The sequence below is a fragment of the Gadus morhua genome, chromosome 3, assembly GCF_902167405.1.
Source record: "Gadus morhua chromosome 3, gadMor3.0, whole genome shotgun sequence".
Classification (NCBI taxonomy): Eukaryota; Metazoa; Chordata; class Actinopteri; order Gadiformes; family Gadidae; genus Gadus; species Gadus morhua.
This window is the reverse complement of record NC_044050.1, coordinates 12972445-13044533: the sequence shown is the minus strand read 5'-3', so window position 1 is coordinate 13044533 and position 72089 is coordinate 12972445. Positions and strand designations below refer to the sequence as shown.

General features: G+C 42.4%; 3 protein-coding genes across 4 annotated transcripts in view; 1 reads left to right on the top strand and 2 right to left on the bottom strand.

Moving 5' to 3' along the window:
• LOC115539837 (myosin-10) overlaps nt 1-34565 on the bottom strand; it is a 58630-nt gene extending 24065 nt beyond the window's left edge. Inside the window, exons 1-16 of one of the 2 annotated variants that reach the window (XM_030350662.1) lie at nt 34410-34565; nt 32734-33115; nt 26230-26386; nt 15450-15477; nt 13884-13986; nt 13316-13345; nt 13096-13110; nt 12518-12535; nt 8023-8115; nt 7236-7299; nt 6828-6926; nt 6136-6279; nt 5709-5804; nt 4198-4316; nt 3767-3919; nt 88-261 (exon numbers count right to left, since the gene is read on the bottom strand). In XM_030350662.1, coding sequence (XP_030206522.1) covers nt 88-261; nt 3767-3919; nt 4198-4316; nt 5709-5804; nt 6136-6279; nt 6828-6926; nt 7236-7299; nt 8023-8115; nt 12518-12535; nt 13096-13110; nt 13316-13345; nt 13884-13986; nt 15450-15477; nt 26230-26386; nt 32734-33078 — 1638 coding nt within the window. In that variant the 5' untranslated portion in view covers nt 33079-33115; nt 34410-34565. The remainder of the gene's footprint in view (nt 1-87; nt 262-3766; nt 3920-4197; nt 4317-5708; nt 5805-6135; nt 6280-6827; nt 6927-7235; nt 7300-8022; nt 8116-12517; nt 12536-13095; nt 13111-13315; nt 13346-13883; nt 13987-15449; nt 15478-26229; nt 26387-32733; nt 33116-34409) is intronic. The other variant, XM_030350663.1, reaches the window with a different exon arrangement.
• Nucleotides 34566-37334: 2769 nt separating this feature from the next.
• LOC115540583 (lysozyme g) lies at nt 37335-40283 on the top strand. Its single transcript, XM_030352012.1, has 5 exons — nt 37335-37518; nt 38605-38685; nt 38830-39038; nt 39132-39270; nt 39560-40283. The coding sequence occupies exons 1-5, from the start codon at nt 37515-37517 to the stop codon at nt 39736-39738; spliced, it is 612 nt and encodes a 203-aa protein (XP_030207872.1). The 5' UTR covers nt 37335-37514; the 3' UTR covers nt 39739-40283.
• A 13357-nt stretch (nt 40284-53640) lies between these two features.
• pik3r6a (phosphoinositide-3-kinase, regulatory subunit 6a) lies at nt 53641-66525 on the bottom strand. The gene is made up of 6 exons (XM_030352607.1): nt 66309-66525; nt 62115-62235; nt 61094-61167; nt 60493-60607; nt 59543-59610; nt 53641-58495 (listed from the first exon to the last, which is right to left on the bottom strand). Exons 1-6 carry the CDS (start codon nt 66385-66387, stop codon nt 58377-58379), a joined length of 576 nt encoding a protein of 191 aa, XP_030208467.1. The 5' UTR covers nt 66388-66525; the 3' UTR covers nt 53641-58376.
• Between the last annotated feature and the right edge of the window lie 5564 nt (nt 66526-72089).

The window sequence follows — 72089 nt, the reverse complement described above, 5'->3', positions numbered from 1 at the left end:
GAGGGAAATGCATCGGGGTTTCGGGAACAATGGCTACTGAATGACTAGGTGTGAAAGCGGGTCCCTTAGCCAGGGCACCACACTCACCGGCCTCTCGATGAGGTCGATGCAGGGCTGCAGGTCCAGGCCAAAGTCGATGAAGCTCCACTCAATGCCCTCCCGCTGGTACTCCTCCTGCTCCAGGACGAACATGGTGTGGTTGAAGAGCTGCTGCAGCTTCTCGTTGGTGTAGTTGATACACAGCTGCTCGAAAGAGTTCAGCTGGGGGAGGAGGAGGAGAAGAAGGGGTGGTTATTATACCGATGTATTTTATATTGTGAATATTTGTGGTTGCATCATTTCTGAAATTGGGCGAGTGCTGCATGCAGCGCTAAACTATTGTTCTTCTTAAGCTTTATTCATTCTTTCTTGATATTCTTTACAAATTTTGGTACCCTACTCCTTTACAATTATTCACCTAGGGACTCCATTCCACTTTCAAAATGTTCATATTAGCTTGGAACCTCCCTCTTCCATTCAACCTTTTAAGTTAATCTACATTTTTTAATATAACTTTTACAATGGAAGTCAATGTTCTCTGACACAGCTTTTGTGACAGCCACACTTGTGGCTATCACAAAAGCCAACCATTTCGGCCGTCGCGGAGCCTAACAATGTCAATATTTAACCTAGAAACACAATGCTAAGCTTAAACACTTATTCACGGTATTTCTTGTTTCACTGGCGCAAAAATCATTAATTGATTGGAAAAATGATTATTATATATCGGGCGTTTGTGTTTGGGAACCAACAACAATGCTTAAAATTTAAGCACTGCTACCTACACAAACCTTATGTGATATGAAACGGTAAAAGCCTCATAATTTAGTGAGCTTATCTCGAATTACGTCAATAACACACTTTCCAAGTTATTAACACACAAACACACACACACACACACACACCAACACACACACATGATTCAACCATTTCAAACTTAAGCGTATGTATGTATGCAAACTTATCAATTTAGGTATTTGTTTAACTCTTTACTTTATTTGAATCCCACCCTTTACATTTTTTAAATGGTGTGCATGTTCAAGTTGTTTACTCCACTTAGACTTTAGAACTGTTCAAATCTTTTCACTTGATTTAAGCTATTCCACATTTCTTTAAAATGCATTGTTGATAACAATGCATAGCTTCAAAACAGGCACCTTGCTTAAGTGGATGCAATTGTTCGATTGAAAGATTTTCTTGTTCATGCTGTTTTTTTCACAGAAAAAATTGGGTTATCTTTTTTACATAGCCTCATGTGCCAACTTATTAACTAGAATGTTACTCCTGATACAAAGGAGTCCTCACCAACAAAAAACGGTGAAACCGACACCATAGGAAGTGGCAGAAATATCCAACATATCCAATGACACTACAAGTCAGGTGTCCACAGCAGGTTATCAGAGCTGATTGCTAATTGGTAACATGCCTTGTAATAGACAATAAATAGCCTGCAAGAAATCAGTGTTACATCTCTGAAGGTACAGCCAATGCAATGGCCATAGCTTGTGTAGGAATTGCTTGCATCATAGCTCTTTGGATGACCGAAGGTAAAGTATGTTGTAGTGCATAACTGATGAGGAAAATTTGAGCTTAGTTTCAATCAGTTTTTTCTAGTTAACAAATATTTTTGTTAATTTATATGTAAATGGTGGCAGAGCATCTGTCCAGCACTGACTACTTGTCTTCATAGCAACAGTGCTTACTCCTTATTTGCCCTGTCTCAGGCCCCGTTTACACGAAGGGAAAACGCAGATATTTCCACGCGGTTTGGCCTCTCATTTACACGAAAACGCAGTTTTTTGTCACAGAAAACGATCATTTCTAAAAAACTCCGGCCAAAGTGGAGATTTCTGAAAACGCCGGTTATGTGTTGTCGTGTCAACGGGGAGAAACAGGGTTTTAGGTTCTGAAGCGTCACATTATGCGCCAGGAAATGCTTAACGTCATATGAGCGCCCTATGTTTACAGTTTGTTTGTTACAGGAAGACGCTCGTGTTATTCGTTGTTGATTCTGAGGATTCTGATTGGCTTGCATGGCTTTATCCTTCTCCCTACTAGAGTGGAGATTCTCTGCCCGAGCCGACCCGGCCAATATTTCCCACCACTATCCTCGGGCCAGGCCTTTGATCGACGATTTATTTATTTTTATCATTGGTTTATTGGCCTAATATGAGGAGAAATCGATGCCATTAACAGAAATATTATAGGCCTTTATTACACGGGTCTTCTCAATGCCGTGGAACGCTCCGTTCACTTGCATGGGTAGTAGTCCGGTGACTTGTCAAGCCCAGCCTCTTCCGTTGCTAAGCGACGTCACCGTCTTTGCGGACAAATTATTTCTCTGCTGATCAACACTAATGCCGCTTTTCCACTGCATGGTACCAGCTCGACACGACTCAGCTCGCATTTTTTGCGTTTCCACCGTGAAAACATGGTATCTGGTACCTGAAGTGGCTGCTTTTTCTATTACCGCCTCGCTCTCGGTTCCAAGCGGCTGAGCCGATGCTAAAAGGTGACGTCGGCAGACGGCCGGCCAGAGTGTGACGAAGTCACGAGAGCGACATGGCAACCATGCTGGTAACAGCCATAGCAGCGCCGCAGCCAACATATTCCACTTCTTCAACATGCCAGCTAATAATAGTAATGTTATCGATGTCCTCCATTGTTGTTATGTAGGTTCTGTCCATGTGTGGGTTGCGTAGGTGTTTGCGTCGCGTACAAAAATACGTCACGGCCCTTTCGCGCAGCCGACCCCGCCCACGTCCAGGAGGTACTATTTGCGGTGGAAAACGACCTGTGCTGCTACCGTGTCGAGTCGTGTCGAGACGAGTCGAGTTACATGTGCGGTGGAAAAGCGGCATAAGAATGCTGGTAACGAATAAATTGTAAAAAGATACACCATGTGAAGTTATTTTTTCGTTTTGGCAAGTAGCCGTGTAATAAACGGAAAATATTTGTTTCTATAAATAGCCTGCTACGTATAAACGTGGCCTAAAGCTCAACACTTATGGAGTACATCAGTTGCCATTCATCAATTCACTGCCCTCTGGAAGTACATGGAGCTTCTGATATTTTTTTAACGTTTCCTTTATGTTAAGCCAATTCATGCATAATTACTTGCATAAATTCACCAATGCAGACACACATGAAACACACAAAGGTCTACTTGTATAAATAAACCATGGATTCTAGTCAATCTGTTATGGTACAGGGAGAGATTTCAATAAAAAATACGCTATAACCACTCTTTCAATGCTTTTAGGATCCACTGGGGGAAAGTGCGGCTAAAACAGCCAATTCCACCCAAAGATATGATAAATGGTCAGGGGCCAAGGCTTGTCTGGAAAGGAATATAAAGCGGAAAGATGTTCAATGGGTCAACGTGGAGAGACACTTCACACTCCTCTTCAATATGCAGCCAACACAAAACGTTGTCAATGAATAAACAGACTAGAAGCAGGTCTGGAGAGTGTTTGACGTGAATCAACAAGAGGAGAACTCAAGAGTATCCAGAGCAAGATATGTGGAAAATGTTGCGATTATCCCAAACGTATCCTCAAAAGAAAATACTTCAGTCCCCCACAAGAACATTCATGGAACCATCTCCACCGCTTATTTTAATCTCTGGAACAAAACAGGCTTGTTGTGACTATTTGTTCGCCCCCTAGTCCAATTCCACACACAAACGAGACACAACGACTAATAGAGACGACTTTGGGTCGGGCACCTGGAAGATCTCAAAGCCGGCGATGTCCAGGATGCCGATGAAGGAGGCGCCCTGCCTCTTGGTCCGGTCCAGGGCCTTGTTGATGCGGTGCACCAGCCAGCGGAACAGCCGCTCATAGGTGGCCTTCGCCAGGGCCTCCACCGCAAAGTCTGCCTGGAGGACGGAGACACATACTTCTTTGACTTGGTTTGTTTTCGTCTGCTCTATCCTGTAAGGCACTTTGAGTTGCAACCCAGGCATAATTGTGCCTTATTGATTAATCACAGCAAGGAAACTAGTCAAAAATGTGCTTTTGTTTGTTTTCTGCAAAGAAAATTGGATTGGGTTTAGACAGCAGCTCCTGCAGTCCGAGGCCGCTCCCTCGTACCAGACTTCTCTTTTGTTTGGTGGAGGTAAAGGCTATAAACCTGTAAGCACAGCACTAGACAGACCTGTTCCTTGGTCTGGGCCTTCTGAACATAGTCCCTTCCCACTTTGATCCTGGGGGAGAGAATGGCCCTGGTGAACTCCATCACGTTCAACCCCAGCAGGTGACACAGCTTCTGGGCCGCTGCAAGAGGAAGATAAAGGGTTAATAACTATGCATGGGATTGGATACGATTGTGTTGATAGTTATACCAATGCCATTATTGATTCTAAGCTGCACATTCGTGCGTGTGTAATTCCACATTTTGCAATAATATTTTGAAGTGAACAAATGGCCTCTTACTCTGGACAGATCCCAACAGAGCTCAGCCAAGTGGACCACAGAGACTAACAGAGTTAAGTCATGGGGTCTGCTGCCATGGTCTAGTTCCCCACATCTGGGAACATCACTCTAGCGGGTCTGACATTTCAATACATTTTTAATGCCAGTTAAAATGGAATATGAAACCGAAGGCAGAGAGGAATGCTTGACCAAATTCACCACTGAGGCTATTACTGAAACCAGGTCAAAGATGGCAGTCAGCGCTGCAATTCACTATGGTATCACTCAACTCAAAGTTCCTTGTTCTAAAATAATCAGGATTAGACCCTCAAAGCGACATCACTATCTTCCAATCAGATAACAATGGGTATACATTGTTTCCCATACATAGACATTGTGTGGCGCAGCGCCACAGAATCAACACCGAGTGCCACAAATGTAATCCTCTTCTTTTTTCAGATTTTTAAGTATAAATATCATTCCGGTCATTCATCTCTTCATAGCACTTTCTCCCTGACATTCTCGTTCACAAACGCATACACACACACACACACACACACACACACACACACACACACACACACACACACACACACACACACACAGACAAGCGCGCATTCATGCCAATGGTGCGTGGGTAGGCTACACTTATAAACAGCTGATTCGCCCGCTCCTCCTCTCAACGCGCCTATCAAAGGAAAAACCCGAATCAGCTGGATATTTGGCACAGAGAGGACGGTCGGCGACCGTTTTACCAAAGTTAAGTTGCATCCTATTTGCCAATATCCCCCAGTATAATTACTTCACTGACTTGCCACACAAACACCAGTTTCATCAATGCTATTAATTTGAGCCAACCGTAAACAGCTGTTGTGTGAGCAGCGTTTAGTGCGTGTGCTGTGATCTGATCTAAGCCTGTGGCCCCAAGAACAGCTTTTCAACACCTGCAGCACCGGAGCACCTCCTGGCCCACCTCCCGCGGAGGCCAGAGCAGCGCCACATGTGGAGCAGTTGAGAGGACGTGCTCTGCTTATCTCTGGAATCAATCTCAATTATAATGGTGCAGTTTAACCGCGGTGCAGAGGGAGAGACGAGGGAATAAATCACACAACTCTCAGCTCTGCAGATGGGACTCATGCTAGAAGGAAGTGAGGAGACAGCCTTTGACCTGTTTAATCCCCCCAGAGTGGGTGAATGGGTGAGTGGGTGGTTGAGTGGGTGAATGCGTGGTTGAGTGAGTGAGTGTTCAGCTACCTGTGTTCTCGGGCATAGAAGCCTGGTCGCTGTTCCTCTCCTTTTTGAAGATGATGTTGCCAAACTGCAGCACTGAAGATACCACTTTCAACATTGCTGTCAACACAGAGCATGAGGATAGTATTGGTATCAACGATGAATGATGTGGTGTGGACAATGGTAAAAAAAAACACAACTGAAAGCATTTCATTGACATCAGCAGAACTGGAGAACCAGGCGCTATTCATCACTGTATTATATTTAAACACAACCTTTATGGGTTCTTCCAAGTTCATGATTAAAGTGGTCATGTCATTGGGGCTAGGCTGTCGAGACAGCCGTCATGTCCTTTACAAATCACATGACTATTTGAATCCTCTGTGTTCAGAACAAGGCGGATGGCAGCCGGTGTAATGGTCGTGATTATGAGGGTTGGTGGCGGACGTACACAGTATCTCCTCGTGGGAGAAGCTCATGATGTTCATGGCGTCCATGGTCTCCTGGAAGTTGTCCTTGTCCTGCTGCCCAGGGATGGTGAGGTTGCCGTTGGATAGGAAGCGGTAGCTGCTGAACCCATCCAGAAGCAGGTCCGCTGCGAGCAGAACATTACATCAACAACAACAAAACCAGTTAGCCAAATTAGGGAAAACCAGCCGCTGTGATGTAGCTCCTCCTCTGTGCAGGGGGACGATGCTGTCCCCCTTGTATCTACTGAATATGCCAGAGAAGGGAAGCAGCTCTATTTGGCTCCAACAGACTCACACCGAAGAGGAGAGTCAGTGAGGTAAGGAGTGTTTGCTACTGTCACATATTATTATAGTTGTCACCCATACAAATCACTTGTAGTGCAAGAGATTATCGTAAAAAACAAACCAACGGGAATAAATTATAATGTTGACAGCGTGTCTGTGTATTATATAAAACGTATGTTTGGTTGATATTTTTTGGCATTTTTATGCTTTATTCATGAGTTTGACAGGAAGGTATGGGAGAGAGAGAGGGAGGGAGGACATGCAATCAAGCACCACGGGTAGGAACTGAACCAGGGGGTAAGGCTCAGTAAGGCCTATTTCAACGGCGGAGGGGATGTAGTGACGGTACCATGTTCTCTGGGCCCAAGACACAGGCCCTCCTACTCACACTTGAGGTGCTCTCCAGCCCCGGCCAGGAGCTGGTAGAAGACGTGGAAGGTGCGCTCGTCTTTGGCTTGACGGATGGCCCGGGACTTCTCCAGTAGGTCTGACAGGGTGTTTGCTCAGGAAGACCACTCCAGCGTCTCGAGACAAAACAAACTGGATAGTAACAACATAAAGACTCATCGACGTGTCTGTCCGCGGTATATTATCTATCTGTCTACATAATTAGCTCAAGTGAGACAACCTGTAAAAACGTTACCCGATTCCTGGCTCTTCTCTTCAGCCTGCCTCAACATTTCAGCATCTAACCTACTTTGGATAAAGTAGGTTTATCCAAAGCTTTATCCATTAACCTTACTTTGATAACGATATACTGCATAAGGTCTGAGATAAACCACTTCGGCAAGGATACAAGTTTCGATGTTGGCACCCACAATGTATCCGGTTACGTCAAAGTTGATTCGAATGAATTTTCCCTGAGGAGAAACAGAGTGGAGGGTCGATGGGCGTGAGTCAAGCCATTGAGAAACAAGCAGCCATTTTCCCACCACAGTTCCCTTGTCTTACAGTATGGGTGGAAGAAATGTAGATTTCCCGTTGTCCTCATCATTTCCCGTTTCTATTACTTTTGATACTATACTAATGATTCTCAAAAAGCAACAATAACAATAAAAAAATAAAAATAAAGCTTACACATACTTTAGTGCTCACGTATAGTTAAACAATCAAAAACTATATTTAAACCTTCCGCAAGCCTATTTTAATTGAGTGTGCTGACTGCGCGTTAATCTGGTTCTGCCTCATGGCCTTTGGAAGTGTCTCTCTTCTGGGTTTACTCTCGTATCAAAGGCCTCATTAGTGACCCGGAGACGCCTCTGTCCCACCAGCCTACCCCTCGCAATTGCTTACAGGCAAAACAGGATAATAAAATTCCTTTCCTTCAACTGTATCCCTACTAAGCTCCGATAGACGGCTTCCGCCACGCTCCAAGAAGCCAAACGCACCGGCTTAATTTCATTCAGGTGTCGGATTATATGATATTAAGATCAACAGGAGCGGCACTTTGAAGGGGTTCACCCCCAAACCCCGTTGGATCCCTCCCTTTTTATTTTCCTTGGCAGAAGACACCGCAAGGCTGACGGCAAAAAACACAATCCTACATTTTTTATTAAATATACATTCAGCCTCTTAGTACTTACGAAACGTGACGAGTTGTCGTTTTTAACAGTCTTGCCATTCCCAAAAGATTCTAGGATTGGATTTGCTTGTAAAAGTTGACGCTCCAATTCTCCCTGCAAATGAATAGAAAATCCTGTTACCACAAAGCAATGCTTCCACCCATTTTCAATGACTCATAACAACACACAAGCACTTATCGCCACAATAAACTTAAACAAATAACAAAATATCCATCAGGAACGTAGAAACAAAATAAATGACCATTTCATGCAGGAAATATAGTAGCCTTTTGAAAATGTTTTGTTTGGTACAGCAGGATACTGTTCACATCCTATTATGAGTACAATAATATCAGCCAGGGCCAGAGAGGTTGTAAGCCGTGGCTGTAACGTATTGGCAGTCTCCTGGCATGCTCATTTAACAAAGCCGACGCCGTGGGAGATGTTGACATTGAGACAGAGAGAGGGGGGAATGTGCCAGAATAATGCACTTTAATCTGTAAGTGGAAGGCCGTTAGCATAGGTTCCTCAGTTATTCCTGCAGTTCCTTATAACAGTTGAATCAAATGTTATTCCTAGCCATTCCAAAATATCTGTTGAATGAGGGAGAACACATAAAGGACACATAAAGAAGGAAGATGTGCAGCATCTGCTTTCTCCTTGTTATTTTTGGCATGTGTTATTTTGATTACACACCTTATATATTTATTGAATACATAATAATAATTGAACTGAATAATCGATAAAATTCCTCTAATTCAAACAAACCCTATTTTTTTTTTTAAGTAAGACAAAACACGTGATTCTTTCAATAAAAAACTCCTTCTCAAAAACATTCATACTTTGTGCGGACGTTTTTATTTCTCACAGGTTTCCATCATATGTGTAAAATTCAAGAATTTCAGAAGATTCATGAATTCACTGACTACAGGGGCAATGGGGCAGCTGGGGCCGTATCCACAATCAAGCCTGCTGAGGCATAAACGAGGGGCAAGGGGGCCACACTCCCTTCAAGGAAGAGGACACCTTAAGAGAGAGGCAATGGAGCTCTGTCCACACACACATTGTCTGACCAGACAGCTTCACGAGGCAAAGCAAAAACATGTCAATAAAAAATAAACCTTCATTAGCCTATGTTGGGAAAGGTTGCCCATTAGTGTCAGCTCCAACCACCTTTTGTGTTGATGGTATTGACCAGGGAATCCAGAACAGCTGATGAGCAAAAAGCAAATCTTCTGCAACAACGGCAATTTTTTGGGCCAAGAAAAATATGTTCCCCTTTAGGACTATGAAGAAATAAAGAAAAGAGCTGCATTCTTGTTTAGTTTGAGAAGGCCGCATTCCACCGGAGGAAGCTGTGGGTTGAGTTGGAGAGCATCCCTGGACTGTGGACTGGAGACGTGCGCTGTGATGCTTGGCCGGAGAGGTTGACAAGCTGCCTTTAACCAAGTTTTGAAGCTGTTGGAATGAAGCCGGACTGAACTAATTAATCCCACCCCAGCAGCAGCATGGAGCGGAATCATACAAGACCAGCAACTCATCCCAAAATCCTGTGTTTTAATGCAAACATGCCTGCATTGCAGCTTGGACGTTATCATTGGCTTTGGAAAAGTAATACCCATTCAGTTCAATGGTAGCCAAGGGCCAAGAGGATAAAAAAAAAACACTGGCAGCACAGCGGGAGGAGGCCAATCTAGAGATATTAGAAGGTGACCCACATTCTTGCAGTGCAAGTGTGTCTGGAACTAACGGCCTCCAGACACACTTCAGATACCTAATCGGTGTTGAGCTGTGAAAACAATGGAGGAACGTGGAGGCTCCCAGCCGCGCTGGACCCATTTCAGGTTATGAGAGTTCACGCATAACATTATTATCCTTAATCACAACTGGTACAGGTTGTGGAAACAGCCAGGTCTCCGAGCAGAGTGCAGGTTATTTGGCGGCCCGTGCAGTAGTGCATCGGTAATGAACCAAAAGGGATCAGTCCAAACCATACTATTAAATTATCCAAACGACTGGCAGGGCTAGTAAGTAGGGGAATGTCATTTGACTGTTCAACATCTGCTGTGTGACCTCTTAACCTCCATACCCACCACTGCCACTAGAACCAGCAGAGCATTTTGAAGCGTTCTGTCCACCCACAGGAGACAAATAGACAGCCCATGCAGATCTGTGTTCGGAACATGGGACCAAAGTGCATGTTGAAAACCCATCTTGACCAGGGAGCAGGGAGAGCCAATATGCAATGCAGGGCAAAGCACAAGTTGCGTGAGATGAGGCTTCACCCTTTTGAAACTACAGTTTCATTCCGTGGTTAGGACAGTCCTCCACCAATGAACATGCCAAATAGTGACCAATATGTCGGTGTAACATGATACAAACGCCAGCAGCTCGGTTTACCAACGCATACAATCCATGTCAGGATTACATTAGAATCATAGATGATTCCCCTTTAAAAAATACTTATTGATGGAGACAGCCTTGAGGAGCTGGGAAGGCCTGCTCTTGATTAAGCACTCTTTCCACTAGCCTCCCACGCAAATGCAGAGGGTTTGGCTCTTGTCCTGCCGGCCCTCAAAGCAACAGATTGGGGCCATACAAAGGATGGAAGGATGATCCAAAGGATGGTAGGATGAGCTACCTCTAAGTAACTTTGCTCCAGCCAAGCCTCTAGGGTAGGGGTCTTCAATTAAAATTGAACAAGGTCCAGTTACTAAAAATTCCTTCCGAACCTACCATGTCCTAATAGCCTTCTTTTGTCAAATACAATCAACACGGCATATTACCTTATAATATCAGATGTATTTATTTTCAATTTCCTAATAGCTTACTTTTAACCATGAAAAACTAGTAAGACAAAGTAACGCATATTAACATTTAAAGTAAACAAAACAGGTACATTAGGCCTGCAATTCAAGTAAACATAAAAAGTGCATAAGGCCTACATGTGAAGTAAGCAGAACAGGAACACTAGGCCTACACTTCAAATAGACACAAAGTGCAATAGGCCTACATTTCAAGTAAGCAAAACAGGTACACCGGGCCTACATTTCAAATAAACACAAAAAGAGCCTTAGGCCTTCATTTCAAGTAAGCAAAACAGTGTCTCAAGTGGTGTTAGACCCAACAGGTCCACACAGATCTCTTTCTTGTCTTGATGAAACAATCGCACATAAACCAAAAGCTGGGCATTATCCGTTACATCTGAAGACTCATCAATGGCTAAGGATGGGGCACTCTGAACAGCCGCATGAAGCTGTGACAGTGCGTCACCTGATAACATTTCGGATTTTCTGGTTGTCGTTGCAGCTCACATTGGGATTTGCTTTATTTTTTCACGCAATTCATCCCTTTGTTTACCTTCAAGTAACGTCTCGGCAGCGGCGTTCAAGCACTCCTTCACAACAGTCGTGTCACTGAAAGTTTTTCCATGCAATCTTAAGTGAGCATTCAATTGCACGTTGCTGGCCTGTAAATGAGTGTGTGAAGACACGCGTAGACCTCTCATACTGAGCTCTCAGCTCGGATATTTTCCACGCTCTTACTTCTGACTTCTGGGGATGCTTTTTCCTCGAAGGATCTGTGTTTGGATTCGTAATGCCACTTAATATTCCCGCTTTTTATCAGCGCCACGGTTTCAACACATAAAAGACACAACAAAGGTTTTGTACTGCCTTGCGAGAGAATGAACATGTATTGGTCAGTCCATTCATCTTTGAAATGTCTGTTTTCGGGTTCAACTTTCCTTATTTTCGAGCAAGCCCTTTTCTCATTCCAAATCGCTCTTTCAGTAAACCAAAAAATTGATTGGCTATTTTTTGAGTGACGCAATTACGCACATGCCGTGACAGACGGAGGGAGGGGGGGAGTTCTGTGAGTGCATGATCTTCGCTCTGTGAAGATCATTGATTTTTGCTGTTTTTATGCTGTACTACAGACTATTCTGCCTTTCAATTTGTAATTCAGTGAGAAATGATTTTACTAACATAATCATGCTTTGTATAGTGAAATCATAAAAAAATATTTTTTTTTTCTTATAATTTTAAATTGGTCCTGGGACGGATAGGACCGTCACTTGGTCCTGACCCGGGCCGCGGTCCACCGTTTAGAGATGCCAGCTCTAGGGGACCTGGATGCAGGCGAGATGAGAGAGGCCAGGGGTTGTGCACTCAGTGGAGTAGAACCCGTGATGGACGCTGGTTTGGTGGATCATTGAGTTATGGCTTGCAGCCTACTGAGGTGGAGCACTTGTTTGCAGCAAAAGTTGTCAAAGCATTGAGTACCATGCGAATACAATTCCTTACATTGCAACAAAATGTGAAACACTAAAGAGGCGGAATAACCACAATTTAGTCAAAACTGACAGGGTTGAAAGAGTGAACCTCGAAATAACACCGTTGTTTGCACAGCCTTGTGGGATATGTATCTGACAAGAGTGGAATAAGTACCGCTTAGGTTTCTAGATATTTTAGCAACAGAAAAGTAGTGAGAGGTGCAGGAACTACATACTACTCACATAAAACAGGGGTCCACTCTGTATCCAATGTGTAGATTAAAAAGTTATCATGGAAATAAATACATTGTGTTAATGTCATGGGCACTGAAAAAACATTACAAAATGCATACAGTGTAAAATGAATGAAACAAAAAATAGCTAAAATAATTACAGGACATGCTGTAAAAAAGAAGATGAAGATGATACTGAAAAAGAACGACAAGCGATTTCAATGATCTTTATCACCGTCTCAGCACACTTCCAACTATGTCTACTTTAGCACGGCTAATGTATTCATATGTGAAAATGTAAGATAAATGGTTTGCAGCTTAACTTTTCTGTTTGACATGCTTTTATACTTCAACCACCTACAATTACCTTTGATTTGACTCATCATAAAATTACAAATTATTTTGAATCTTCAAGAGATAGGAATGGGAGTAAATGTGCTTGAAATGATAATGCTTCATGATAAATGAGTCACAATATCACATGCATATTTACAGTATGAATAATCTTTCTTAAATGGTAAAAACCGAATACAAATATCCAAAATGTCTGCTATGAAATGCCCATGCCTAGTCCTTAAATTTACTTACAACTGGATTTTGTTCCTAACGGAGAGAGGAACAGATAAAGGTAATACTAAATTAGCTTTTGTCAGCGCTGTTTACGATCCCCATTAACTACCTTACTAATGGAATCATGTCAAAATAAAGTACACTCTAGGTTACAGCATTAGGGAAATCCACTTTGTGTGAGGGGACAGTTAGTCTAACATACAAATGAATGGGTATAAAATAAAGTGTAAAGACTTGCCTGTGGTTTCACTGGTTTAGGGGACTCTGGCTGTTCAATACAAATAAACAAATGTCACTGCATAATTTCGGCATTACCACATGTTATTTTATCAAAACATTCAACAGCCATAATTTAATTGAACGACAAACAAATTACTTCTCTAAGAGTTTCGATCCCAGCCGAATTGCCCATTGATAATAACCGTTGCCCCAATGCCAATGTTCAACTAATGAGGCACGCTTAGGCTTAATCCCTTTTCAATCATAAACATCACTGGATTAGGATGGCCTAGGTCCTGGCTAGGGTACTAGCAGCCTTTAATTACAAATCATTACCTGAGGTGCTAGTCAAGGAATTTATTTACATAATATAAATTCAAGCTTGCTTCGTAAAACATGCATCCCATCTCAATATGAGCATAAACAATGGAAGCTCAATTAAGTCTAGACGACTCATAGTTTTATTTCAGGTAGAGGTTGCTAATCTAATTGTTAAACATATTCCGGGGAACGATGCTCTACATTTTTCTAATCTGGGAATATCATTCATGTGATATGAGAACATTGTAAGAGGATGCCATACTCACAGGAACGTTGTGCTCCTTTCTCCCTTTGTGTGAGGAGGCCACGTGTGCCAGGTACTGGATGACCTTCTTGGTGTTCTCCGTCTTGCCAGCGCCCGACTCACCTCTAAGAATCACATGGTCATCCGAGGGGGAGATAGTTAACAGACTCAGACATAGATCCCCTTACTGTTTATGTAGAGGAATCTTGTATTTTCCCTTTTAAAAGGTTGTGTCAGACACATTTGGATAAAGGGCTATACCTGACAGGCTAAATGCTCCGTCACAATCAAAATAAAAAAATGTAGGTTGACTAAATGTCTGTGCCAATGACATATAATCAAGGACATTGCATTCTCACCTCACCTCATTCTCCTTCTAAAACATCCTACTATTATGATAATAGTGTGGAAAGAGACGGGCCGAAATTATGTTTTTGTCCTCCCTGAGTTATGCGACATGGGGCCCTATTCAGAGCATTCCAGAGGTTTTACACTAGGTGCATATTTCACACGTCCAGTAAGCACCAGAACATAAACCCTGCACAGCTGAGATTCGTTGAGCATAATAAGGCCAGACTTCAACACTCAGGACGGCAAGAGAGGCATCCGAGTGTGTCTCAGAGGCCGCTAGTAACAGAGAGCATTCATTGAGGACTGTCTGTGTGAATGTCCCCCTTGTTGGCCCTGGGCTGCGAGCCGTTTCAACCCCATGGAGCTGAACTGCAGATGGGGAGGGCTCGTCATTCACAAAGGCCTGGAACCCCTGGGTCTGTTAGAGGCCTTGCAGATGTGGCTGTGTAATCATAAGCCAACACTTGCCAGTGTACATGTACACGGCCTCCCCACTTTGGGAATAGTTGGTCTGTTGCAACTTATTGTGTGTATATGAGCTTGTGCATGTGTTAATGTGTATAGCTAAAACAACCGAAGGCTTCCAGATAAAAAAAAACTGCAGTTGTGAAAGCATAGGGAGGGGAAACTAGGCTATCCAGAAAGAAAAAAGACAATCAACAGCCCAGAATACATCACTAGCTGTGGAGGTCTGTCGGTTGCTTTACCAATCTTCTGACATCTTGTTAGACTGCATTCCAGTCATCTCTAGGCACTTGGCATGGACCATCTACACAGGCCTTCCAACTAAAAAAAAACACTGACATTTCCCAGACCAGCTTTTGTCTCAAGTAGTGCACGACCATTTTGAGTCACCGAGGCATTCTCTGCTCAGAATGGACGAGAAGGGCCAGGGACACTTTTTACTTCTAGAAAGATCCACGGTGGAAATACTGTCTTTTTCAATTTGATTCCATTTACACTAAGGAGCCCATCAGTCTATGTGTTTCTGTTCCCAAGGAAGCCCAGAGAGTGCATGCACACATGCATGATGACCAAGACTGAACTGTGAACATTACGCCATTTCCAACCGGATTACAAGACGGTTAGAAGCATGTTTACATGCCTTAAACATTCTTCTAAACCTCTGGTTCCTGGGATATCCAAAAGCATTTATTCATCAGTAATTATGCAAATATATTACAGGCATCTTATATTTTGAATATCATGCATGGGAAGTTGAATTTAGATGACTCACGTGCAAAGAATTGATTGGTCCTCTCGATCTGTGAGGTGAAATGAAGGAACGGGGGGGGGAAGAGAAAGAGAGAGAGAGAGAGAGAGCGAGAGAGAGAGAGAGAGAGAGAGAGAGAGAGAGAGAGAGAGAGGGGGAGAGAGGGAGAGAGAGAAATTGTTCATGTATGACTAAAACTGTAGAAAAAAAGCATTCTTGATTGACATTATCAATGCAGTTATAATATATATTTCTATCGGTTAGAGAGGGACCAACAAAATACGAAAAGGCAGAATTTCAATTGAAAAGATTCAATAGATTTGAAGCCTGGGCCTGTGGATTCAAATGCCAAAGCCAAGCTAACCATGCATGTGGCGTGGGCCTGATAATACAATCATTATCATATACAGGCTAATCCCCCAGTTTTTTCACTTTTTCTTGCATCCTAAGCTTCTGAGAATCCTTTGAGGTTAAGATAACTTCTAGAGACATTTCAAGGTAAAAACAACCATAAAACATCTGGAGCGATGGAGATATGGCCATAGGCAGGAGCTCAAATACCAGGCTGGTGGTTTGCTCTGCCCCTCCAAGTGTCAAACAAATGTTAAATGTATAATAAGCTAAAGATGACTGCAGGCTCTATTTTAGACAGCATAGACACGGAGAGGAAAGGCAGGGGAAAAAGGATCTGGCGACCGTCTTGGGAATCAACAACCCAAAACTGTACACTATGGAGAAAGCTTTGCCAGGTGTATTTGCAGGCGACGGACCAATAACTGGAAGGCCATCCTTCCTCTCTCCCTGGTTACTGGCCTTTGCCAGACTAAATGTCAAAGGCAATGAGGCATGAATGATGTTGAAACCAGACCGAACCGTAAGCTTCATTTCACCCCTCCAAATTTTCCATTACATAATGTCATGATGATGATTGCTGACCATATCTTAATCATATACAATTTTCCGTCAGCACTCCATCTCCAGGTGTCAGACAATTTATTAACGTTAGTCACAACATTTTGCAGAATCTCAAATAAGTCTCCAAATGGGATATGATTCTGGTTGTCACGACAACTGTATCCTGCTGGCTGTGATTTCACGACTTTGAAGAATGGGGATTGGATTTGTTTCTCCTGTCTTCACATAAGGCAGCAGAAAAGGAGAGATGATGTGATGTTTGAAAATGTTTTGTGGTACACCCGTAGTGAATTGAGTTTGAGAAAGAGCTGATGGAACTACATCAGACTAAATTAAGGCTCTCCAATGGACTGCTTTTCTTATCTGTGCATCCATTATCTTACATAAAACATTGAGGGGTTTGGATACAGACTCCAAACTCAATGCATGTTTCTACTCATCCTTGTTTATGCCAGTTTGGTTGCTGAATGTTAATCAGCGTACTTCTGGACCTGTGCCCATGTTCGTTGAAGATCCTTTAGCAGACCCAACAGTGCTGTATGGTGTGTTGTGTCAGAAAACACACAAATTCTTTCGGTGCCCCAGGCCCACGACCCGAGACTATTCTACAGCACAGAGAGGATATTCACTTATTCAGATATCCCATCAAGCAATACAATATGTTAGTAACTCCAAAATGTTGAATAGAATTAGCCAGAAATGTGCAGTACATGTCCGTAATTTGAGTAGACAAAATTGAGTTTTAGCCAAAGGAGATAGAAAATGCGTTCCCATAAATAAATCATACATCAATATTCCAAAAATTACTGTCCAGACCTTGGCATGGACCCCTTAATTATTATGTTGGAGTATTTCGTGGTGTTGTAGCATGGCAGCTCTGAGTCAGGTCATAGTGAAGGAATGACAGTTATGAAACAGCTACCCTCGCTGCCTGGGGCCTCCTGTCCAGGGCATGGCATGCAAATGAGTTCCAGGGAGCAACGATATTCTTAAGGCTCCCTTTAATGGTAGAAATATTAAATAGCACGCTGGTTGGAAATGGGAAAGGATCCCATTAGCAAATTGAAAGAGGTAAATGGAAATCCTCACTACTCAACAGATTGAAGTGGGTGTTGAGTGAAGGTGATCAATCGTCAAGGTGTCGATACTATTGTGGCGGAAAAGAAAAAGTAATCAGCCGAAGGACATTTCCCTGGTGGTGTCCGTTATGGTCATGTTAAATTGACCTTAAACATTATGGTTCCATGAATTCACCATTTTGTATTGGCTTGCTGTTACGGTGAGCAAATGATTAATAACTTTTCCCATCACCTGTTCTTGACTCACTGCCTGTGACCTTTGTTAGGGGTCTAAAGGGATCCTAAACCTAATGATTTTGCTAAGGTCTAGTCACCCACCCGCTCTTTTGTAAATGTAGTAAGAATTTAATTGTGTGAGACAGATTTTTTTTTATCCAGATGAAGAATAGGAATTGTTTAAAAATAGACCCATTTCCATTTGACATAGCTTGGGATGGCATAGCACAATATAAATTAAGTACCACAAAAACGTTGGAAACCAAAACCAAAACAAGAACCCACTAAGCCACAAAAACTCTGCTGAAGGGAAAAGTCAGGTAAAAAATTGTGAGAGTGTGTTCCTGTTGAGCTAGCATAGGAGGTGAAGAGTAGAGTGATGTGACCCAGGACAAAGCAGACCTTCCTGGTTTAAGCAATCCTGTCCTGATGTAGAGTAAAAGGTGGAGGATGAGATAATGATGAGGGTAGTATGGCCTCTAGGGGTGTGAATTTGTTGGTATCTCACGGTTAAATTTGATTCTTGGGGTCATGATTCTATTCAAAATTGAATCTCGATTGAAATAGATTCCAGATTCAAGATTGATACTTTATTCAGTACATATAAGGATGCAAATTTCAGGATTCACTCCAGTCCACTGTTTGCTAAGAAAGGCGGTGTTGCAAAATATGGCATGGCATTAGAGTAGGGATGTTGTGAATCGAAGAATCAAAGCAGATAAGAATCACGATAGTTTCTTAAAGGAGAAATCCGGTGTAAACTTGATCTGGGATATGTTTAGTATGATAGCGAGTTGGAATGTTTGTTTGGGAGCAAAAAAGCGAGTATAGACGCATTCTTAAGTTGGCTGTTTTTAGCCGATTCTACCAAAACGCTATAAACTTGGAACGATGGGGGCATTTGTTATGGTAAAAACGAAATCGCTATTTTAAACCATTTAAAAGGCTTGAAGTAGCTTGACACTTCTTTGGTAGTATAATAAGGGTCTTAACATATAAAACAAGGCATTGATAACTTTCTAAGTATACAGATTGCTTATTAAAAAGGACATTTTATACACACAATACCATCAGTAGTTCACCCGTCGACGCCATCTTGTTTTTAAGACTTGATAAGTAGATTGGCGAACACAGAGCTTGCGTGTTGTTGACGGATGTCACAATCTCTGTGTTCGTTAATCTACCTATCAAGTCTTAAAAACAAGATGGCGTCGACGGTTGGTTTAAAATAGTGATTTAGTTTTAACCATACCACATGCCCCTATCGTTCCAAGTTTATAGCGTTTTAATAGAATCGGATAAAAACAGCCAACTGAAGAATGCGTTGATATGCGCTTTTTTGCTCCAAAACAAACGTTCCAACCCTTTATCATACCAAGCATATCCCAAATCCATTTTACACTTGATTTGTCCTTTAAGGGACTGACAACAGGCGTGACAACAGTTTTTGTGTTTGTGCGTCCTCCACAAACCAACACAGTTTGTTTCTCACCATCAGATAAATAAACAGCACAAAAGAACAGTCCGGACAGTACAGAACTGTCCGTTTATCTCTGCTGCTGCAGAAGCAGATGCGGGGGGGGGGGGGGGGGGGGTGATTAAGCTACAGCACAAATTCAACCATCCCACTTCCATTCATACAAAGCTGCCGCCTCCAACAACTGCCACACATCATGGTGGCGAGGAGAACCTTCCAAATAGGACTGGTTATTTCTGTAACACACTTCACAGATTGTGATGACCCTTTTTTTCTGTGATTCGCGTGATTGATTCATTTTCACATGACTCCATTGTGTACAAGAGGGTTATTTTTGCCCTGAGGAAATTTGCTATGTTCTATTAAAACATGTTCTGTGAGGAAAAAAATACTTCTTTTTTTTTTACATCGTCAATAACAAATGAGAACCTTGTCTCGGCTCAAGATGGCTATCTTCATAGCTTAGCAATAAATGGCCTCATTTCAACTTGATGAGAGAAGGCTGTTATCAATGGTCTTTCAAAACCCAAAAAACAGATGTTGAAATTGCCAGACATTTTGAAGCTTGGACGGCGGCAAAGTGTCTCTGCATGTAACGTTTCTTCATGCAGGAGAGATGGAGGAAGGCCTGGACACGGCCGGCTGATCTGAGGCCTTGACAGTGAACTCATTGTAGGACAGCAGCCCACTGGGCCTGGGACAGCCTCTGCCATTGACGGCTAATACCCGCATTAAGGAGTGACAGTGGAGTGTTAACACTCACCTCATAAGCGTAGTCCATCACACTGCTGCCCCACCCAGGGCCTCGGGGTAGAAAGACATACAATCAAACCTATGTGATGCTCCACAAAATCAGATAAATGTGTTGGAAGAAATACAGACCAAAGAGTATAATTATTCTGTCTTTTTAACAGCCCGAGACCACAGTGGCATGTTGGGAATAGGATGCTTACAGAACCTAACAATTAAGTCATTAACGCATCAAATACTCTAGTCCAAGTACAGAAGGTACTTGCCATAAATGTTCCCTCGAGTAAAAATGGGGTAACATTGGCTTTCAACACAATCGACAGCATTATCATCATCAGAAACCCTCCCCTGATTTAACAGGCGTATCTGTGTGCTGTCAACATCTCAGCGTGGCCTTTCTCACGACGCTCCATGCTGCCCTCCCGGCTGTTGGCAAGCGTTTGTGCGCATTGTTCAGTTCAGGGAAACTCCCAACCGACCACGAGATAGAGTGGACAGGGACTATTTGACGCTGTGGGTAGATTGCTTCCTTTTTACAAACAGACGATCTACCAACCCTACCCCCACACACTGGATTAATACACCAGCCCGACTCATTCCAGGCATTCCAGCCAAACTCACCAGCACTGCCAGCAGCTAACACTGTGATGCAGCGACAGTGGCTGAAGCTGGCACTATTTGGACAATCAAATAATCATAAAGTAAATGGACTGCATTTATGTAGCTCTATTCTAACCAGTGGCCACTCAAAGTTTGTACAATATTGTACGATACACCCATTCGTCCACACATTTACACCGACCACGGTGTCAAACATGCAAGGCAACAGCCAGCCTTTGACGTGAGCAGTGAGGGTGAGGTGTCGTGGGACACCTCGACACTCAGCTAAGAGGAGCCTAGCTGAGTTGCTAGTTCGATCCCCCCTAGGGGGGATTGATATGAATTAAGATTAAGAACTATTCTACTGGAGGGACTTAATTATTAACAAAACGCTAGACCCTTAAGAACCATGGCTATGAACTTACATTAAAATATATCAAGCAAACAATTGCATAAGTAGCATGTGAAATGTTGTATGATTTTCTGATTAAGAGAATACCCCCATCCTCCAATAGGATTTGGAGCCCGGTTCATTGAAGGGAATAGGAAGGTGGTCATCAACATAGATTTAACGATTATATGATTATGATCCAAAGAACAGAAATTGGAGGCATCACGGATGAAGGAGCTTGATGACCTGAATCATGACGTTCAGACGACTCAAGATTGTCAATTTCCATAATAATTTATGGCAGTTAAAGTCCTCAAGGCTCATAAAAAAGGAAAAAAATCCTATTTTTAAAGTGGTATAAACTCATAACCATCTGCAAACATTACTTCATCTAACAAGAGCCATTCTCTTCGAGTGTCTTTGACTTGGGTTTCAGAAGCCAGCCAGTCTGTCCATTTTCAATTCTTTATACTAAAACCTGAAAACAGCTATGACACTGGCAAGACTTGCGGTTGGTAAGTCAGCCAGATGCTAGCAAAGGGGGAAAAACCACATCAGATCCATATCTTGACCATCTCTTTCCTGGATCAGTCAAAACATTTCTCCATGTCCTTAGGAAAATGGTTAAGGAGAATTAATCATACAGCAGACACCAGGAATTTGGATATTCACTCATTAATCATCACGTTAACGGCAAATCTAACACAAAATCAATGCAGACCGCTGTAGGACTAGTCAAATGGTGGAGAAATTTATAATGTGGGGAAAGAGAGATATGTGTGACATTGAGTCGGGGAAATAGGAAAACAGTCTCATGTGAAGCCAATAAAAATGAGTTTTGCATACGGGCAAATTTAACATGCTACAGAATTCTACCACCAACCTTTATATTGATGTAAAGCTCTGTCCTGTACTCAAGAAACTGTTACCTTACTTTTCCATCAGCAATGGGGAACAGGGAAGTAAAGGGTCAACAGACCAGGTTTATGACAAAGTATTATCATAGACTCAAGGAACCCCCAGAGGCTTATGCAAACAGCTCAGAGAGGCTAGCCAGCTCAGTCTGGAAAACATTCTAGGCTAAACGACAATAGTGAAAAGTTATTCTTACGGTAAACCACATCTGTTTATTCAGGTCAAGCTCAACTATGAAGTGTCAAGCAGCACTCAAACTCTATAAACTAAGAAATACCAACCTAACTCAGCCAACAGCACCTGCAATATCAGTTCAGCAATCATATTAACATATCTCTGTTTATATTCATATACCTGGCTTAAGAAGAAAGAAACATCTTTATTGCAGGAATCAGACAAGGGAAAACCACCAATGTCGGAAATGAGTGCAATCAATTTCCTTGTGAATTTGCATTTGGTAGGGGCCCATTTCATTCAGGCCCCTACCAGGCCCCTTGTACGGTTCGGCCTTCCGTCCACACGAAGCCGGCGAATCCGCTGACCGAAACCGCAAACTTCTGAAACCACCCTCAGAGGTGGTTTCAAATCTATCCGGCTTCGTTTTGGTTTCGTGTGGACCCTGCCGACTGAAACCGCAAACCATGACGTCATCGCCCCACCCCTCGACCTCCTAGCCAATGGCTCTTAAGCCCGCGGAGTCTCAGAAATCACAACAAAAAAGATGATGGAGGACTACAAGCTTGTAATCGTTCTGCAGCATATCATGTCCCTTGTTGGGTTGCTAAGCCATTATTTATTGAGAATCTAGTTCGCCATCGTAGAAGAGCTGTTTGTTTGTGTTGTTAGTGGTTTGGGGGGCAGCCTTTATGCGCATGCTCGCCTCTTCTTCTTCTGGATTTGTGTACCAGAAGCAGCGCCCCTTATGGGCCTGGAATGTTTACTACAGCGTTTCTACAGATCTATCCGGTTTCGCTTGGCTTCGTCTTTACGGAGATACTTCGAAACCGGATAGATCGAAACCGTGACGGTTTCGCCCGTTTCGGCTTCGTGTGGACGGGGCCTCACTCTCACACAGAAGTCACCTACAGCACCAACAGCTAACCCCTCTGGTGTACTCTCAAGTACAGTTGATTAAGGAGGAACCAACATATTTACTGACAGGAAAGTGTTAGCATGCAAAAGTCAGCCCTATTCCAGAACAGCTAAAAGGTAGCATGTTTCTAATACGCTACATTGTGTGGATTCTTCTGCGTACAAGTGATTTACACACCTAGAGGGTGTGACAAAGTAGTGACTATCAACCGATAACGTTTCCTTGCCATCCCCACTAATACTCTGGGCAGTAAGTGTGCAAAACCTGCATTTTACCAACAGTTATTATACCAACAAGCTTTTCACAAAGCATTGAATTGCATGCTTGTGGCAAACCATTTTTAACTTGTATAATTTTTTTATTGTATACATTGTGATAATAAAGCAACAGAAAATGCAAGCAAATGTATAATATTCAGTCAGTATTTATTTATGAATGGCCACGTGCCTTGCGCTACAGGGGGAGTAGGTCCAACATATGCTTCATGATCTACCAGTGCAATCGTCTCCAGCAAGGATAGTGCATTTGTTTTTGTTCATTCAAGAAAAGGCTGTGGGAGTAAGTGGGACTGGTCTGAATCTCAAGAGTCAACCACACCTCATCTAGTCTGCAATTTATCTCCACTATACACATCTTCTTGATGTACTCAGTCAACATTTGTGTTGTATTTCTTTAAAGAAAGCATCCACAGTGTTATTGTCCGCACTGAAAACATACCAGATAAAGAGATGTTTTGTTCGGCCCTGATGGATTTGGCCCTTGTGAGACATATTACAGCGCTTTGTGTAAAAAGCTTATGGAGCCGAATTCTGGATCAAGGAAAGACTACTATGCTCAAAAAGGGGGGGCTGGGGTACTTTCTATTTTGAAACAAAAACAAAGAGCTCCTCACTATTTGTTGACTTCACCAAGAAACAAAGCCAACGTCATCAAATCACTTGGTGTCAGTCAACATGACCATACCTTTTATTAGAGACGTGGTTTTATTCAGAGCCCTCCATGGTAAGGCTGGCTATAAGCCCCACGTCAGATCCTTCACTCCTCTGGATGTGTTGTTGCTGGAGCAGTGAGGAAAGCTACGGTAGGGAGTATATGGACCACTAATCAAAGGCAGATGTGAGGTCAGGTCTGGCTGTTTGCTAACACAACCAGTCTTTGTACGCAGACCCCGATCATTACATAGACTCAGATAGAGAACGCGATATCTATCCAATCTTGTCCATTGTAAAAACAAATAGTACGAAACTGCAGTAAAAGTGGTTCAAGCCAACGAAAGCATCCCAAGAGAAACAAAAACAGACGGCATTTTAGCAGTTCTCCCTCGTTTTCCTCATTAAGCCCCAGGAATGTGATTTGACATTCTGTTGTAACCAGCAGTAAATCAGACAAAAACAATTATAAGTACCGGTATATGGTTTTCTCAACACACGGCAAACAATGCGTGTGAAAAGTAGGTAGTAAAGTACTGCAGTGTAATGAGTTAATAAGCAGTGGCCAATGCTAAAAACCCAGGTCCTCACACGATGATGGTCTCCATTGCAGCATAGGTCTAAGTTTAACCTATTTCCAGTACAGGGACTGAAATAAAAGCCGACCTTGACGCTGACCAGTGAGATGCATGGGACACAGACGCAGAGCGAGGAGGCTGCAGTATACCGCCCAGAGCACAGCGCCTCTATTGATTGAACTGAAGCTTCTGCACTCCCTGTGGAGGATGCGCGAGGCTTGCCAGGGGCCCTCATCTGTTTTAATGATGCTTTTTTCCCCTGTCCGCACAGCTCAGTGGCCATCAATGAGGGAAACACTTGATAAAACTGGGTGAAAAAAGGAGAACAATGTGGTGGAAAATGAATCAAATAAATAGCTGTACCAGAGGCAATGGTACGCAGCACAGCAAATTCCTTTGTGTTTTAAATTGCACTTAAAAGTAGATCAATACAATCCATGATCCTGTACTAGTTTAATATTTAATGTAAACACAGGATCATAACTGGTTTAATTAATTAATGGTTCATTAATTCAGTGCCTGTTAAAAAAGCCTACACTTCCAAACCCTGCGCAAGCGACTTAAATTCTCTGCAAGAAAACAGGGCTAAGTGTAAATCACTGACCCCCGGTTGGCCGCTTTATTACAGTATCCAGCTACTCGCTGGCCCTCCAGACATGCTCTAAGCAGAGGAAGGCCAGTGTTCGTCTACACAGCTGGATACTCACTGAAGTGAACCAGGTTAGTTTGAGGATACCCTACTGTTCACCAGCTGCTGAGCAGCAGCTGGTGAACACTAATCTGCAACCTACAGATCTCCTTTTAACCTCCTTCTCCACCACCATAATGGCAGTTGTAGTGCATCAAAAAGCAGAGAAAACAAAAAAGACAGAAAGAGAGACCACTGCACCATGCGATCTCCTCAACTCCTGTACTCCTCAATCCAAACATCACAATAGACAAATACAGTGATTGGCGAAAATATAACTTGGGCATTTGTTGAATGTGCAAAATAATGTTTTGAAAGAAAAGGATATCCTTTAACACGAAGGGAACCAGGCCTGAGTGGACTGGCCAGTTGTTTCGGCCCCCTCTCGCCTTGCCTCGGCGAGAACACAAAAAGCTTATTGTCCAGAACAATGCAGGTCAGCCTCTCTGTCCTTACTGGCCTCATCCCAGTACGTCACAACGCTAAGGGCTCTTGAAAGCATCCCAACAACAACACCAGAATCTCTCAACGCAGCGCTCAGCCAGTGTTGGCCATCTTGGCTGCAGTTGATTATTATACATTACGATGTAGCAATGTACACTCAATAATTTCATAGTGTGTTTACAATTAAACAGAACAGGCTCCTTTATTTCAATATTAAACCGGATTTATAAAAGACAGAAAAATATTTAAAAAAAGGCTAATATATTGAATATAAATATATAAGGATGAATACTGCACTTGCGATACTACTAGGCAGGGGATAATCAACTCTAGCTACCATTATCAGTTTTACATACAAAGATATAAACATACCTCAAACAAAAGAAGAAAAGCGACAAGAAAAGACAAAAAATATTTCCTGAAGTGTATATAATTTTTTATATATTTTTAGAATTCTATAGTAAATAAAGATAAATAGTATAAAATAAAAAAGCAATTTAGTGTGCTCCCTCTGAAACTGACAAAAACCGATGCTTGTTACTACTACACTATTGATGACATGCCGAGTCAGCATGTTGGCGCTGAGGTAAACCAATTAAATTGATTAATGTTGTGATGCATTACTTGTCTGAAGTCGTTCTACCACAGTGATGGTGATAGATGAGGCAGCAAAGATTACCTTACCATGTCAACAAACAAATGATTTTTTTCACTAAAACACCATCTTACCTTGCAGCATGCATCTGTATGCGGACTCTGATATGGCGTAGATGTGGGGGGGCATCTCGTGCCTCTTCTTGCCCCTATACATCTCAATGATGTTCTCTGAATAGATGGGCAGGTTCTTGTAGGGGTTGATGACCACGCAGAAGAGACCAGAGTATGTCTGTGGAGTGAGACAAGAGCAAACTCATTGCAACTCATACGAGAAAAGGTCATTCATGTGGATGTAGATAAATAAAGAATACAGTGGGAAAAGGAAAACATTAACCCAAACATTACAGAAAGAAAGTGATAATGCTTTAGAGGTTAATAAGCACAGTGATGATAACAGATTAAACCTTTAGTTTTCGCATTAAAACTAGTTTCTGTGGAATGTGTTTGTCTTAGGTTTAATGGTTAAAGTGGAGTTGGCAGCACAATACAGCATAAAAACTAAAATATGGAAATTATCACGGGCTTGGCTATGATGTAAGACTCTACATCCCGTTATGTTGTCACCAGATGGCCAGTTTGTTGTGTAGTCTCCACTGTGTTTCCACTGTGATGGAAACATAGTGCATAGCGCATCCACACAGAAAGCACCAATAGAAAACAGAACACAATAAAGAGGGGACATGTTTATGTCAGTTACATTAAAAGCCAGAACATTTCTCAGATCGGTTGAACAGCAACCTGAACTTCGTTTTAGAGTTTGAGTATTTCTTGCATTCTTATTTCGTATATGAAAAAAAAAATCTATCTGACAGCCATCCCCTGAATGAGCAAATGGGTTTCTTAGGAAAATGTCTGTAAACTGCAGCATTAATCCTCTTGAACAGAACATTTGTCAAAATGGTAATTTAGTCTTCATTTGCGCGTGTACCTATTAAGGGGGGTTGAGCTTTGGATGCCAAACTGGTGTTTAAAACCTGCCACAGTAAAGCGCTTATATTTATAAAACGTAATATTTGGGGGAATGTGATTAATTTATTCTTGCTGCGATTTTAAATTTTCTATGACTTTTGTGATAAATTCAACCCTTCATGCCTTTTCATACAAGTGGCAATGCCTGGCATCAATTTCAGTCAATCAGAAGTGATGGGGCAGTACCAGAAATGTGACTATAATGCTTGCTACCAAGGCAACATTCATTTTTTATTCCATGGTAAAAAATAAAAATCCAATGAATTACGCTGAACCACATATTTACAGCAGACTTATACCATTCCATAAATTGTATCTTTGTCTGTGTGAATATCAATTCTACATGCAGGTCAACATTTTATCAAAGCCTCTTAAGAATATCCAGAGGATAGCCGGCTAGCTTGCAAGGGAATGGCCACCCCGACTAGCGGGAGACCTCTGAAGGGGGGAACGGGCTCAAATGGGTAAAGGTGTAATTATTCTAAGAAAGGACTTCCACTGGCCAGGCAGCTCAGCATTGTGGTGGAGGCGTGGGTGTGGCTCAGAGCGTGTCGCCCTCCCCAGCCTACACACCCAAGGGCCTGCTGAACTGGAGGAGCAGCATCGGCCTCAGACTGGAGGTCTGACAAGGGAGGGAGCTGATGTGGTTCACTGTGAGAAATATTTTCTTCTTATAGAAATCCTGGGCAAAACAAACGCACACAACTCAAAATATGTGTTGATTTTTGGTTTCCGTGGGATGGCAGACTTGATATACACCAATTCTTAATTTCTCTGGACCAGTTCCTGAACCTACGGAGTACTGACCCAATCCTTTTCCAAGAACAGTATGAAATATGAACTAGAAAATGCATTCCCTGTAGCAAATGAGTGCTGTAGTACAAAGTGAGGTTGAAAATATTTCAACCTTCTAAATCAAGTGAAGGGATTTGAACAGTTCAAAAGTTTAAATGGAGTAAACAATGTAAACATGCACACCATTTAAAAAAATGTAAATGGTTGGAAACAAATAAAGTGACAGCTGAATGAAAAGCGCAAAGCATTGATAAAAATGCAGAAATGTAAAATGAATTGAACTGAAGATTCTGAAAGGTCAAATATATTGCCCTGCACTGTATGTGTGTGTGTGTGTGTGTGTGTGTGTGTGTGTGTGTGTGTGTGTGTGTGTGTGTGTGTGTGTGTGTGTGTGTGTGTGTGTGTGTGTGTGTGTATGTGTGTGTGTGTGTGTGTGTGTGTGTGTGTGTGTGTGTGTGGTTGTGTGTGTGTGTGTGTGTGTGTGTGTGTGTGTGTGTGTGTGTGTGTGTGTTTGGTGTGTGTGTGTGTGTGTGTGTCTGTGTGTGTCTTTAAGAGATAGCGAGCCGGTGCATGATTAAAAGAGGCCAAATAGAGCGGGAAAAACCACCCAATCTGGCAAGACTGCCTGAACGTCCTCCAAAAGTAGCCCAGTAGCCCAATCCAACGGGCAAAACAGCCCATTCTGGCAACACTGCTGATCGTTCTTATGCTCCAGCGTCAACGTTAATCAATGAGACCAACTGAAAACAAAGCCGGTTTGAAACTAAAACTGTGATTCTGAAGAAAGTATAAATGATATCGAAATTCCGTTTGGAGATATTGAAGATTCAAGTGTGTAGATTTATTAAATGGTTTGAACAAAGGTAACCGGTTGGAAAATGATTGAGTTACAATGTCTTAAGGAGTAGGAGTGTCAGAACGGGCAGACGCTTCAATGAAAACAGCTGCAAAACTAGCCGGTATGAAACTAAAACTGTGAATCTGAAGAAAGTTTAAATGATATTGAAATTCCGTTTATATTATTGAAGTGTGTCGATTTGTTAAATGGTTTACTTTGAACGAAGATAAACGGTTGAAAATTGATTTAGTAATGGGAGGATGGCTCTGCCGTCCTCCCATTGACTCCCATGTCAAAAAAAAGGATAGTATTTTAAAAGTAGAATATCTTAAAAAAATTTAAATACTTAAACAATCTGAAAAGAATCGCACGATTCCAAGCTATTCTGAACATTTGAAAATTGGAATGGCGTCTTTAGGTGAAAATTTGAGGAAGGAGATAGGTCCCAAAGTTTGTAGAGAATACGAATGAAAGAAAGAAAGAAAGAATAAAACCTAAGAATAACAATAGTTGAGGGCTGCATGCAGTACTCATCTAATAATGTATTGATTGAAAATATAGTGATGACTATTGAACCAAGAGGGCGAGAAGGATTCCCAGAAACTAAGTTGCATTTTACTCATGCAAAGCAAGTCGACTTGGCTGAATGCAGATATTGTGTTATTATTTAGGGGTTTTGTTACAATACTTTAATTCAGCAAATTAAACTAAAATTAAAAAGAGGTTTCATCATTAGCAAATGGATCGAGTACAGTATCCATATCAGTTTGAGTGGGAAGTATGTTACTACAGTTTTCCAAATAGGCTACTCCTTTTACCCACTGTTAAAGCAATAGCGTGCTTTCCACTGCCTAGAAGATAAAGTCCATCAAGTTCACCAGCTGTCCGCTGATGCTGACTGACTGCAGGCATCTAACCTTAACCCCTTAAACTCGGTTTGCTCCATCAAACACAGAGGGAGGGCTGGGACTCTGAAGTATGGACATGACAGTACATTACACAGCCTAAGCTAGATGCTTCATCAAACAGAGACAAGACACAGACAGGTCCAAGAAGTTAAAGACGGATTATGACGAAATATCCCTCTCTCATACTAGTGTGGGAATATATAGGAGGGATTAGGGATGAGGATCTGAATCAACATTGTGGGAGTACAAAGTAAAGTTCTGCTTTGTTTCCTCTATAAATATTAACCAGACATTACATATCAGAGATAGTTGACAGAGCTTTGAAGGATAGGGAGTAGAGGAGCCAGTGGTGGATGGATGGAGAGCGGCAGGAGAACAAACAAATGCTATTACAGGGGTTTATAACAAAGAAAATAAAGAGCACTTAATTCATATAAAGCACCATAGGCATTCTAGTGGGGCTGTACGGTATGGACTAAAATGTATATCACAGTATGATTTGAGGCATAGACGGTAACGTTTTTTTATCACGGTATGTTAATTTTATCTTCTAATTTCGAAATATAAATGCGTCTGAAGGGGTAAAGTACTGGTTAGGCAGCGAAACTGCAAGAAAAAAAAAAAAGCTAAATCTTTTCTCAAGTTACTTCCATCTCAGAAAAAATACTTCTTCTTTCTCCACTTTCTTCACTTGCCGGACCTTGCCGTAAAGTTTTGGCATCTCAATTTGGCTGAAGTGTGTGCGGGCAGGTAACGCATACCTGGGATTGAGTATTTTGACCATTTCATTAAAGCTCTTTCTATCGACATCTTGAAAGGGAACCATGTCCTTACACAGGTAAACAGTGACGGCGTTTGTTATCTCGTCCAACCGCCGGCTTATTTGGTCGTAAGGACTGGCTTTGGAAAATGCCCCCGGAAGCGATGTCTGTGGAAGAGATGCAGAGACAGCATCACGCCAGCAACGTCTGCCTCGTATGGTGTGGAATGAGAGCTTGTGATGGGACTATTGCGAAATAGCATACTGCCTGAGAAGGCAGTATCGCTCTCAAATCTGTCCCTGGGAATAGTAACGTTGCGCCGAATTGAAAGAGGAACTACGTTTCGTTTCCATATTTGCAATAGTTGCACGTAACTTACTATTTACATACAAAAGTAGTAAGGTTACTGTATTAACGTGTTACTTACTATGTAACGCGTTACACACAACACTGTCTACCGGTCACACTGGTCTCACAGTAACGTCAAAATCCATACCGTAGCTCAAATTCACACAGGTGTACTTTCTATACCGTTGATACCGTACACCCCTAGATTCTAGCCTCTCAACACACATTACAATTAATAATCATTCTCCCATTACATATTTATACAACTTAATCGCAGAGTTAGGCTTACAAGGTGAATATCTGCTCAAGGGCATCTTATGTCACTGGTTTTCCAACAGTGGTTCATAAAATTGTAAGATGTTGAAGCAGACAGCTGTTGCTTATCAGTGCAGGCAAAGGCCTTAGTGAGGGCAGTTTGACCGTAGAGTGACTCGGCAAAAGCCTCCTTGTGCTGACATACAAAGCACAGGACTCTTCTTAAGTAATGTATCTTCTTTTTAAATAAAAAGGGTTAAAAAATATATATATAGGACTAGGAGGATTTGGGAAAGAACAATCCCAGTCAGTTACAACTATAACATCTTGCAGTATATCAGCCAACTTTCTTTAGGCCTATGTGTTCTTACTCTGGTTAAACTATAGGCCTAAAAAAAAAATTTGTTTGGTTCCGGTTTCCGACCGACCCTGTCAATTTATGTGCGACCCAAATTATTTTATGAGTTTTATAAAAAAAAAATAAAAATAAAAAAAAAAAAAAAATTTATGTAATTACGTTTTGGTACAGCACCTCTATAATTACGTTTTGGTACAGCACCTGTTCATTCTATACAAGGATGAGCGAATTTTCTCGTTTTTAAATGAAACCAACCTACCTATCATTCGCTGCCGCTGGAAAAAATAAAATAAAAAAATAAAATAAATTCCCTACCTACCCATGACCTCAACTGACAACCAACAGGAACCAAACTTTTTTTTTTTTTAGGCCAAATGTAGTTTAAGTAAGATGGAGATCAGATATTGACTTAAGGTGGGTAATATTGATAAAAAAATAACCGAAGATAATTTTGTCTGCCAATGACCAACTCTGTTAAATGTTTGATAGACCACTTTATTAAAGAGGATCAAAGTGCTATCCAAGGTTAGGGGACTTCAACTCTCAAGAATCGCAAAGAAAAAACACTTGAGATTGGCTAAAACAAGTCACTGAACTATAAATAACTGCCATTAAAGATTAGAAGTCCAATGTATGGCTAGCATCCAGACCTTGACATAGAAAAATCAATGTCCTAATTAGTGATTCTTGAACTCAGCATTTCTGCCAGAGAGACCTGCTTCGGAATGATTAACCTTTGTAAAGGAGTATAAGATTTTGTTGATGTCGGTCTACCAAATAAACGGACAACCATGCCTACTCCAAGGGCTGAGGGCCATGGCATGCACCCTGACACAGTTTGAACTAACAAAAATCAAAATATTTAAAAAGTTGAATCCTTTTTATATACCTGTCAAAAATATCAACCTTGAGTAATTATCTGACATTGCTGCTGCGGTCTCTTAGCAGGAACCCCTCAACCACTGGGCTCCAGGCCCAGTCTCAGGTGGCTCACAAGGCCCCTATCAAGGTTATTCCAGGAATGCACATAGCTAAATTGGTTGCATTGAGGGGGTCTGGTTATCTAGGACATAATGGCAGAATCATAGAGGGATATTTTGAGAGGAATACTGTATCTGAGGAAGTGATGTGCGCGATTGATTAGAAGTGTGTGAGCACCAGTGACGCAGTGTTACAGCCAGCTTGACAGAGTTCTTGCTCAACAACACATTAGCAAAGAGAAGATGAGAATCCAACCAGTCAACCCCGGAGCTGATGGATGACCTCCTCAGCCAGAACCACATACTTTTCTACAAAAAGGAGTAAAAAATAAACCACTGAAAAACAACAGAAACATAAACTCACATAGATGAGTCCAGAGTAGTAGCGGTCCTTCAGGTTGTGGAGCACCGAGGCTTCGTTGAGGCAGGTGAGCTCCGCCATGTCCTCCACCTTGCTGAACTTGGGAGGGTTCATCTTCTGGATGTCGTCCTTGTTCACCACCGCCTTCTTCCCATTCTCCGCCAGCTCCACCACCACCTCATCCCCGCGCTCCTCTCGGATACCGGCGGCCTCAAACCCGTGGCGCTCCGAGGGGATCCACACCAACTTCTTGGCGGTCCAGTCGGCCTGCGTGGCCGGGTTGTAGACCACGGCGCGGTCCACAAACAGGTACCGCTCCGGGTCTTCCTGTCCACTGCGTTGTGACATCACTGCTGCCGGCCGGGAGCACAACTCAGTTGGCTTCCTGTTGAGAAATGTGTGTGCGAGTGTGAGCATGGTGGTGTGCAGGGTTGGGTTTGGTTTGGTTTAATTCTTCTTGTATATAATACAGTGACTAATCTTCCCCAAAAACCCTATGGTCAGACATTGTGTTGAACACTTGTAAGTCACAGCATGACATCAGGGGTAGTAGCAGCTTAGTAGTTGTTTGCCAGTAGTAAGAGACAAGTAGACGAGTAGAAAATAGTTTGAGACCAAATTCATAAGGTGGGATCTAGCTAGGACCATCCTTAGCATCTAGCCTACTAAATACAGCAATGCCATGTATTCCATAACATCAATATCAAGGTCACATTTCGAATACTGTTAATTACTAGGAACGGCTGTATTGTACTTTCATTATTTCAACTGGATTTATTAATTGTGCTGTTCGTGTGTCAGTGTGTGCAGTAATGGGACTTATCTCCTCTGTGACTTGTCTCTTCTATAATTATGTCCTTTGCTTACAAATACGAGGTAATGGTTAGCCCCGAAACTGGGTCAGGTCACGGGATGGGGGGATCAGGCTTGCTGCTACTAGTACTAAGCGCTGCCTTGTTGCTGCATCCCAAGTCCTATAATAACCTTGGTGTCAAATATTGATACTGCGCAATTTTCTTGCGCCTGTGCTGAAAGTATGCAGTTTCCCACGGAGTGGCTATTTTGTACTGGACAGTTTCAAATAGCTACTGTATGGTTGGTCGTCTAATAACCAGGGCCAGGCCAAACAACTGCAATGGCTATGTTAGCTAGCCTACTTTAGCTCAAAAGTTGCGTGCATCGCCCTCTTGATATCCCGAAAGCTCATCTTAACGGATAACAGAGCTACGAGGGGTTGAATGCACGCAATTACTAACTACACGTCACAGGGAATTCATACTGGAGCTTGATCGTGGTGTGACTGTTAAGGACATAATAAATACAATGTAGCTTGTAATTGTGAGTTTGGAGATGAATAAGTGGGCACTGGGCAGCCTCCTCACCCACAACCATCATGGGTGTGGGTGGCTGACATTATGTCAGAGAAGATGCATGCAAGCAAACAACGAGTTTCAAATTTTCAAACGCATCACTATTGAAATACAAAGCGACCACTTATGTAGTAATTACAATATATGTGGTGGCGACGTCCCTCGCATTAGCAGTGAGAAGCGGGCTAACGTTAGCCAATCCTGTGGTCCATCATTGAGAAGCCACGGCACAATGAACCGTTAGCTCGCACACCGCTCCATCCCGTTCAAACTACGAATTTCAGACTCGTGTAAGCGTAAACAACTCACCTGGTTGCAGTTTGCAAAGGAAACGCGAATAATGATGTATCGGTGTCCACTAGAAATATCTCCAATGTCTTCCAAAATAGTATATTATTTAGCCCGCTCTATCATGAGTGGTACTCCCCCATCCGACACCCTCAGTCTCAACCAAACTCCGATCATGCAGGGAGGGATGCGGCGCGGTGCTTTCGTTGCGGCACGCCCACATCCCAGGGCAGCAAGATCATTGGCTTTCACCTAACGACAGTTACATGGGATTGGTCATGAAATGCTCCATCCAAATATGTCTCCGCTCGCTCCTCATGGCGTTCACATCCACCTGCAACTGTGTGGCGCTTCTGGATCAAAGTAGACGGTACTGTTCTTTCATTTCTTAATAATGGAAGTATTATTTTATTTACATTCCCAAAACGCATCAGAGAGTCTTGCCCTTACTGCGTTCACTGTAGCTCTTCTTACCTCCTTATTCTATTAAAATAATTGCAATTATACTAGTCTAGAAGGCCTAATAATTAATTGAAATCAGAGTTTGTCATGGTAGGGAATGAACTCTTATCTTAGAAATAAACAGCCTAGATAACATAATACGCTGGAATATAATTACCAGCAAATATTTACAGTTGTCTTTGTTCTGCCGTGGTTTTCATATAAAGGGTGGAGCATTTGGGCATAGGCCCTATAAGGCCTTAAAGGACTAAATAAGAATGGTGGAGTGGCAATCAAATACAATGTTAAAATACTGCCCTCTACTGTAAAACATCAACCTTGCACACACGGTGAACATTGCTGAGCCTCGTTTATTTCTAGAATCACGCTGCGTGATTATTATTTCCCGTTATTGTTCGTTCGACTCTGTTTGCCGCTAAAAGAGATATTAGTTTATATCTGTTCATGTCTATACAGGTGTTCCAGGGAATCAAGTGTTTTATTTGAGGATTGTGGCTCAGGCAACAAAAGAGAAAACAGATGTAAGCATCTCATCCATTGTCTGCCGATTGTGTGTCTCTAGGTCTCCTCTTCCTGGGGTCCGGCAGTCCAGAAGAATGATCAAGTGTCTCCTTCCTGGAGTAGAGCAGTCGAGCAAATGCCTGCTGAGGCCTGGCTATTCTATAAATTCACAGCTCCTTATCATCTAAACCTTACAGCATTGCCAAAGGAAAAATCACCCGTAAATATTATGACTTACATTACTTACATACATAGATATTGCTTTAGCATAATGATTTTACTTCTAAAAGTAAATAAAAGTACATTCTTCCCACAACAACCCCTTGCTCATCCCTTATGGGATGAGCATTAATCACACTGTCAGAGTTTGTAACTCCCCCAGAGCGTTCATGGGGGATGAGACTTTATTTGCCCTGGATCGGCCTCCTACTCCAACCATTCACTCACACATCATTCTCATCGTTATCTGACTCCATAAAAAATCCCCTCAACATCTCTAATTCCTCTGGTAAGCCAGTCTCTAGACCCCTTGGACTTCTGGGCGCTCAGCCCTGTCCAGTCTGTCTGCGTCAGTATAGCTGTGGTGGTTAGTCTCCCGTCACAATCCCTCTGATGGAGTTCAGCCAGTCGATCCCTTACTTCCCCTAACTGTTCAGTCGGGTATAATTGGGCGCAGTGTGACAGGTAGTGCCAGGTAGAACTCCCTTCCACCTAGATGGATGGTTCCACTGTCTCTTGAACACCCGTAGGTACACCTGGTCAGCCCCCCTTGGCGGGTCTTCCTATGACTCTGGAGCTCTGTCTTTTTCCTGTGGAAATATAAGCTCATGCATGGCAGTTAGTTGTCTAATATATTCTCTTATTTCTAATTGCGGTTGCTCCAATGGGGGTCCCTTATAGGGTCCTCGAAGTGTAGGTGAAGGCATGGGTCGACCGGTAAGCATTTCATGAAGAGTTTGTGTGTCATTCTTCATTCTGTTAGCCTGCATACGATAACTCATTAGTGCTAGTGGCAGTGCATCTACTCAATTAAATTTAGCAACTGCACAAATTTTGTTACATTTTGTCATGAGGATCTCATTTACCGTTTCCACGATTCTCTGTGACTGCATGTCGAACAAAGGTTTGACATGTATCTAAAACTTGGGCAACAACTTGACCCGTGAGTGATCAGTGCGTAGAAAGCTCTTGGAAATCTCTAGCCTTAACTGTCTACAACCAATCTAGTGGGAAGGGAAATTGAAGCCAGTAAATCCAAAACCAAGGGTCAAAAAGTGATGGGTTTGCCACCAGCGGCCTTCAAACCACGCTTTTTCCGAAGTTTAACAAAGTCATGTTCTTAACCAAAAATGTAACTTGAGTCAGTATATACGTGAGGGTTTTTATAAATGAAAAAGCGACCTGCCCCCGGTATAAGTCCAACTCCACTGCCTGAGCCAACATGTCTGACTCCTGTTCCTCCTCCACCTATCAGCCCACACAGCTCTTCCTATGATGGTCACCTCATGGGTGGACCAAGTAATAATGACTGTGCCTGCCTTAGGTTGTCCCGGGGATTCAAGGTGGGATTTGAGATATGAGATATGTGATAAAGATTGCAATGTGGAGGAATGGAGACAGTCTTCTACCACAGCCAATGCAGCCATGTGTCTGGGTAATGGAGACACACCAGGGCGATTATCCTGTGTGTGTGAGGGAGCGGATGATGGGGCCATTAAGAAAGTAACTTTCTATCACATAACATGTGATAGAATAGCATCAGTGGCGAAGCTAGAGCTTTTTTGGGTGGGCTAAAGCCTTTTTTGCGTGGATCGGCATCACCTTCTCTCCAATGATGGTCAGTAGCTCGCGGACGCAAATTTTTGCATTGCAAAAATAAAGCATTTCAGATATATATTTTTTTTCAAGAAAAGTTTTTGGGTGTGCCTGTTGAACAGTGGATGGCCATAGGTCCGTCAGGCCCATCCATAACACCGTGCCTGTTACATGATGGCTTGAGCCCACCCAAAGGTCTAGCTTCGCCACTGCATGTAACTGCTTTCTTTGACTAAGAGTGAAACCAAAACTATTTGAACAAGCTAGGCTTAATCGTCGTAGACAAGAGAAGGAAGCAGAAACACCCAAGACGTCTCTACTTCTGCTGCAAGGACCTCGATATCTAACATGGGTAAGAATTCTACAAGAATTGGAAGAAATGGGGAGTAACGGAATACATGTACCGGAATACATGTAGGCTATTCAGAATACAAATTATAGCTATTCCGTTACAGTTACAATTTAAATAGTTGGTATTTAGAATATATTCATCCATTGATGAATATGATGAATGGATTACATGACGATACTTAGATCTGTTTCAGCAGTTTATTCGTGCTTTCACAATAACAGCATCTAGCGCGCACTAAACGAGTTTGGTCCCCTTGGTTCGGTACGTTTGCGTTGGTGTGAATGGAACCACCTCACTTCGGATCAGCCAACCGAGACCTCCCTGAACAGGTTCGCTTCCAAACGAACCCTGGTGCGGTTCGCTTGAGATGTGAAAGCGAACGCACCTCGGTCCGATCCAGTTCTACAAAGCATAGGCCTATGCCTCTTGGGACGTAACAGGCACCCGCTCAGCCGCGCGCATTATGGGAATTATTGTTTGATTAGCGGTAACTCCAAGACTAGCAGCAAATTGTCGGACCGTCGGGGAATTTGGACAGACACCCACATAAAACGTATGCTGGAAAACACACATAAAAATGCCGATGATTGAACGATCTTTTTTTCTCTCTCTCTCTCTCTCTCTCTCTCTCTCTCTCTCTCTCTCTCTCTCTCTCTCTCTCTCTCTCTCTCTCTCTCTCTCTCTCTCTCTCTCTCTCTCTCTCTCTCTCTCTATATATATATATATTTTAAGGCGACACCTATGCACATAGCTCAGTGAATCTTTTTTTAGATGTAATGTTCCATTACAGCAAATTAAATAAAATAGTTCACTTTCAGGGAGATTAACACAGAAGAAGAACACGCCAGAATAGGCCTGTTTTATTAAGCAGGATTTGATGCCGCATTCCTACACTTATAAAATGCAATTCAATGCGGAAGTAATCCAAGTATTCAGAATACAATACTCAGATTGAGTGATGAAACGGGCGTTTTTGGGCATGTATTCTGTATTCTGTAACTGGATACATTTTAAAAGTAACCTTCCCAACACTGATGATATATATTGATATTGTCAATAATATTGTCATCAACTGAACGTGTCTAGGGTACGGAGACATCATGACGGTAATAACAGAAGGAGCGTCCGACCACACCGCGAAAGCATATGGAAAGGAGCTGCGCGCCGGTAGGGGGCTGCAGGTCCACATACCACCGTGAAATGACTCCACATAAAACCATTCATTTTACCGAAGAGAGAATCATTTCGTGAACGTTGTATTGCCCATGTCAAGTGACAAGAAAGTACCGTGACATATTATTTCTCCCAAAGGGGTACCGGCATCGCAGAAAATGGCTAAAGACGATTTGGGTAATATGGAAACATATAAGACCATCATTGAGAATGTGGCGAAACGTCATGATGTTGACCCAGCTCTCATCGCTGGCATCATCTCCAGAGAGTCCGAGGCCGGTCACTCCATCAAAAATACTGACCCCCCCGGTTGGGGGGACAATTATAATGCCTTTGGACTGATGCAGGTAATAAGCCTACATTTGCATTAGGTTGCTATCGCATATTATCGAGGCAAGGGGTCTGATGTGGTGTTGAATATATGGCTTCATCCTATACAGGTTGATAAGAGATGGCACAAACCAAGAGGAGCCTGGGACAGTGAGACGCACCTGGACCAGGGCACTGGGATCCTGGTTGATTTAATTAAACATGTCCAGAAGGAACGCCCCAACTGGAGCACAAACTGGCAGCTGAAGGGTTTATTTCATTCATTAATTATTATTAGTTCCTATTCTGACCACAGACTCCCTCCACTCTTACAGAAGAGGAAGTGGAGCAGAAGAGGGGAATACTTTTTAAAATGAACAGTCTCATACAGAGACAGGGGCAGTCAAACAGAACAGATATTCTCACAATGCATTTAAGTCACTATCTGAAGGACGGCGATGCCATTTTGATCGAATTACACTGAAAGAATAGCTCTGAAATCGTACAGCGCCTTTAATCTACATTCTGCCTGAACACTGTCCCTTATGTTTCACTGCAGGAGCAATCGCAGCCTACAACAAGGGATACAAGGTTCTCGACCATCCGGTCCACAATATGGACCAAATTACCACAGGCGGAGACTACTCCTCTGATGTCGTTGCCAGAGCCCAGTGGTACAAAGAAAATCTTTTTAAGGCTGGCATCCTTGAAAACATTGTGTCTTTTTTCTGGCCATAGCTTTTATGAGCTGAACATAGAGTTAAATGAGAGGATGATCTATCTCGTATGTGTGTGAAAGGGAGTCCAGATAGTTGGTTCAGCAAGCCACACAGCATCCCACATAGAGTCCAGATGAAAGTCCAGGAAAATCTGCTTTGCCTATTTCACAAAGTGGATCTAGTAATTTTTTTCTTGCTGTGCATTGTATGTATTGCCTTCCGTTACCATTTTTTGCAAGATAGCTTTTCTAAAATATGAAAATATTGTAATGCAATGCATGGCAATACAACACATTCAAGATAATAGCTACAAATTCATATTATTCACATCCAAAATGTGGCACTTCATTGTACCAGTGTTGAAAGAAAATGTGGTGGTAATGGCTCATATATATATTATACGTCTGTTAAATGTATTGATTATTCATAGTGGTCAACTACAAATATAGATATACTTATCCTATCTGTAATACGTATTGATCATCCATTGTGGTAAATCATAGACCTATACTTATCCTATCTGTTATATGCATGTATAGGTATATATATGATCATTCATCTCGACTTTTAGTTGTGTTGTTGTATCGCAACAGTTTCGTTTTGGATACCAAATTTCTATGGAAAGGGTAATAGCCTATTTTAGTTATTGAACAGGGAAACTAAATGATCAAAAACACACTCATTTATCATAATCCCCTCATCTTCGAAAAGCCATTCGCTATTCACTATTTAACTATTTATTTAAGTAAAACTCCAGCATTGAATCCTCTAAATTCATAAGTTGGTGAAAGGACAGAGCATGGTCGTCTTCACATAGGTCAAGTATTCATCCGCATATTCGCATTGCGGCTGACGTTAACACTCTTTAACGTACGTGTAGACCAGGGCTGGGCAATCATTTTTCATTGGGGGCCACATAAGAAATTCCGAATGCCTTTGAGGGCCTAGGAAATGTTGTTCTATCTTAATAGTCATTTTATAAAAAAAATTAAAACAAATTGCAAAGAAGCAAACCCAACTGATTTGGTATCCTCAATATGTCATGAGTAAGAAAAAAAAGAAGCCCTAATGAAACACAACTAGGAGAAAGTTTAGAAAAAGACCCAAATATAGCCTATTCATACACCTATTCATTCTTTTTCTCACATGAATAGGGTAAAATTGTTTACCTTTAGATATCACCATGACAATTACTGAGTTGATTACTTACATCAAGACAAACAAAATATGTATGACAAGATTTTTGAAAATGTTTGTTTACATAGGCAAACGGTGCATAATCTATTCACGTATATGTGTTACTTTGCATACAGATCAAAAACTTTGGTATAGTTAGGTGAAAATGTCTTGTTGAAACTTGTTGACATTAAACAGTAAAAGATTTAATTTTCAGGTCTGAATGGAACCCAGGCTACCCATGAGCATTAATACATAGAGGCAGGAAGAAGCACTTTGAACTCGCCTTTATTAATTATCATTGCAGAGATGGGGTTTATGGCTGGGTAAGTGGGACTGTTTTTGGGGGATGAGTCTGAAGGAAGAACAGGAGACAAGGTAAGGAGAATGCAGAAGACAGAAGGAAGGTCAAAGGAATGACTGAATATCTGCCCCTTATGGTAACATTTTTTACCATAAGGGGTAATTGGTAACATTAGTATTTTACTGTTATATGTCAACACGTTTTAACAAGAAATCTTCCCCTGGCTATACCCAATGTTTAGATCTGTTGTGGTATTTACTGTATGCAAATTAGCACATACTTAGTTAAATTATGCACTGTTTGCCCATGTTAACAAACAATTCAATTTCATTTTCTTTTAAATTGATGTAAATAATCAACTATTTTTTGATACTTTCCGCTCATGGGATTCTTCTGGGACTTTTTTTTTACCTTACTCAAGACCAGACCCGTCGCCAGACCTGAGTCTTAAGGGGGGCATATCAAATGCATAGGATTATCAAATGCAATCAAATGCAATTATTATTAGCCTAGAGTATGTATATTTCCTCTATTCACGCAGCACATAATCATCACGTTAAACATAACCAACAGCAATATGACCCTATAGCCTATAGCCTACAACATCATATCATTCCTCATCATTTAAAGCAATACATTACATAGAAGCAATGCTATGAATATATATCCATAAAACACTGGACATATTAGGTGTAAAAGCAGTTAACAGAGAGATATACATTGCCATTAGGATAGGATAGGATATATTTATTTGTCATAGGACAGAAGTACAACGAAATTCAGTGCACTCACGTACTGGTCTCATTTAAAAAGGTAACATAATAAATAATAAATAAATAAAGAAAATACATTCAACATTTCTTTCACTCTCTACATTCATGTCGTCATACACTATACCGTTAACTTGGTGCCATTGTATGCCTAAAAAAAAAAAATAGTAGGCCTATGCCTTAAAATAGTAGGCCTAGTACAAATATGTAAGGTGCTGAGCATTGCATTAGAACCTCCTCATCAACATATCCTTCCACTCAGACGTAAACTTGTGAGTTAGGTCCTTTTCAAAAGCAAGCTGAATCAGCTGGGCCTTGCGTCTGTGCAGCATACCGCGCCGATGCTCTGAGGAGACGTTTTTCAACGTGGAAAATGAGTTTTCACACATTGCTGTGGAAGCTCCTAAAGTTAGGGCAAGGGTTTAGGCTGTGAGAACAGTCGGCATAGCCTGGAGTGCACAGTTGAATTTGCTGAATTTGTCGGCTTCATCAGCTTATTCCCTTTCAAAAAAAATAATATATGTTCTTCTTTCAAGCATGAATGACACCAAGTCCCTCTGTCATGACTTTGTACGATCAAAATTCTTGTAAAACTTCTGACCCTTGGTATTATGTTTATTTAAATTAAAATAAGTAACTTATTAAAATAAATCAATTTTATAAGATGAGGGGGTTTTCATGAGCCTCATAGTATTAGAACATGTGGTACTTGTTGATTAGCTCAGTTGTTATGGCAATGAATACGCTCTCAGCTGATAAAATAATGCCAGCGTCTTTTTTCAACTGAAAATTAACACCCATGTCAACTTTTTCTGCTCCTTGCACCTTATCATGCTTATCATGTTACGCAGAATTACTAGCCCCTGCCGACTAAAAAATGAAACAATTCAAGAGGCGGCATAGTTATAATCGCCTTGTGGTCAACTGTCATTTAATAGTCATCTGACAGATTATGTCAAGGTTTTAAAATGATTATTATTATTATTAGCTGGTCATGTTATAACACAGCTGGTAATCGTGGATTTAGGGGGCAATCGGGCCATAGGGGGCCGCTATGGGCGGCCCCCATAGCGACGGGCCTGCTCAAGACATATTGAGGACACAAAATAAGTTGAGTTTGTTCCTGTTGCAATTTGTTCTAGGTTTACCCGCATTTTAGCCTAAAATGACTGGACTATAACTATTAGATTCGATTATAAAAAAATATATTGCTGTAACTCTTATCAAGCATAAGATGAGATGAGAGAGATGAAGAGATGAAGAGGTGCTTCCTTTCGAACATAGGAAAAGACAGCACTGTTTAAAAAGAATTCGACTCCACTCCTCCTAACCGACGTCATTGCGCGACGGCGGGTATTGCTGACCTCTAGCGTTTCTAGTGTGAAACTAGAAAAAAAAAACAAGCGCTCTTAGATCAATGCGTTCTTGTCGTATTGATTTCAATTTGGTTATTGCCAACAGTGAGAATCACTTAGGTCGGACTTGGCCAACGGGAATATTTTGGGCCACTTGAATTCCAATTCACATGTGAAAAAAAAGAGGCTAAACTTATGTTGATGTTGAAATTAACTGCCCCCAGTAGTCTTTCTTAAATGTGAAGTTGGCATTTTCTTTTCTTCTGGTGTATTATATGTGCTTACTAACCAATAATACATTAATTTATATATTATCATATAATTCCTATGTACCTTTTAGTGTTTGTCCTCCAAGGTGATGGACATTGACAAAAGGAAGCGTCCACTCCTGCATACTCGTATTCTTCAGCAGGTGGCACTAAACAACAGAATGCAAAATAACTGATCTGATGACCTGGTGGTTTCCCATAATATACACCTGAGAGACCCATCTCGAGGTAGCCTGGCTACCTAATACCAACATAGTCACCTGTGACCCCCACGTGACACCGGGAAGGCTATATCTTCCGGTGTCATCAGAGGATCTGTTCCTTTACATCTTCTCGCTGCGCAGGTACCATATTGAACCTTTGTTTGGAGAAAGGAAGGAAATGCGTTACAGCTGGCTACGTACAGCCTCTTGACCAAGGTCGGAGCCGCGGGTAACCCGGTATGGTCTCTCTCTGTTGGTATATCTTTCCATTTCTCACAGTGACGCAGATGCAGGTATGAGTCACCGGTCCCAGGACTAAATACTTCTCCCTGCCCTGGCAGTCTGAGGCCAACCTACATCACTCATCGCTGACGCTTTATGTTAACCAATGCTAACCCAGAGAGAGAGAGAGAGAGAGAGAGAGAGAGAGAGAGAGAGAGAGAGAGAGAGAGAGAGAGAGAGAGAGAGAGAGAGAGAGAGGGAGGGAGGGAGGGAGGGAGGGAGGGAGGGAGGGAGGGAGGGAGGGAGGGAGGGAGGGAGGGAGGGAGGGAGGGAGGGAGAGAGAGAGAGAGAGAGAGAGAGAGAGAGAGAGGGAGGGAGGGAGGGAGGGGGGGGGGGGGGGGGGGGAGGGAGGGAGGGAGGGAGGGAGGGAGGGAGGGAGGGAGGGAGGGAGGGAGGGAGAGAGGGAGGGAGGGAGGGAGAGAGGGAGGGAGGGAGGGAGAGAGAGAGAGAGAGAGAGAGAGAGAGAGAGAGAGAGAGAGAGAGAGAGAGAGAGAGAGAGAGAGAGAGAGAGAGAGAGAGAGAGAGAGAGAGAGAGAGAGAGAGAGAGAGAGAGAGAGAGAGAGAGAGAGAGAGAGAGAGAGAGAGAGCGAGCTATCTGCCTGGAGAGCAAAACAACCCTCTTTCCCATCTCCTTTCCAACCCTGTCTCGTCAAAATTACGTTCCCAGAGAACTATTCGGCGTTCTCAATTACGTTTGTCATAAAACGTATTTTTTCCGCGATTACGTGTTATTGAACGTATTGCAAATACGTTCGTCCTCAGCCTATTTTTGGCCATTTATTAACCTCTAGGATTATGTTTGGTTGAAACGTATCCCAGATAGGTTAAATGTCAACGTATAGCACATTATTGTCATTAAGGCATATCTTCCTTTCAGGGAACGTTTCATTTGACGTATTTTGTCTGAAAAATGTATCTTGGCCGTGAATACGTGTTATTGAACATATCGCAAATACGTTCGTTGTCAACCTATTTTTTGCCATTCATTTACCTCTAGGATTATGTTTGGTTGAAACGTATCCCAAATATGTTAAATGTCAACGTGTAGCACATTATTGTCATTAAGGCATATTTCCCTTTCGGGAAACGTTTCATTGAACGTTATTTTGTCCCTGATTACGTCTTATTGAACATATTGCAAATAGGTTCGTTCTCAACATTTTTGTTGTTCTTTATTTAAGCTACCTCTTGGATTACATAGGCTACATTTAATTGAAACGTATCCTTAATAGGCTACGTTAAATTTCGATAACACATTATTGTCAGCATATAGGCATAGGTCTACCTCTCGGGGAAGCGTACGTTTGATTGTAATGTTAATAGTCCAACGTTATATCAACATGTCACAAGAGGAGAAATTAGCTGCTGACGGGGTAACTGTAGGAGCGGGGGTTGCTTTGTTGATTTCTTTATCTAGGGCTATAGCTGTGGTCAAAGCGGGAAGTGTGCGTTGTCTGGGCGGCTGCCTGAACTGAGCTGCAGGAAATTATGTTCACACGTTTCTTCATTCATTCATGAAGGCTATACCGGTGAACGGTGACGTCAGACTCACGCCCACCTACAAACCAATCAATGTCCAGTATCAGCCTGTCCTCTCGGAAATACGACCACGTAGGTGGTTTGTTCCGCCAAAGATTACGACCCATTGGAATTTATCCAAAACGAGCAAACGAGGCCCTCTACATGTGCGGGCAACCCTTTCTCATCAAAATTACGTTCCCAGAGAACTATTCGGCATTCTCAATTACGTTTGTCTAAAAAACGTATTTTGTCCGTGATTACGTTTTATTGAACATATTGTAATGACCTCGCCGGTGACATAACGATGTCGAGTCATTAGTAATTGAAGGAACTTTTTATGGACCAAAACCAGGTCACTGAAACCCGTAACCAACGGCAGAAATCCCACCCAAAACAAACCCCGGTTACCCCGGCAACCCCCAACACGGTCTCACTCACGTGCAGGCCCCCACCCTGTGTTCTTCCAAGGCCCTCCCCCAGCTGACCTAATGATTCGCCCCCACACTGATTGACAAGAAGAACATTACAATACATGCACACAGAACAACCGGCATAACGGACAACGAAATACAATGCAACACATAACACACTATTGGCCTCTTGTGTCGCTAAAGGAAAGGCATGTTGATGCGATTGATTTGTTTTGTTTTTAAGCTCCTCCAGCCTCCCCTCAGCCCCGTATAAACAAAGCTGTAAATAGCTAAACTACACTAAACTATTTAACTGTCCCAGGGTCGCTACAATATCGTAAATACGAATTCGTTCTCAGCCTATTTTTGCCATTTATTTACCTTGTTACTATGGCAGAATAAAGAATAAATTCATGCATTATCATTCTACTTGAACATGTGTTTTTACAGTATAGAGTTGTGGAGAGGGATGACGTATGTTGGCAAACCCGGAAGTGAGCGTCGCCCTCGGTTCCCTTGACAAAAAGCCAACGGGTTTTCCATTGGATTTTGGATTATTGCAGAAAAATCCTCAACTCCTCAAAAACGGAAAATAAATAAATAAATAAAAATAACCGTGCTCCAAAGAACGAAGTGTAAACCAATGCATTCTGAATGGGAGTGTTTCTCCGATTTTTCCATGCTACACAACGAAATGTAAACCCATGCAAATAAAGACTTCATGGTCATAATAATTTAAATATCATTAATCTACTACTGAGTGTGTAGGGAGGTATTCTATTTTTTTCAACGGGGCTGAATCCAGTCACTTGACCGTCATGGTTGCTATGGTGGTTGCTATCGACCGCCCCCTCTAATACTCGTGGCTCTAAAAACCACGCGGCAAAGGAGCTGCCGTCAATTGGGTTGTTTTTGTCGTAAACTAGGGTCCGATGGTTGAAAAATAGACAGATATTCCAAGGTATCCTTAAAAGGCAGCTTGGATGTGTTTATTTTCTGCAGTTTAGACTTCTTCTATAACTAATTTCTGAAAGCAAAACACCAAGCTCATTGATTTAACGAGGGAGGGTTATTTGAAACAATTTATTAAATAAATATTTGTGAGAGGTCATTCCTTCTCCTGATTTTACTTCCTATTTATGTCTAGGCGTAAACCCCTACTGTCCACAAGCATCCCCCCCTCCCCATATGGATTTGGAGAATTGTTGCCACGTCCCAGTGGTGGAGGTATCATATATATATGAAAGAGGGCATTCAATTATAGCCTAATGATCAATTAGGAGGCCGAAGCCCTAAAGGAAGTGATGCAATAGGTGACTGAGTCGACAACATTTAAGTAAGCTGTAAAGCGTCTCTTATATATCAAAGGGGGTCTCAAAGGACGCATACGCTTCAACCTGTGGCTCCATACAGGAAATGACTCAGCAAGTGCTCCATCTCGTTGCAACTCACCCAGCGGCTCGCTTGCAAGATTTTGGCCTGAAGTTCTTCCCAGACCTACACCCTAGCCATCCAACATGCATATCTGAGAATCAGGCCTCTCTTTAATAATGACAAAAAGTTATGAGAGAAACACACATTAACTTTTTGTTATCTCATAAGCGGCGTGGTGCCGGCTCCTTTTGACCTTTTGACCCCCGACTTCAAAAACGTGGCCACAGGCCAGCTGTGTCTACACACCTTTAGCCACAAATGTACACCTCCATCCCACAAAAAATGGGGACTAGAAACTAACCTTTGTCTTATGTACATTTACTGTACTGTTGGAGGTCACGCCCCTTTGCCGACCTTTTCGAGATAGCTAGGGATGCTCAAATGTTTACACACATTTCCCGGGGCCCCGTGAACGACATATCCGAGATTTGGAGTTCTAGCCCTTAGAGAAAAAAAGTTTTCCCAAATGGAGTGTCATTTGGACAAAGCCCCTCAGAAGTGTAGCCTGCAAGACCTAATGGTTCAGAATGTGGTGGAAAAACAGTTTTTGAGATAGGAAGGTCCTACCGCCCTGAAATTTTAATACCTTATTCTAGGGCCTAACAGGGACCTCCACACCGAAACTTGGCCCGGTCGGACCCCGAGGGCAGGAAGGGGGGGCCCTTCCTGCCCGAAACTTGGCCTGGTCAGACCCCGAGGGCAGGCCCCCCCTTCCTGCCCTCGGGGTCCGACCGGGCCAAGTTTCGGTGTGGAGGTCCCTGTTAGGCCCTAGAATAAGGTATTAAAATTTCAGGGCGGTAGGACCTTCCCATCTCAAAAACTGTTTTTCCACCACATTCTGAACCATTAGGTCTTGCAGGCTACACTTCTGAGGGGCTTGGTCCAAATGACACTCCATTTGGGAAAACTTTTTTTCTCTAAGGGCTAGAACTCCAAATCTCGGATATGTCGTTCACGGGGCCCCGGGAAATGTGTGTAAACATTTTAGGATCCCTAGCTATCTCGAAAAGGTCGGCAAAGGGGCGTGACCTCCAACAGTACAGTAAATGTACATAAGACAGAGGTTAGTTTCTAGTCCCCATTTTTTGTGGGATGGAGGTGTACATTTGTGGCTAAAGGTGTGTAGACACAGCTGGCCTGTGGCCACGTTTTTGAAGTCGGGGGTCAAAAGGTCAAAAGGAGCCGGCACCACGCCGCTTATGAGATAACAAAAAGTTAATGTGTGTTTCTCTCATAACTTTTTGTCATTATTAAAGAGAGGCCTGATTCTCAGATATGCATGTTGGATGGCTAGGGTGTAGGTCTGGGAAGAACTTCAGGCCAAAATCTTGCAAGCGAGCCGCTGGGTGAGTTGCAACGAGATGGAGCACTTGCTGAGTCATTTCCTGTATGGAGCCACAGGTTGAAGCGTATGCGTCCTTTGAGACCCCCTTTGATATATAAGAGACGCTTTACAGCTTACTTAAATGTTGTCGACTCAGTCACCTATTGCATCACTTCCTTTAGGGCTTCGGCCTCCTAATTGATCATTAGGCTATAATTGAATGCCCTCTTTCATATATATATATGATACCTCCACCACTGGGACGTGGCAACAATTCTCCAAATCCATATGGGGAGGGGGGGATGCTTGTGGACAGTAGGGGTTTACCCTAGACATAAATAGGAAGTAAAATCAGGAGAAGGAATGACCTCTCACAAATATTTATTTAATAAATTGTTTCAAATAACCCTCCCTCGTTAAATCAATGAGCTTGGTGTTTTGCTTTCAGAATTTAGTTATAGAAGAAGTCTAAACTGCAGAAAATAAACACATCCAAGCTGCCTTTTAAGGATACCTTGGAATATCTGTCTATTTTTCAACCATCGGTCCTTAGTTTACGACAAAAACAACCCAATTGACGGCAGCTCCTTTGCCGCGTGGTTTTTAGAGCCACGAGTATTAGAGGGGGCGGTCGATAGCAACCACCATAGCAACCATGACGGTCAAGTGACTGGATTCAGCCCCGTTGAAAAAAATAGAATACCTCCCTACACACTCAGTAGTAGATTAATGATATTTAAATTATTATGACCATGAAGTCTTTATTTGCATTGGTTTACATTTCGTTGTGTAGCATGGAAAAATCGGAGAAACACTCCCATTCAGAATGCATTGGTTTACACTTCGTTCTTTGGAGCACGGTTATTTTTATTTATTTATTTATTTTCCGTTTTTGAGGAGTTGAGGATTTTTCTGCAATAATCCAAAATCCAATGGAAAACCCGTTGGCTTTTTGTCAAGGGAACCGAGGGCGACGCTCACTTCCGGGTTTGCCAACATACGTCATCCCTCTCCACAACTCTATACTGTAAAAACACATGTTCAAGTTTAATGATAATGCATGAATTTATTCTTTATTCTGCCATAGTAACAAAGTAAATAAATGGCAAAAATAGGCTGAGAACGAATTCGTATTTACGATATTGTAGCGACCCTGGGACAGTTAAATAGTTTGTGTGTTATGTGTTGCATTGTATTTCGTTGTCCGTTATGCCAGTTGTTCTGTGTGCATGTATTGTAATGTTCTTCTTGTCAATCAGTGTGGGGGCGAATCATTAGGTCAGCTGGGGGAGGGCCTTGGAAGAACACAGGGTGGGGGCCTGCACGTGAGTGAGACCGTGTTGGGGGTTGCCGGGGTAACCGGGGTTTGTTTTGGGTGGGATTTCTGCCGTTGGTTACGGGTTTCAGTGACCTGGCTTTGGTCCATAAAAAGTTCCTTCAATTACTAATGACTCGACATCGTTATGTCACCGGCGAGGTCACTACAATATGTTCAATAAAACGTAATCACGGACAAAATACGTTTTTTAGACAAACGTAATTGAGAATGCCGAATAGTTCTCTGGGAACGTAATTTTGATGAGAAAGGGTTGCCCGCACATGTAGAGGGCCTCGTTTGCTCGTTTTGGATAAATTCCAATGGGTCGTAATCTGTGGCGGAACAAACCACCTACGTGGTCGTATTTCCGAGAGGACAGGCTGATACTGGACATTGATTGGTTTGTAGGTGGGCGTGAGTCTGACGTCACCGTTCACCGGTATAGCCTTCATGAATGAATGAAGAAACGTGTGAACATAATTTCCTGCAGCTCAGTTCAGGCAGCCGCCCAGACAACGCACACTTCCCGCTTTGACCACAGCTATAGCCCTAGATAAAGAAATCAACAAAGCAACCCCCGCTCCTACAGTTACCCCGTCAGCAGCTAATTTCTCCTCTTGTGACATGTTGATATAACGTTGGACTATTAACATTACAATCAAACGTACGCTTCCCCGAGAGGTAGACCTATGCCTATATGCTGACAATAATGTGTTATCGAAATTTAACGTAGCCTATTAAGGATACGTTTCAATTAAATGTAGCCTATGTAATTCAAGAGGTAGCTTAAATAAAGAACAACAAAAATGTTGAGAACGAACCTATTTGCAATATGTTCAATAAGACGTAATCAGGGACAAAATAACGTTCAATGAAACGTTTCCCGAAAGGGAAATATGCCTTAATGACAATAATGTGCTACACGTTGACATTTAACATATTTGGGATACGTTTCAACCAAACATAATCCTAGAGGTAAATGAATGGCAAAAAATAGGTTGACAACGAACGTATTTGCGATATGTTCAATAACACGTATTCACGGCCAAGATACATTTTTCAGACAAAATACGTTAAATGAAACGTTCCCTGAAAGGAAGATACGCCTTAATGACAATAATGTGCTATACGTTGACATTTAACCTATCTGGGATACGTTTCAACCAAACATAATCCTAGAGGTTAATAAATGGCCAAAAATAGGCTGAGGACGAACGTATTTGCAATACGTTCAATAACACGTAATCGCGGAAAAAATACGTTTTATGACAAACGTAATTGAGAACGCCGAATAGTTCTCTGGGAACGTAATTTTGACGAGACAGGGTTGCTCCTTTCACACATAGTTCAGCATGAGCGTGTTTGTTGTGTGTTTGTGTTTGTGTGCTTGTTTGAGTTTATATAATATAAAACAGTACATGAATATATAAGATATAAGAAGTATAAGAATGTGATCTTTGCCACAGTCAGTATTATTCGGTCAACCTGAACCACAAGCACATTAACAGCATAATTGATTCAGTTTATTATGAAATTATGATCGACTCGCTGTACATTATCACGCTTATTACACGGCTACTTACTAAAGAAATAAATCATCTGAAACAAAATGTAACGCACGCACGTACGCACGCACACACACACATACACACACACACACACACACACACACACACACACACACACACACACACACACACACACACACACACACACACACACACACACACACACACACACACCCAGAAGTTGGACCACAGGAGAGAATAATAAAGTCTTGATTTTCAACATGATCCATCCTCGCAGCTTAGGTGAACAATCAGGGTCTTTGCAGACTCCTGTGACAGCTCCGTGACAGTAAATGCGTAGTGTCTAAGACCTTCTGTCATGTTTCCATTCAGTGTTCTGCGCTACTCTTCAGCTGTTTATTAAAAAGCTTTAAATTTCCCTCATTAATCACACAAAAATAACTATTTTAGCCAACGTGTTAATGTATATGTATGGTATTCAATATGCCTTATGTCCCCTCACATACACACTGGGGGAGCATGCAGGGGTGTGTGGGGGGGGACAGATGCTTCAGCCTTCACCTTGAAGATGTGCATAAGGAAGGACAACAAAGGCACATAATTAGCCTGGCAGTTCATTGCAGAATGAATTAGTTTATTTGAAGAAATACAGCCATTGGTAGTGTTGCTCTCCTACCTTTGAGCCTGTCTAGCTAAAAGCCTAGATTTGTGTTTCTCAATGTTTTTGTTTTTCATTTCATTGAATTTTCAAACTAAATTGAGTAAATAATAACAAATAGGCTTTGCTTTAGAGTCTTTATTGGCTTTAATGGCAATTCAAAGGACTCAGTTATTGTAAATGAATTCTTAAAGGCCTATGAATGTTGCCACAACTTCGGCTCAAATAACATATCTCTTATTATTCCTCAGAATGACGTGTCGAATGTACCCTGGCCATGATGAATCAATAGCAGCACTATCATATCTTGCCACTCTGCCTTCTCTGTGACGGTTCAGTCTGTTCTTCTGTATAGCTGTGCATGCCTGTAGCCTGAAATAAGCTATAGAGAAGTCTCTGGACGGCCTCGGACACAATGCTGCATGCGCTGCTGAATATCACCAGACACGTTGCTAATGACAAGTGTATGGTGGGGGGGGGGGGGGGGGGAGGGGGGGGGGGGGGGGGGAGAGAGCTGCCAGGAGAACAGTGCTGCCTAACCTGCCCAATAGGTATTCAGATGAGCTCGTCAGTTCACTTGTTTCGGAGCGGTTTATCTCTTTGGAGTTGCTACGGGTAACAATTGCATGAGATAAGGAGTGGGTGCTGCAAGTATCCATTCCGATTGTAGCCGTTCTCTTTCCGAAATGAAAAACCGACCTCATTAAAAACCGTCACATCTTATCCACTTTTTGTCTCGCAGTGGTGTTAAATAAAAAATTAAGCTCACACTTTGGAGCGGTTTGTCCCTGAAGAATAGAAAGCTCTGCCCATTAAAGTCACAGACACGGAGCAGGAGAGAGACTCGCTGAGGCAGCACTGATAAGTCCTCTGTGGCGTCCAACGTAGACATTGCTTTTGTCTTCTTTCCAATACGTTTAGGAGCTCTGCAATTTAAGTTATAACTCACAAAGCATATCAGCGTCCAAGGGCCGGAAAAGCATAGAATGAAAGCTAGAGAGGTCTGTGTATCGTGCGAGTCTGTCTGTGCATGCGAGGATGTGTGTACGTGCGTACCCAGAAAAAAAATAATTGTATTTTGGGATGTATAATTAATTATGTGTGTGACGTGACGTGTTTATACTTAGAGATTGACATCTGTTCATTTTCGAGAACAGGGTACTACATGATGTCAGTCTTCTTACGTACTGGGTGGTCTGTTGCTAGGATACAGTGGAGCCCACCAGGTGGGTATGAATACACAGGTTGTTAGAGATGTACAGGGAGATATCCCTCATGCCAGATCATCCGAAATGTGTCAAGTGTGTATACGTTTTTAGCTAATTGTGTGTTCATGGTGGTTCATATGTGTGCTTGTGTGTGTGTGTGTGTGTGTTTCAAGGATGTATTCCTGTCTATTTCTCTCAGCAGTTGTACAGTGAAATGCCCACGGTTCTAGAGGACTCTGTCAGTGAGAACCCTACTTATATGACAGAAATCACCCATCCCTCTAGCACTGTACTGGAAAGACCAACACACGTACACACACACACACACACACACACACACACACACACACACACACACACACACACACACACACACACACACACACACACACACACACACACACACACACACACACATACACACACACACACGCACACAGCTTGAGTAAGGTTCATTCAGGGATTGGAAGCAACAAATCTGGCTTAACATAAGGGAAGAACATTTTCATTCACAAATTTGATAGTTTCAATTCAGCCATATATATGTGGTTAACTATTAAATCTAATGTATTCATAAGTTATCTCTCAGATCTGCTGGTCAAAGAGACCAGCAGGTTTCTAGCTTCCAACCGACGGTGTGTGGAATAGTAATCACTGTTTCATGAGGCCGAAGGAGAACGAGACGTGAGCGAGAATACAGATCTGGTGGGCTGTAAGTTGTAACCATATGATGATTTAACTGTTCACTCCGATCCAATTGTCTCCCCATACACCAAGGATATTATTCTTTGATCAAATTAAGTTAGGTTATCCGTATGCAATGGGATTTTCTCCCTATCTCTCTCTCTTGCCCTCATATACACACAAAAACACACACACACACACACACACACACACACAAAACAACACGCACACTTATCAGTAATTGCTATTTTCCAGGGCTGTCCATCAAACGCAGTCTATATTGTATGAACTCATAAGGTCCCCAAACAAATTGTATGATGATAAGTGCCTGTCAGCATCGTTTAAACAAAGAGCTGATAGAGATTCTCCTCAATCTGAGCGACAGAGCTTAAGACGGGAGGGGGGGTTAGGGGGGGTATTATTGGATTCTTGCGAACGAGCCCACATTTGCATGAAGTTGCTGTTGATCTAATGAGGCGGTGATAAGCGGGAGAGCAGACTGCCAACCTGGCAACCGGCCATAAGCCAATCAATGTGTTATCCTACCGGACACACAGCAGCGGGTTCTGGACGAAATGAAAGAAGCCCTGATGGAGGGGAAACGGAAATGTAAAGAAGTGAAGGGCAAAGATAGGAGTTCAAAATCCGTTGCATGACTCATGGTGGTTGCTTAAGTTGGCGACTTTTGACGCAACTTCATAAAGTCCTAATGGAACCTGGCAGCCTCCTAAGAATCTTATTATTACCAACCACTACCCACACACTCATAAGAGTTGACAGGGCTGTAGAATGGTGGTGCTATGTATCTGTGCATGCATGTGTGCGTGCATGTGTGTGCGTGTCTGTGTACGCATGTGTGTGTGTGTGTGTGTTTATGCGGATGTGTATGAAGGGCCCTTGACTAGGGAGTGGAGAGAGTGAAATAGGACAGACCCTAACAAAGCACTCCAGGGTAGACGGGTCTCAGTCAACAAGGATGAACACCATCGTCATCGTCATCTTGACAGACCCTTCTCACAAAGGCGGCATCGTAGGACCAAACAGGTGTCCCTCATAACACTGAGAACGGTTCTGCTCCTTTAATGTACCAGGGCTACCTGGTACCAGGGTAGTAGACTTGTCCTCACTAGTCTAGTCTACTACCCATGGCCTGGTTCATACATGTAGCTGACAGATAATTAGCGTGAGGTAACAACACCTATATTTGTCCTGCTGTGACCACTCTTTGAAAAGAGTCTGTGACTAACACATCATCCTATATTGCTGAAATCTATCTGCAGCACTCAAGCTGTAATGGAGAACCACACATATTCCACTTCATCATTTCAGGTCTCATGAAGTGTAGAAGGTTCTTGGCATCTTAAAACCTTGGACTTTCAGGTGCTAGTTAATGCAGGTAGCTAGTATAGTCTGTGGCCCATCAAACAATGTTTCACTCTGTAGTCCACGGCAACAAAACACAGTTGGGTAGTTTGGTAAAAAAAAAGGGGAATTAACATCAGAGAGAATTTCACACCCTGTCGCGTTGGAAGATAAGGACATTCTTGTTACACATAAAATTTTGAAGTCTATGTAATTATTCTGCTTATAAAGATGTATATACAGATCTATGAGGATTGGTTCGTAGCAATTATCGGTACAACATATAATGTATTTCTTTTAGTTTGCCGAACTAAAGCTGTATGTTATTAGAGTCACAGCGGGGGAAGTGTGAATCACCGCAGGGCAATACAAAATGCACAAATACACGCTGGAGAACTTTGCTTTCGTATGGAAATTAATTAAACATTCATATCATATTCAACACATTCCTCTTCTTCTTCTCCTAAACTGGTATGTCTTTAAATACATTTGATGAAAGGATTCAGCATGGAAAATCTACCCCAGTGTTGCCTGCATAATCTGTATTCAATCACACCAAAATACAAATTCATATAGTAACACAGGACGGATGTCATAGAAATATATATATACTATTATAACGCCTTACAAACACCTCAAAAGCTTTGTTTTCTTCCTACTCTAGTGTATTTTTCTGCCACATCCAGCAGACGGCATGAGGTTGTGCTGGAGGGCAGTGGTTCAAGGTTATGCATCAGTAAAATTCAAAACACGTATTCATTACACATTTGATGAGAAAACAGTGTTGCCAATATCACACAACCGCACCACGGAAATCAATTAACATGAAGGCAGATGCACAATCAAAACAACATGTAACCATAGTAACCGAGCGCCTACGTGTCTACTTTCCGAGCCATGTCCTTGTGTTCACTACGTCACAGTCACGAGCACGACACATGCGGAGGACGAGTGGCCTCCGTTTGCATACGCATAACAACCTGTCGATCTTCCACAGATGTTTCAGGTCTTTGCTCTCATAAACAGGCTGAGGGTGGGAGGCTGTGATGTGGAACTGACATCCGTGCCCTTTCACCAGGAGTGTTATTCAGGGGAAGGCAAGACTGACCAGAAGCCAGCGGGGTGTCTGGTCCTAAGAGTGACTCATTCTGAAGCACACACACACACACACACACACACACACACACACACACACACACACACACACACACACACACACACACACACACACACACACACACACACACACTCTCTCGCCAAGCCCTGTTCCACCCCCCCCTCTCTCTCTCTTTGCAGTCTCTCTCGTGTTTCATGTGTGAGTGCGATTTTTCTCCCAGAACTGCTAACTACCTGTCATAGTTAGTTAACAATCAACAACCATATCTACTCTCCTCTACTGTAATATCTCCTCTCCTCTTCTGTAATATCTACTTTCCTCTCCTGTAATATCTACGACATATCTGCTATCCGCTACTGTAATATCTACATCATATTTACTCTCTTCTACTGCAATATCTACACCAAATATACTTTGTTGCTTTTTATGTTATGTAATGCGTAACTATGTTTTTTGTCCTGATAATCATATACTGTATATGATTAAACATGGAGTAGGAGTAGGTGCACATGGTTTCTTAGCATTAGCGAGGAAACTGTGACACTGAGGCTCATGTAGCAAGAATGTGACACGCAGAATGTTCTCAAAACCAACCACCTGTATACATTGGTAATGTAAAGCTTTTTGGGGAGGAGGCATCCAGGTTGCCACGGTGACCTAAACCAGACACTGCGCAAGGATTTGATTGGCTCTAGAGATATCATCACGCACCACTGCAGCGGCTCTCATACTGGGTCAGTGTCCCCACGCTGTTCTGTCTGAACATAACTCGCAATGTCATGCTGATGGCATCGTCCCACTGAACGTAGCCCTAACCCTGTGAAGGAACAGGTTTCTCTGGGTCGGTCAGTAGGCTGCAGCATGCTGGGAAATGGAGTCCTTTGTCAACACTTGTTAGCAATCCTTAAGGGACCCCCTTCTACTAGTGTATTGACATGTCTTACTGAAGGCATGGAGAAGCTATGAGAATAGAATCTGTGAGTGTCTGTGCAACAACTCACGCAAAACGATTTTCGTAATTTACGTGAGGATAGGCCCACATCCAACTGGAAATGAGAAGAACTTTCAAATTAATATTGAACGGTCCAGCCACAACGAATTGTATACAAGATATTAACTTTCGAGAAAATTTAGAAACTGAGCAGACCCCTCCAGTACTACCGCTATCATAGAAGGTCTGGCACCATAGAATCCACAGGCAGCTCGTTAACCGATGACTGTGAGGACTAATGTCAACTTCATTAGGGACATCTCCTGCTGCTAATGATGCAGGCTCCCAGTGAGTGTGGTGACATATCACACTCCTCAATGACTCAGCCGTTTGTGTGCTCTTTATATATTCAGTTGGAGAAGCTCTGTTAGACTCGTTAGCTTAGCTGATTGAGGAGTATTATACTATAAACGGTGGCTCAATGTGTGACGTGAATGCTGTGATTTCACTCACAACACATGAAACCAGAACGGTTTGGTCCGAGTTAATGGCAGGTGAGAACAAAGTGAACGGCTAGTTAAACAGTGAGACATTTGATCAGGTCCAAGCTTCACACCGAGAGGGCCAGAGCAGAAACATATCAAATTAGTCCAGAGCTACTCTTAATGACACTGTTACTTGTGCATCTCTGTCCCAGATTCTGTTCCAGCCGCACATCTGAAACAGGAGAATTTGGGGCCAATTTGTGGGGGCGTGGTTGTCCGAGTGGTTCCTGGCCCCTCAGACCGCTCCCTCTGTGATTCTACATGACGGAGCAGGTGAAGCCACAGCACTCCTTCAGCAGGCTGAGGCCGGTCTTGGTGAAGGGGGAGGAGGGCTGCTGCGGGGCCCGCCGGGCCCCCCTTCTGACGGGGACGGTACCTGGGGAACAGAGGGCTCGTTTACCCACTCAATTACCAAATCAAGAAAGGGACAACCAACGAGGGGTCTGCTGCTTAGTTGGGCACCAGTGATGGACTAGTGAACTAGTGAAGATAACCAGACGTTGACCCCCCTTGTGCTCTGACACAGATGGATCAAACCTACCGGATTCCTACCCCATGTTAATGTGAGGGGCTACCCCTGTGTTTACCTGCTAAACTCCAGCTGAACCAGTCTAGGACACAGTGTTGATTAACTGTGTCGTGAACCACCTACTGGTCAGCAAGAGGCCTTGAATGACATGCAAGCATGACCAATCACAGACAGTCAAAATAAATAAATAAAATATATAAACACCCGCAGACTGGGCAAACCAATGGGTGCAAATAGACCTCTGAAGAATAAGTCCCTTCTCCGTGGCTCCTGGTTCCATCGGTCAAATGTCTATGGGAAATAACATGGGGTTTTTGAAGGATCGTGCATAACAAACTCTGTAGGCGGCAAAGAAGTAAAAGCTGCTCACGTCTTGAACGACACACTTTTTCCAACTTGGGTTTTGGATTGTCGGTGTCGTGAAAATAGCATTTATAATCGATTACTACTTTAACGGCACCGACAATCCAAAACCCAAGTGGAATCTAGATGGAAAAAAGTGTGTAGTTCAAAACGTTCGATCGATGGAACCAGGAGCCTCGGAGGCGGGACTTATTCTTCAGAGGTCTATAGATGACCCGGCCTGATTTACACACGTTGCGGCTATTTACATTTCTCTACAATGCTGACAGCCAATGAGAATTGGTCCCTCGAGTTTCTCCAAGATGCTCCCCGGCTTAACTGTCTCGATTTCTGAGAGGTTCAGGATGAGTCCCATGGTGATGTAGCACGAATGAACTGAAAAGGCTAAGGGCTAACCCTGCTATGACAGCTATGTGAAAAGGGTCCATTGGGATATTTTGAGAATTTCTATCTCCTTTGGCGTGCCTCAGTTTGACGCCGATGTCATTCCATGCACGATATGACATTACATTACATCAGATGCTTGCATACCTTTCTTCTTGTTTTCAGGGAACTTGGTTTTTAGAAACTCTGCCATCTCTTTGTCTTCTTCCCTCTCTCTGGGGACATAAAAAAATGAAACAGACGGTTGCATAAGTTACGAATGCCAGTGCAAGTACGACATATGGAACTGATATCTAGGGGTTGCCAATGCCATAGACGATATATCTCTCCTCTCTATCAATTATCATATTGGCTTCTCGCTTCCCTTTTCAACCACTTCACTTTGGGGCGAAATATCTCCAAGAGACGTCGAGATAAAGTATTTTACAGTGTGAACACGGCCAAGGACACATTACAACTTTTTCCTTTGGGACTAATAAAGGACTCAAACTTAATTTGAATTGGGCCAAAAGGGAAAAAGGCCACACATTAGACCCTTGTTGGCACCCATTGGAGCTCATGCTGGCATTGCGGGTGCTCCCTGGGACACCTTTTGCAGTGTGTGGTAGAGCCAAGATGACAATGTGTCATCTTGGTGCTACAAGACAATTTAAAAGGTGGACAGGACACAAGTAAATGGTAAGAACTTTGACGTGATGCTGGTCAACGTAAATGTCTGGACTCGTATGTATCACTGTTCTCTGCCTTATACAATGATACTTTTCATGTATCTTATGAGGGGCTGCATGTAATTTACTTAGATTTTTATCGCATTTCATTGCATGCTGCTTCTGTCTTGCATACTCTCAATGAGACCCACCTGGTGAAATAAAGGTTGAACACAATACATTTAAGATGAATTTTGTGGCAGTCTTCATGTGTGTACTTCAAGGGAAGAAATCGGAACTCCAACTATAGAGTTAGGCCCAATCCCATTTCTACCCCTTACCCCTTCCCCTTACCCCTTCCCCTTACCCCTTCAAAACAAGGGGGAGGGGTAAGGGTAAGGGGTAAGGGGTAAGGGGTAGAAATGGGATTGTGCCTTATTCAGCGCTCACCGTAGCCGCTCAAACTCCACGTCCTCCACCAGGTAGTCTCTGGTCTCCACCAGCTTGTGGATCTGCAGCAGGAGCTGCTCCTCTCTCTGCCGGTCCTCCGCTGACTTGTCCTTATCTGGAGGACCAAAGGCGTCTGTTACCGCCTTAGACAGGCAATGGATCTTTAGTCATAAAATCCCATTTTCATAATGACGATATGCATATAGGATATATTGCATCATGAAATCTTACCGCTGCAGACCGTAGCCTGTAGAAAATGCACGAGGAAAGAATGCTGTCTTTATCGCAGAAATAAATCTAATCCAAAGAATTTATGTTTTGAAAAAATAAAACGATAAAAAACCGAAATAAAACCCTCTTGCCTGTCAATCATCGATGGTGATGATGGAGAATGACGGAGAAACTTTAGGAGGGAGCGAGCTGGAAATAGGGATCTATTTGGTTGTTCAGTATTCTAAATATTGCTCCCTTCTGCTCTTCTGCTCTCTACGACTATCTACAAATCGACGGCATCTTTTAATAGAGACATTTAAAACACTAAGGTTGGGATGGAAGCATGAAATGGAGACCTCAAAGAGCTGATCTGTTTGGGTCCTCCTACCTGGAATGGAGACCAGCTTCTGGAGCTCCTTCTTCAGACGTGTGATCTCCTTACAGAGCTGGATGTCATCCATCCTGCACAGAGCAAGGGTTGAGAGAAACGTACACACACACACACACACACACACACACACACACACACACACACACACACACACACACACACACACACACACACACACACACACACACACACACACACACACACACACACACACTCAGACACACACAAAAGGCAGACACACACGTAAACACTGTGGCCAAACCAAACACACGAAACCAAAACACAAATTTTTAACCCATTATAATAAAACAATCGATGCATTCACACAACAAACAAGGCCACATACACATATGTGGATACTTGTGTGCATGCAGACATCCAAAATATATTAGATACATATTTTACATACAAATGACCATTCTCTCCTATGTTCCGCTCAATAAACCAATTGCAATTCAAAAAGGGGGAAAGATTAAAAACTACAAATACCCAACTTCATGTGTAAACTAGCGCACGTAATGTCAAATAAACCATTCTCCTTCACGATAGTGCTTCACATGTGAAACACGTGTGTGATAACGTGTTTTGAAAAAAACCCGTTAGGTAGCCTGGGAACCAGACGAATCTCGCCAGCTCATGTTTTGTTTGCTCTGCAGTTAAGGTCTGGCTCCCCTACTATAAAAAATATTGATGCCAGTTAAGAGATAGACCAATCAATCATAACCATTTATCTTATATGAGGCGGGATAAATACGATGGCAGAGAAGTGCATTAAGCGCATTGAGGCCTTATCAACAACAACAAAGAAGGCTCCCACTGAAGTAGAACGGTCTGTTGTTTCCGATATCGAGACATGATTAAACAAACTGGACGGTTTTTTTCACAGAAAGAAGAACAAGCGAATGCACTTAAAGCTCTTCTCTGCTGCACGCATGGTGTCTGTTTACAATCCTTTTTTCGTTCACTGCTGCATCACCCGTTTCGGACACCCCCAGTTCTGGCCCGTAGGTCCACTCACATGTATCTGAGCTCTGACTCCCTGCGGACCAGCACGTCCCGGATCCTCTCGATCTTGAAAAGCTCCCCCTCGATGTCGTCCTTGGTTACGCTGGAGTCTGCCATGGAAACAGCGTCTCCCTCTAGGCGGGAACAAGATCAAGATAAAGAGTGTCAGGGATGGTGTGAAAAGGTCTTTGATGGTTGGATGATTCCAGATGAATACCTGCAGCCATCCATGTCATTATACCGTCTTAGACTGTACTGTACTTCCTTTCTTCTATGCTAAACCTATGCAGTCATACAACATACACACACACACACACACACACACACACACACACACACACACACACACACACACACACACACACACACACACATACATACATACCTTACAAATATAGATAGAGATATATAACCACTTACACCCACAAAGGCACATGCACATAAGCAAAGAGAACCACATCTTATCTTCTATTGCAAAGTGAAAGAGGTAAATATTGGCCTGCAAGTGACAGTGTATATAGAGTATACAAATTACAGCTCGGTTATATCACAGTCAGAGCATAATCACTATGTGTCCACGGATAGACGAGCAAGGCCGCTTGCTTTTTAAGGATACACAAACTATCTGGTGCACAAACACCCGCACACACACACACACACACACACACACACACACACACACACACACACACACACACACACACACACACACACACACACACACACACACACACACACACACACACACACACACACACACACACACACACAGGACTTTCACTGCTGTGACAAAATTATAACCAGTGTAGCTCTGACGATGTGTCAAAAAATGGTACCTCTACCCCTGGTAGCGAGTTAAGAGTTTCTCTCTGAGCTCGACCTGCACTGAGGAACCTTTTCACCATAGCCTTCACTTCTGTTCCACATGACTGGAGAGGGAGATGTAACCTCCTCCTCCGCTGCCAACCTTCCTCCATGCCTCAACAACCCTCCCCTCCACCACTGTAGAGGAACAGGGAGTCGTGTTGAACAACTGCCATGGCTCTCTCTCTCTCTCTTTCTCTCACACACACACACACACACACACACACACACACACACACACACCCACACCCACACCCACACCCACACACACACACACACACACACACACACACACACCTCAGCAGATTAATTCAAATGTTAAGGAATACAAAACTTACCAAACATTACAACGTTTTATGTTTATGTAAAAAAATGACCTTGACATATTTGTCGTCAATGCTGATCAAGAGTGATGTCAATAATATGATCAATAAAATCACATCTTAAAACTGATCTATTCTTGTGGAGTGTGTGGATGATGGCGTGTTAAGCAGCATCACCTGTCCCGAGTCGGACTGAATTTACTCTGGGGCTGGGTGTTCCTGCACACCTCTTGTGCATTGAGTAATCAGTGTGCACGGGTTAAACCTGCCACCACCACACACACTCAGGGAGAGAGAAGGATCCACTGCATGGCAACATGGAGAACCATCATCATGTATCATTATCGCTTTTTTTAGAGCTCTTTTCATTATAGCTTTCAATGCGTGGTGGTGCCCATTAAAAGTAACCTAGTTGTAGTGGGGCAGCCACCTAGGTGGTGTAGCAATGGACCTTGTGATCATTCTAAATACAAAAAACTCCCTGTCAGCCTAGCTACGCTAGCTCACGTCACAAAGTTGACCAGCCAGTTACAGGGGAGTGGTTTTTATTCTGAAAGTCTCAGGGGGCTCAATCTGACACATTACGACTTTAGAGAACATTAAAGTCCACAGTCACCCAAATCAAAACACAGATATTTTGGATGTCGATCATTGATATATTTTTTCATGTTAATAGGCTGTTTGTAAACAGCTTTATTCGCTTAGAGATTTTTCCAGAATTGACGCAGCAGGAAGTATGAATAGGTTGACATCTACTGGGTCCAGTCAGGTCTGACCACTAGGAAACCGATGGTCATAGTGGTTTTATTCAGCCTTCTATATAGTCCCTTACAGTATTTAGAAATGTATTTTCATTACATATATTTGAAATCCAATGCACAAAACGAACCACCAATGAACAACATTAACAAAGCATTTCTGAATGCGTCGGAACAACCAGGACGAAGAGTTTGAACATTTGCCTCATTTCATTTTAACAGTTTGTCACCAGTGTCGCTCCCATCACTAATTATGCTGCTGCTTTATGTTACAGGCTTATCTTCACGAGTTCAGCCTGCTACCCGGGTCCTGGTGAAAGAGCAGAGACATAATTATTGTTATGACACCTGTGATTATCCTACGGCGATGCCTCTGTGAATAGGGTCTGTACTCTGTAGATATCCTAAATCCTTCCACTTTCTGTGGACCACCATGGGACCTCATTTTCGAACAATTTAAAAGACAGTTTTGCAAGTCAAGAGAGCTTCAGTTTGTTGTAAAACTGTTGAAATTGTGACAGGGAAAATGCTTGATTAGAAAGACTACACACCCAACGGTCGCATAAGTGATGGAATTCATTTCTCTCCTCCCAAACTTCCCAGAGCCACTAACCCTAACATTAACGTGACCTTGTGTTTCGTTATGGGAAGTTCACACGAAGAATAATTCTTCATTGTTGTTTTTTAACGGCCCAGGGGTTGTTGGATAAAACAAGACAGGGTTATGAGATTAGCATTGGTCAATTATTTAGGATGACACTACTGATTGCAGTTATCCTGCCTAAATTTCCTCCAGTTACAGATATGGGCTTTTTTTTTAATCTATACGTGCATCTCCAAATTTACTGTGAACATTTATTATCACTTTGAAGACACACTGGATGTCAACCACTCTAACACAGACCTACATTGATTCAGATGACAGACCAGGGACTTTAATGATTAAAAACCTTATTATCAAAGTTTCCTTACAATCACTAAATAATGATTACGAACAATACGATCGCAATGGGATGATCACAATCACATGATGCTGCCAAATCCTATAATACAAGTGCATCCTAATCTAATAAGGTATATTCAGAAACTCAACAATTGCAAATCAGCAACAATTGCAATCGCTACAGTTAATTAAGCAGAAATAGAAGTGAAAAAAAAAGAAGAAAAAACAGTGTGCAATACTAAACTTCTATAAATATATCCAATCAGCTACCGCCTGTATTGAGTGGACTAGGCCTGAGGCACAGTGGGGGGGGGGGGGGGGCCCAATGTGGATCCACACTGTGCGCAGTCTGTATTACCCACTCCCTCTCTGAAAGAAACTTTTGGGATGCAAACCCCACTCTGTTACCATGGCAAACCTCGCCCCCCTTGAACTTTCCTTCACACCTCGGGCAGAGAGAACACAGAACGACAGCGCGCTTATTATAGAATTACAAATCACCATCCTCTGTTCACGAGAGCGATGGATCATACCAATACCAAAGAAGAATGACTTTATAACGTCATTCTTCTGAGTTTCCGTCATGATAAGGCCATATTATGATTTTTTATGATGTGATTTGTGGTGAATCACCAATAAAACCCCACCACTGTGTTTGGTTCCTTTAAGCCCAATATGAGACTTCAACAGACCCAGTGCTCTGACATCACAGCACAGAGAGAGAGAGAGAGAGAGAGAGAGAGAGAGAGAGAGAGAGAGAGAGAGAGAGAGAGAGAGAGAGAGAGAGAGAGAGAGAGAGAGAGAGAGAGAGAGAGAGAGAGAGAGAGAGAGAGAGAGAGAGAGAGAGAGAGAGAGAGAGAGAGAGAGAGAGAGAGAGAGAGACAGAGACAGAGAGAGGGAGAGGGAGAGGGAGAGGGAGAGGGAGAGGGAGAGAGAGAGAGACAGAGAGAGAGAGACAGAGAGACAGAGAGAGAGACAGAGAGGACTTTGTCAACACTAATCTTAAATCAACAGATTAACACGCACATGACAGCAAAAAATAAGTGAAACAAAGCGTGTCGACTGTCAGTTTGGATTAGTTATTAAATACGGTATTGACAAAAAGTACACATAAATACTGCCTTAAACGAAACTCATACCCACGGACACAGTTTGCGACATTATACAAGAACTGTTAACACTGTTCAGTGCCACCTGTGCATAGGACTATGGCGCCTGTTGATGATGATGATGTACGCCTCAAATGCGAATGACCACAAACAAAATTATTATTTTGAAGAAAAATGATCATTTAGATAACATAAAGAGACGAGGCTCACCTGTTTCCTTAATGTCCGTTGTCCATTGAGTACATTCCAGAGCCCCGTACTGATGAGATGCACCCCGCTTCTTCTCCATCGCTCTGCTCTGCTTGGAGGTCTTCTGTCTCCTCGTGAACCGGGAGATTTCACAACAGTCCAGACACGCGCTGATGTTGGCGTCGTTCGTGAATGAAGCCCAATGCCAACGCGAGAATTTGCGGTGTAGTGTGTACCACTTTAGTAAAGACAAATTGTAAATACGCAATATCGCCATCTTGTGGTAGGCCAAATAGGAGGTAGGCAGCCTGGCATTTTGGGCATCGAGACAGTGTGGGCCCTGAGATATCGCTCCCAGCGGCAGTTTTTATTCCCGCCATTCCTGGCCGTCCAAATTCAATTAATGAACACATGAACTTAGATCAGGGCCTTATTTTTCCCAGGGGGCCAAATGAGCAACTGAAAATATTTTGGAGGGCCGGGCCAAAATGCAGAACTCACACCGCAAATCGCAAAGTGTTAAAATCCCAGAGTATTCATGACCAGAGTAGATTTTATACACTTTGGTGTTGAATAGGCACTAAGTACATTTTTTGGGGTGTACCAGAAACACTCTTGGGTGTTGTCTCTAAGTATAATGCTGGTGTAGAGTAATTTAAGTGTTTATTTTAGGATGATGGACTCCCTGAGTGTACAACGGTTGAGCGTCCTACTATCCCGGCGGCACGTCGGTTTAGGTTTCGATTCGTCATTGGCTCGCTGCGCCTTCTCATTGGTTGAATCTAGAGACATGTGACCGTTTGTCCTCTTCCACACTACGCGGCAAACTGTTTCGACAGAGACGGTTGACTAGAGAGGATCGAATCAATATCGCCAAGGAATTGCTCCGAGTGAACGAAGACATTTTTGAACTTCACGGGAATGTAAACAGGTAAGAAAAGTACCAAGTGAATAATGCACAGGGTTTCTATGTTTCATAGTTAGTTGTGCGTATGTCCTTCATATAGGTCAGAAATTGTATTCATAATGGGTCTTAAGAAGGTATTAGAGGCTTAAATTTAACTTGTTCAAACCTGCAGAAACCCTGAATGCAGAATATTCAGCATTTCTTCGTCTTTTAGATCTGATAACCAACTTATAAATGCTAACGATTTTAGCTAACGTCAAACTTAATGGCCAATGCTAATGAGGCACATGTCTTCAATTTAGCTAACGCCTCGTTACCATTTTTAGCTAATGCTAACGAGGCACGTGGCTTTAATTTAGTGGGAGCGTGTCTATGTTCCCCGGGTCCTATGTTCCCCGGGTCCTATGTTCCCCGGGTCCTATGTTCCCCGGGTCCTATGTTCCCCGGGTCCTATGTTCCCCGGGTCCTATGTTCCCCTCTTTGTATGAGACTGGGGAACATAGGACCCTTTTTTTTTTTTAAAAAAAGGGTCCTATGATAATAACCTGTTTGTATTTGGCCACCTTTTTAGATGCTGACTATTTATTGACAAGAACTTTTTGAACCTTTTATGTTGTGTCACGTGCTTTCATCAGGTGTATTTCATGCTCAAAGTATGTGCTCTCCCTTTTCAGGTTGGGATAGTGACATGGCCTCACTTCTCCTGCTGGTCTACCTCCTGCCACCACCTCCAAGTGGAAAGAAGGAAGCTGTCAAAATCAGTATCCGGGAAGCTGTGGATCGTGTAGTGAAGTTTCACAGAGTAATTGTATCCTGATAATTTTTATTTTATTTTTAAAGGTCCCATGGCATGCCGCCAGAGCTTGTGTGTTGCTGATGGATGTCACAATCTCTGTGTTTGCCAATCTACTTATCGAGTCTTGAAAACAAAATGGCGTCGACGGGTGATCTACTGATGGTATTGTGTGTATAAAATGTAATTTTATTTTTAATAAACAATCTGTACACTTACAAAGTTCTCAATGCCTCGTTTTATATGTTAATACCCTTATTGAACTACCAAAGAAGTGTCGGGCTACTTCTAGCCTTTTAAATGGTTTAAAATAGCGATTTTGTTTTTACCATAACCACTGCCCCATTGTTCCAAGTTTATAGCGTTTTGATAGAATCGGCTAAAAACAGCCAACTGAAGAAAGCGTCTATATGCGTTTTTTTGTGCTCCAAAACAAACGTTTCAACTCATTATCATACAAAACATATCCCAAATCCGTTTTACACCGGAATTCCCCTTTAATTGGTTGACTATTTTCAAGTTGTTTGTTACATCATATAAATGTAAAACTAAAAATGGTTCTTGATGTAAAATAATTAAAGTTTAACTATAATGTTAACTATATTATATATGTATGCACTGTAACAACAACAGCAGCAAGAATCTAATGTGTAGACTATTCATTCATGAAGTGTTGATAATTCACCTCAAAGGTGTTGGTTGTACACCAGTCAGAGTACATTCTCACTCTAGAAGTATTAAATAATCAGCTCTGCGAAGTGCTACAAAGCACTGACTTGGAGTACATATTTTCTCTCTCTGGGGTTCTAGGTTTACACTGCAGGTGTAAGGAAGCACTGAACGAGTGCCCAAAAGTACCACTAATAGAGTACATTTGCACTCTCAAAGTGTTCAAATGTAACTCTAAATTTGGAGTACATATTTTGCTCTTCTAACAGTGTTCAGCGAACACTGAACTCTTGGACCTATATATACCCAGAAATGAGTGTTAAATGTACACCCATAGAGTATGTAATAATATACATTTTATTTCTATATAAAAAGCAGTAAATGGCACTGTTTTGACCGCTGGTAAGAGTGTATGTTATTATTAGGCAATTAAAAGGTGTGGTTAGCTTTCAAAAATATAATTTATTCAAATAGAATTTCCAAACTGATGTGAAACATTTGACTCATTTTCAGACAGTCACATTAATAACAAAGGGCATTTTGAGTTTCATATACTATTGAAACAAGGATTTTCTTAAAACATTGAATGTTTTCAGAACTGTGCAAAAAAAAAGTGTCCCATTTCACTTATTATCTTTCCACATTTTAGTGTTCTTCAGTTCTTTTTTTTTACTGCGCAGAAAAAAATAAAAGGGTCAAGTGTCCCATTTCACTTGTTATATTCCCACATTTTAGTGTTCTTCAGTTCTTTTTTTTTCATTCAGTGTGAGAAATCCAGTCTCTGTTGAGCTTTAACAAGTCCATCAAAGTCAGGTTGAATGTCTGAGGTGGAGATGCGAAGCACAGCTGACAGATGTTCATCAGTGAGAGAGGATCTGTACCTGGATTTGGTAAACTTCATGACTGAGAATGTCTGTTCACATATGTAGGTGGATCCAAAGAGAACCAACATCTTCTGAGCATGTCTCATGTTTGGAAAGTTCTCCTCCTTGAGAGCAGAGTAGAACTCTAGCAGCGATGCTGACTTAAAGTGCTCTTTCAGTAGTGAATCAGACTGCAGGTCAATGAGTTCAAGCTGAACATCAGTGGGTGCACTATCAACACTGCAGGTAAAGGGAGAGGAAACCAGCTGCATTTCATCCACGCCTTGAGAATTCATCATGCAGTACTCCTAACATGGATGAGTACCTGTGCCGGTGATCAGCTGATGGTTTGACTTCTTGCAGGGTTTTCATGTGTTCGAGATTGTTGCTGCCTAGTTGCCTTGAAATTAATTGCAACTTTGTCATGAAGGCTTTCACATGGCTATGCATTTCATGAGCAAAAAAGCCCTTGCCCTACAGTTGTGTGTTCAGTTTATTCATCATTGCAGTCACATCAACAGCAAATGTTAAATCTGCCATCCAGTCCTTATCAGACAGCTCTGGGATGGTTTTGCCTTTCATCTCACAAAACTCTTTTATCTCTGATTTCAGTTCCCAAAACCTTTTCAGCACTTTGCCCAGGCTGAGCCATCTGACAGCTGTGTGACCTGACATCATTATGTTCGCTCTCTTGCTCCTCCAATAGTGAAACAAACTGCCTGTGATTTAATGCTCGCGCTCTGATGAAAATAACTGTTGTAGCAACAACATCAACCACATGGCTAAATTTTAGCACTGACTTGCACAATGCTTGCTGATGAATGATACAATGTATAAACACCAATTTCTGCTCTGCGTTGAGTTCACTCACTTTATCTTGCATTCTTTTCAAAAGCCCAAAATTTTGGCATGAGCCGACATTTTCACATATTTCCCGGGTGACCAGGAAGGTCAACAGTTCAGGGGTGACACGGAAGGAAGACAGGTTGTCAATCACACGCATTTGACGTGCACACTGGACGTGCATGATTGCTTGCACTGTGAGAATAAATGGGCTTCAAAATAAAAGCAATGCGGTTTTAGTCCACCCATAAGATAATTAGAAAATATTTTTTCTTTCTTTCTTTCTTTCATTTTTTATTTTTTTCATTTTATTTTTTATTATCATGTAATCTTTCGCGGGCTGGTCAGAATCATCCCGCGGGCCGTATTTGGCCCGCGGGCCGTACAATGCAGGTCTGACTTAGATTGATAATATTCAAATTGATTCGTTATAATATGCCGATAACTTTGGCAATACATGCATTTAATAGCTGCATCTCTCTGTTTTTACTTTTTCTATGTCACCTGGTTAGTTAGTTCATAGCTCAACATCCTAGCGATAACTTCTTGCTAAACGTTCATGATTGAAGCAGGGAATGAAGACAAAAAAATTATAGTATTGATTTCTGTAAGCAACTGACTGTAGTGTCAATCATATATATACTCTATATATTTAGTAAGCGGTCTTATATACGATTATCTACATCAATATATAATCATAACAACCTAGGCCTACTATTTTCCATAATACGCTCAATTCTGACGGTATAGCGACATAGATTAGATATGAGAAAAGTATCCAGCGTATAATTTTCACCGGCCTTGATGCTGCTTTTTACTGTTAAAGGACAATTCCGGTATTTTGAACATTGAGCCCCCTTTCTGGTTTGTCTACGATGAAATAGAGTGGTTAACACTGAAATTTGGTCCTGTCTCGGGTATTTGGCTAATTTCCAATCGCTCCTGCCTGGAGTAGGGTCTATCTGTAGCCGGAGCCACTTGGCAAGCCACCACTGCAAAACACGCCCACCGGCCAAACATGCCCGTTACTCAGCCAAACACGCCCATAGCTTGTGCGCATACGTAACGCTACAGATGTAATGTAATCCCGCCGCCCAGTCCCGCCCTATTGATTGAATCGTTCAAATTCAGTGGAAATACAAAGTCGTAGTTAAGGCTTACGTCTCCTTCAAAAATCCCATTAATTTTTAAGGTTACTATTCCAACCTTCTTGGTCAAATGTTGTGCGGCGCTGAGTGCTCCGCGGGACCATCGGGACAGTCGCTGCGGGCACTCGGGCCAGAGGCACTCGGGCGCGGCGCCAGTCCCTCAAGGTCCCTGGAGTGCGCGCCTATTCTTGTTGTTACATTTTTTTGTTGTATACAACAATGCAATGCGGACGTGTTTTTCCGGAGGAGAAGAAGAAGCTGAATAACAGCGAAAACTAATACATTTAATGATGGAGTCTCCGGCTTTTGTTTAGAAATGTCCTTGATCAAGGCAATGTAACATTCAACATCAATACAACCTCCAGCTTTCCTCGTGAGTGCCCGGTTTGTTTGCATGATGTGGGCGCATCTGTCTGCGTCACACAAATACCTGGCGAATTTACTGACGCAAATGATGTTTAGAAATGTTCAGCGTAGTGTCCGAATTCTGGTTTGTTCGTTCCCTACTGCACTATATCATGAACACTATATAGGGAATAGTGAGTTAGTGAATAGGGAACGACTTCGAACACAGCTAGA

Bases quoted from the DNA above. Each gene is read 5' to 3' on its own strand.
- LOC115540583 (XM_030352012.1), top strand. The intron at 39,039-39,131 runs GTAATAAGCCTA...CATCCTATACAG, and splicing joins ATGCCTTTGGACTGATGCAG to GTTGATAAGAGATGGCACAA. The intron at 39,271-39,559 runs GTTTATTTCATT...GTTTCACTGCAG, and splicing joins CACAAACTGGCAGCTGAAGG to GAGCAATCGCAGCCTACAAC.
- pik3r6a (XM_030352607.1), bottom strand. From the start codon at position 66,387: ATGGAGAAGAAGCGGGGTGCATCTCATCAGTACGGGGCTCTGGAATGT. The intron at 60,608-61,093 runs GTAGGAGGACCC...TTGGTCCTCCAG, and splicing joins GAAGCTGGTCTCCATTCCAG to ATAAGGACAAGTCAGCGGAG. The intron at 59,611-60,492 runs GTGAGCGCTGAA...TTATGTCCCCAG, and splicing joins GTGGAGTTTGAGCGGCTACG to AGAGAGGGAAGAAGACAAAG.